This window comes from Ceratotherium simum, chromosome 21 (genome assembly GCF_057802395.1).
Source record: "Ceratotherium simum simum isolate JZ-2026a chromosome 21, ASM5780239v1, whole genome shotgun sequence".
Classification (NCBI taxonomy): domain Eukaryota; kingdom Metazoa; phylum Chordata; class Mammalia; order Perissodactyla; family Rhinocerotidae; genus Ceratotherium; species Ceratotherium simum.
In genome coordinates, this window is record NC_141920.1 from 1,470,213 (window position 1) to 1,539,983 (window position 69,771).

Consider the following 69,771-nt stretch of genomic DNA (forward strand, 5'->3'; position numbering starts at 1 on the left):
CTTTGTCTGAAAGGTCTCTACTCCCTTAGAGGCGTGGACGTCACGTGCATGACCTTTCACAGACCCCCTGGGAGTGGCAGGGGAGGGAAGGATGGCGATGGTGCTGCCCAAGGTGGAGAGCAGGCAACGAATGTTGGTCCTGCTCCCAGCAGGCCAGGGCAGCACACGGGTGGCGGGAGTGGCTAGCCCCCTGTCGGTTGCTCCTGGTAATTGTGGTGTCAGGAGGTGTTGGGTGCTGCCACCCGGGTTCCACTCGTCACCTAGCGAACACTCCTGAGCGCCGGCTGTGAGCTAGGCACCGCTCTAGGTGAAGAAAGCAGATCCTAGCCCTCTGGGCACTTACATTCCAGGGACAGACACAACAGATAGTGAATGACACCGTAGTTAGAAGGTGCTGAGTGCCTCAACAAACAGAACGATAGAGTGTGGTCAGGGAGCAGAGTGCCAGACGAAGGGGACATTTGATCAATGCCAGAGGGGGAAATGAGAGAGGAGCCATTGGGATGTCTGGGAGGAGGGAGCTGCCTATACAAATGCCCTGGGGCAGTGGTGGGCCTGGTGTGTGTGTGGAACCATGAGGAGCCCATCTGTGGAGGATGAGGAGTCGGGGTGTGGTCGGAAGGGTGAGGGGCTGGCCTTGAGTCCCTCCACTCTAAGAGGAGGTATGTGACCTGACTGGGTTGAAAGGTCCTCTGGCTGTTGGTTTTCAGTCCTGATCGAGGTGGGAACCAGTCCTAATCAGCCTGGTTCCTCCTTGATGTTCTCTCCCTCCTCGGGCCTCAGCCTGCAGGAGGTGGGATCAGAAAGCTTCTCAGCTGGACATCTTTCAATGGTCACCAGACTGGCCTGTCGTGGTGAGTGGCCTCCCTTCAGAGAGGCCGCGGTGCGGTTGAATCCTTGTTCCCAGAGGCACCATCGCTGCGCAAGCCTGGCTCGGGGTCTGCCTGTGTCCCCCTGGCTACATCTCCCCCAGCCTGTGACAGCTGCCCGTCTCCCCAGATGGGCCAGAAGGCCCGAGGTGTGACAGGCTTCACTACGACGCTCCCGGGAGATTCTGGCTAGTTGGACGTGTGTGATGCTCCGTGCTTTTGTATCTAATTCAGACTCTTGGGATTTAGCTGCCTATTATCTTAAATTCTGTTTGTTTGTGTCACTTAAACATTGATACCCGGTATCAACAAGGAGGGGCTGTCTGTGCACTCTATGAAGTATCCTGTCTTCCAAATTTGCTCACATCTCAACTTCATCCACAAATTGGATCCTTTCCCTCTATATTTTGGTGAACAGACAAACCCACAGCGTGTTGAGTAATCTCTGCGAGAAGGGATTTGGTCCATTCTGCACCAGCCCGGACGCTGCAAGGCTGAACAAGGTTCCTTGGTTGGTGGTGGGGGTGCAGTGGGGGTCTTCTGCCTTCTAGCCTCTTGGGCGCTGCTCATGAGGTAGGGAGTGCGCAGGCTTTGCCATGAGGGTCCCATTTCTCCCTCTTGAGGGCTGCCGTGGGGGAACTCAGCGCTTCTCCGAGTGAGACCCCTTGGGGGTGTGTGGTGGAGGGCTCGTGTCCAGATGCAGATTCCCAGCCCCTGAATCCGAGTCTCTGAGGTGGCCCAGGAGTCTGCCCCTTAGTGCGCTTCTCAGGCAACGCCGTTGCGCGAGAATCTGATCGCCACGCAGTCTCGGGAGGAGAGTAAAGGCCTGCAGTCCTGGCTCTGGTCAGCTCCCTTGAGATGGGCTCCGTCTTCAGATTCTGCTTAGGGAGGAACAGGGAATGTCTGGCTCAGGGACGAGAAGGACAAGGGAGCCCGACAGCTGCCCATGGTTCCAAGAAGGGCTGATGAGCAGCAGGACTGGGGCCAATGGGAGGAAGACATGAGGACTTTGCCTCCTCCAGGTAGCCTTGAGCATGTGAAGGCCAGGACAGCTGGCCCGCCCGCCTCCTCTCCCCTCCCTTCCTGTGAGCGTTTTCTGTCATGACTGTGGTGGTGGATATATGAGCCTACACAGGAGTAGAGCATATGTAACTCAATAGACACTCATGCACAGACGAGGAAGACAGAGGAACTCTGAACAAAGTAGACAGATCGTATCAGGGTCAATGTCCTGGTCGTGGTGTTCATGTACAGTTTTGCCAAATGTTCCCATTGGGGAAAACAGGGCAGAGTGTGTGGGGACTTCTCTGTTATTTCTTAGAACTGTGTCTGAGTCTATAATGATCACAACTTAAAAAAAAGAGGAGGGAATATTTCCCAACTTGTTCTATAAGGTCAGCATTACCTTATAACCAGACCCAGATAAAGACAACACAAGAAAATAAAACTGCAGACCAATATCCTTTGTGAACATAGACACAAAAGTCCTCAACAAAACATTAGCAAATTAAATCCAGTAATATATAAAAAGAACATAGTACATGACCAAGTGGGATTTACCCGGGAATGGAAGGTTGGTTTGATATTCGGAAAGCAATCAGTATAATCTACCGTATGCACAGACTGAATAAGAAAAGCCCTGTGACCATATCAACTGACAGAAAAACCATTCAACAAAATGCAACATCCATTCGTGATTAAAAACCGACAAAAACCTCAGCAAACTAAAAATAGAAGGGAACCTCCTCAGCCTGACAAAGGGCTTCATACATCTTTGTGTAAGAAAGAAAGATCTTTAAGATCTTCAAACATCTTAATGGCAGAAGACTGACTATTTCTCCCCAAAATCAGGACCAAGGCAGGGATATCCTTGTTCCCCACTCCTACTCAACATCGTACTGGAGGTTCTGGCCAGTGCAATAAGGCAAGAAAAAGAAATAAAAGGCATCTGGATTGGAAAGGAAGAAATGAAACCTTCCCTCCTCACAGGTGACATGGCTGTCTGTGTAGAAAGTCCCATGGAATCTGCACAAAAGCTCCTAGAACAAACAAGTGAGTTTAGCAGGTTGCAGGACACAAGGTCAACACAAAACAATCAATCGTACCTCCAGACACCAGCAAAGAGCACTAGGAGACTGAAACTAAAATACAATAACTGTATGTATAAAAATACGTCAATTGCTGTTAAATACACTGTGGGTCTGTGACTCTCGTTTGGGTTCACCCCATGAGCCAAAACCCCTTTCTGCCAACCTTGTCAGGAGGAGCCCTCTCTCCCTGGGCTTCCTGCAGTGCCGCTTTGGAACAAGCCCTTAAGATTCTCGGAGACTCTGCGTTTACTGTAGAGGCTCCCTGAGGTGCACCTTAAGATCCTTTGGGGGCCTCTTGTCTGTTTTAAAGGGTCTGTGACCCTCTCCCCCACTTTAAATTCTTCTGCCGTCTTAACAAAGGGTTTACAGCCACGCCCTTGGCTTCACCTTTAGACCGTCTTCTTCTCTTTGGCCTGAGGCCCTTTATCAACCTGAGACTCCTGTGCCACCTGGAGAATCTTGGAATGGGAAACAGTTCATTTTAATTTTATTTTTTAAACATAATGCAGTAAAATTGATTTCTTTTTTTGGTGTACGATTCTAAGAATTTTAACACACATACAGATTTGTGTAGCCACCACCACAATCAGGACTCACAACCATCCCCCCAAAACTCCCTTGTGCTGCCTTTTGAAAGTCACACCTTCCCTCCCACCCCCACCCAGGGCAACCAGTGGTCAATTCTCCATCCCTGCAGTTTTGCCTTTTTTTGAGGATGATGTATAAGTGGAACCACACAGTATGTAACCCTCTGAGTCTGGCTTCTTTCACTCAGTGTAACGCCTTTGGGATCCATCCCTGTTGTTGTGCGTATCCATAATCCCTCCCCTTTTTATTGCCAAATAGTATTCCACTGTATGGATGTACCACAGTGTGTTTATCCATTCACTCATTGAAGGACATTTGGGTTGCTTCCAGGTTTTTCTGATGATTATGAATAGAGCTGTTATAAACATTTGTATACAAGTTTTTGTGTGAATGTAATTCTTCATGTCTCTGAGGTAAATACCTAGGAGTGGGATTGCTGGGTCACATGGTGAGTAGACGTTTAACTTTATAATAGATTGCCAAGCTGTTCTCCAGAGTGGCTCTACCTTTCTCATTTCCACCAGCAGCGGAGGAGCGTTCCAGTTGCTCCGTGTCTTCTTCAACACTTGGTTTTGTCAACGGTTTCTTTTTAATCTCAGTAAGTCCTAGCTTCTTTACATTTCCTCTGAATTTTGCTTGAAAACTAAAGTTTATGTTTTTTTTAAACTCATCTCCCTCTCTTCTCATCACTTGCAGCTAAAAGACATCGGTTGGCACTTCTGTCTGGAAATCACCTTAGCTGGGTCACCCCGGCGTTTGGTACATTTTCTACTTCCCTTGTCACTGGAGGCCACGGTGCCGCCTGAACTTCTGCAGCTCTCTTTCCTGCAGTTTCCTTCGGGCTTCACTGACAGCAGAGGCTCAGACCTAACACAGCAATAACAGTTCATTTTGCTCACGAATCTGCAGATTGGGTGTAGCTCAGGGGGAAGGCTCATCTCTGCTCCACGTGGCATCAGGTGGGGGTAGCTCAAGGCTGGAGCATCCAAGATGGCTCACTCTTGTGGCTGGCGACCCCCCAGGGGCCGTGAACTGGGTGCACAGAGCAGATTTCTTCCTGTGGCCTGGGCTCCTCAGAGCACGGCCGCTGGGCTCCAAGGGCAAGGGTCCACAGCGGGCCAGGCCAGGTGGAAGTGTTATCCCCCCCTACTCATTGAGGTGGTCACACATGCTTGCCCCAGTTCAAAGGAGGGGCACGGACCCCATCTTTCCATGGAGAAGTGGCAAGGTGCTGAAAGAGCATGGGGGGTGGACATATTGAGACATAGTGTTGTGGCCGTTGTGGGAAATACTGTCTGCCGCAGTGGAGTAGGAACATACGATCTCGAAGGTTCCCCCCAGCCTTCTGTTGTTTAGGGAAGTGGGGGGGGGCGTTATAATGCAGCAGGACACAGTGCCCCTCCCGCGGATGTGCAGTCACAGAACAGAGTCATGGCACGTAAATGACAGAAGGCCAGAGCCCCCCACCTTGTCCATTGATACAGCTCCAGGGTCCGGGACAGTGAAGCGCACACGGCAGGCACTCAATTATATTACTCATTTAATAATAGCTTTTTCAGTTGTCAGTCACATACCAAAATATTCATCCTTTAAAGTGAACAATTTAGTGGTTCTTAGTATCTTCATAAGGTTGTGCATCCATCACCATCATCTATTTCAGAATTGGAATTTTCGTCACTGCCCCCCAGAAAATGCCGTCACTATTAGCATCACTCCCCGTTCCCTCCCCCAGTCCCCGGCAACCACTAACCTACTTTCTGTCTCTATGGATTTTCCTGTTCCGGGAGTTTCATATGGATGGAATCACACAATACGCGGCCTTTTGTGTCTGGCTGCTTTCAGGAAGCACTGTGTTCTCAAGGTTTATTAATGCTGTAGCACGAATCAATACTTCATTCCTTTTTATGGCCAGATAATATTCCATTGTGTGGATAGACCATTTTTAACTTCCATTCATCAGTTGATTGGCATTTGGGTCATTTTTGGTTTTTGGCTGTTATGAATAACGCTGCTATGAATGTTCTTGTACAAGTTTGTGTGGACGTGTGCTTTCATGTCTCCTGGAGGACACGAGGAGTGGGACTCTGGGGCACACAGTGACTCAATGCTTAACTCTTTTTTTTTTGGTGAGGAAGATTGGCCCTGAGTGAACACCTGTTGCCAATCTTCCTCTTTTTGCTTAAGGAAGAGTAGCCTTGAGCTAACATCTGTGCCAGTCTTCCTTTATTTTGTATGTGGAACACTGCCACAGCATGGCTTGATGAGTGGTGTGTGTCCACACCTGGGATTCGAACCTGCGAACCCTGGGCTGCCGAAGTGAAGCGCACCAAACTTAACCATTGTACTGCTGGGCCGGTCCCTCAATGCTTAACTTTTTGAAGAACCACCAAACTGTTTCCACAGTGGCTGCACCATCTCACACCCCCCCAGCACTGTGGGAGGGTTCCGATTTCTCTGCATCCTCACCAACACTCGTCATTTTCTATCTTTCTGAATCTCACCGTCCTGGGGGGTGTGAAGTGGTCTTTCACTGTGGATTTGATCTGTGTTTCTCTTGGTGCCTACGACATTGAGCATCTCTTCACCTGCTGATTGGCCATTTGAATATCTCTTTTGGAGAAATCTCTATTCAAGTCCTTTGCGCATTTTTTTTCTTTGTGTGAGGAAGATCAGCCCTGAGCTAACATCCGTGCTAATCCTCCTCTTTTTGCTGAGGAAGACCGGCTCTGAGCTAACATCTATTGCCAATCCTCCTCCTTTTTATTTTTCCCCCCCAAAGCCCCAGTGGATAGTTGTACGTCATAGTTGCACATCCTTCTAGTTGCTGTATGTGGGACGCGGCCTCAGCATGGCCGGAGAAGCGGTGCGTCGGTGCGCGCCCGGGATCCGAACCCGGGCTGCCAGTAGCGGAGTGCGAGCACTTAACCGCTAAGCCGCGGGGCCGGACCATCTTTGCACATTTTTAAATTGAGTTGTCTTTTAATTGTTGAGTTGTAAGGGTTCTTCATATATTCTGGACTCAAAGACTATTTTAAAACAAACACAAGGATAAAAGGAGCACAGTGCACCCCCGGAAGATACTGAAACCATTTCAGATCTTTACCTGTGTCTAACTCTTGAAAAACAGCATTTAATTCCTAACCCACAGGAAGGCTTTTGTTGTTCTCCATATTTCTCACCCTGGCAGCTGCCTCAAAGCTTCTCCAGCAGAGAATCAAGTGGGTCCCAGGGACCGTTGCAGATCCTGTCTGTCCCCCCGACTCCCAGCTTTCTTATCCCCATGGGAAGCATGGCCCTGTCTGCTGTGCCCTCCTACCCAGTCCGGGTGGCTCCCGCTCTGTCCCCAGGGATGTAGGAGGGCCGCCCCCGGAGCTCCCAGAGGGCAGGGGCTGGCCACAGGAGGAACCAGGACCATGGCCCGAGCAGACCTGAGGACGTGTGCGGTGTCCACGTACCTGCCGGAGGGCATGCCTGTGACCCTAGAGAGGCCTGCGGGGGCTGTCATTGCATCCAGTTCTGGCCTCTGAGGTAGCACTTCCTGCACTGTGAGTCACACAGCCCTGTGTCACCAGGGCCCAGGTGGCCCGGGGCCAGAGCCAGGCATGCTATAACCAGATTACTCTCTCCCCATTTTGGCTGCCTCTGCAAACCATCTGCTCTGTCCCTTCGCTGGGTCTGAATCTCAAGCCCGGCAAGCCATCAGTGAGGAAGGCAGGGGGTGGCACAGAGGTGGCCCAGGGTCCTCCACCCTGGCCCAGAGTCAAGGTAGGGTGGTGACTCTTGGGAGCTGCAGAGATCCAGGGTTGGGGGGACGCAGCACAGAGTCAGCTATGAGGAGGCCCTCCTGCGACCCATGGGAAGGGAGCTGAGCTCGGCCACCTCATTAATAATGACAAAGTCTCACCACTGCAGGAAGGTGGCCTGAATGTCAGAGCAGATCAGCTTGTGCCCCAGTCACCTGGCAGGCAAAGTGGCTTGTGAGTGCTCCTCTGCGAGGACCTCCCAGGCCGTGTACACCATCTTGAAACATTCAGGGCCCCATCCCACTGCTGTCTCAGCTCAGCGCTCGGGGGTTCACTGTGCAGATGTGGGGTTCTCTTCCTCCCTCTGTCCTCCCTGCATCGGGAGGGTGGGGCACCAGACCAGGACTGGCCGCGGAACCAGCAGACGGGAGTTGAGATCCTGCTGCCTTAGTCGGCTTGAGGTGCCATAGCCGTAAACTACAGATATTTGTCTCCCATAGTCTGGAGGCTGGAGGCCAAGGTCGGGGTGCTGGCGTGGTCAGATCCTGGTGAAAATTCTTTCTGGTTCGCACACGGCCCATCTCACTGTGTCCTCACGTGGTGGAGAGAGAGGGCTCTGCTCTCCTCTTCTTATGAGGGCTCTAATCCCACCCTGGTGGCCCCACTCTCATGACCTTATCTGACCCTGCTCACCTCCCAAAGGCCCCTCCCCCCAAAACCATCACACTGGGGGTCAGGGCGTCAGCACAGGAATCTGGGGGGGCACAAACACTCAGCCATAACACCTGCCTCTGCCGATTTATTGCTGTGGGACCTCAGAGAACATCACGGGGACCTCAGTCTCCCCTTCCACAGAACGGGGACAATTTCGATCACCTTTGGCTGGGGGACAAACGGCTCTTGGAGAGGCCGGGTGCTGCCCTCTCCACCCTCCCCATTGTGCACTGGCTCTTCCCCCACCCCTCACTCCTCCCAGGCTCGAGTGAGCAGCCTCCTCCTCCTGCCCCCAATCCTGGGGTCCCCCATGGGACACCTCCACCGGAGCTTTGATGCCACACGGCTCCAGCAGGGATGAGGCTGGTTCTCCTGCCTCCTTCCCTCGGTGGGACCACGTGACTCAGTTCACACCAGTGTGATCGAGCAGTGTTGTCTGCACAGATCTCCTGGAACTCCAGGAGGAGCTGGCGTGCCCCCTGCCCAGATTTTTTCCTTCTGTCTCCATCACGCTGCCAGGAGCCGAGGCTGCCACCCTGGAACACAGGCTGAGAAGGGCTGAGCTGCATGGTCTTTTTCCAATGACGCAGGGGAGGGCCAACGTCCCCCTGGCCCCTTAGGGCCCCTCGGGGGTTTTCACGTTGGAAACACGCTCCTCTCCACTTGAAGCTGCTGCTGTTTGTCGGCAGCGGACCTCATCCTCTGTGCTGACCCCTCCAGCCTCGTCTTTCTCTATCCTGCCCACTGTCTGGACGACTCACCCAGGCCGTCTGCGGGGTCTCCAGCATGACACACTAGCCTCACCTCCATCCCAAAGCCCTGTCTCCTTGGGGCCCCGGTGACTGCTCACCCTCCCGGACCACTCCGCTCCCCCCTCCCCTGCATCAAGATGTGTGTAGACGTCACCCCCCCAGGAAGCTTCTCCTGCCCCTCCCAACATCTGCCCCTGCTATGTGCCCCTGGCGCCCCTCCCTGGCTGGCCTGGCCCAGCGGTCACAGCGGTGAGCGTGGCAGACTCCCTCCCTGTGGGCCTCACCACCTGGTGGTGCAGTGGAAGCTGGTGGGTGTGGACGCAGCTGTCAGGACCATCAGAGGGAGGGAGCGTGTGTGGGCTCCGTGTGTATGTTTGCACACGCATGTGCGTGTGTGCGTCTGTGTGTCTGTGTGCTGTGTGTAGGGGGTGTGTGCGCTTGTGTGAGGTGCCGGGCATCCTCCCGAAGGACCCACAGGCTCACCGACCAGAAAACACAGATGAAGCCTGAGCATGACGCGAGTCTGAGCCGGGCAGGGGGCCCGCCTGTCGGGGCCTGGAGAAGGGCAAGCGGGGGATTCCGGGGCTGAAAGGGCATCCTCACGGAGAGTGGGGGATGCTCACGTCCCCTGAGGACGCTACAGTGCAGTGCAGGGTCCGAGTCCTGTTGGAGGGTGTTACAATAATTCCAACGTCCCAGCAACAAATGTTTATATTCCAGCCTGGAAATGGCTGGGAGAAGCCAAGAACTTTTCCTTCTTTAAACAGTGTGATCAACAAATGGGGACTCTGCACGGTGGAATATTATTTGGCCTTGAAAAGGACTAAAGCACTGACACACGCGACAATGTGGACGAGCCTCACAACGTGGTGCTCAGTGGACACGGCCAGAGCTCGACTCCACTTACAGGGAATAAGTGCCCAGACCAGGCGAACAGAGACGGAGCATGGCTCAGTGGCTGCCAGAGGATGATGGCGCAGGGGGCCCTTTTTGCTGTAAAGAGAATGCTCCAGTTGGCCGTGGTGATAGTTGCACAATTCTGTGAACAGACCACAGCCCGCTGGGTTGTTCACTTTACATGGGAGAGTTACATGGCATGTGATCTATTTCAATAAAGCTGTTTAAAAGAATGTGAGCTTAAATAAGTGCCGCCCAGGTGGGACCCCTCTCAAGGGCAGAGACAGGAGGGAAGGGATGCAGAAGCACCGGCAGCTGCCAGCTCCAGGTCCTGTGCTGCAAGGGGGCCGGGGGCTCCTCCGTCGTGGCGAGGGTGTCAGGGTCCCTGGTGCTGCCTGTGGGTCAGTCCCAGCGCCCCTGCCGAGCTGTGTGCCCCAGTGCCCCCTGCCCCCTGCCCTCCCACCGGCCTGGGTGTGCTGTCAGGTCTCCCAGGGCTTCTGCTGTCGCTCAGCTCAGGGCCGGTGTAGCAGGCGCTCGAATCATCCTTGAATGTCGTCTGTAAGGCCAGGGAGCCTGTTTGCTTCCTGCTCATGGCATAACCCCAGGCCCTGCCCAGCTCCCAGCACGTGGAGGTGGCCGGGCCCAGATTTGCAGAAGGACTGGCGTCCAGCCCACGTTTGCAGAAACATCTCCTGGGGGAGAGGAAGGAAGAGACTTCTGTTTTGGCTCGCATTTGTGGGGACAGGACCCCAGCTGGGGACGTGGACGGGGACTCCGGTCCACGAGGGCAGGCAGCTGGCAGGTCTGGTTTCCAGGGAGCCAGACTCCCAGGACGAGTCTGTGCTGCCCCCAAGTGCCCACAGGCTGCAACTGCGGATGTTCTGGGCTCCTTGGCGCCCACCTGGCGCCCACCCGGAGGGGCCGGAGCCGGGTGTTGGGCTCAGAGCTCACACCCCGCGTATGAGCCCGAGAAGCCCCGCCCCAGTCGGGGGCTGGAATTCAACCAGCCGATTCCGCCCCGCGCTGGGGAAGGAAGGGCACACCCCAGGATTCCTGAGGCCACAGTCCTCTGGACTTCACAGACCATCCCCAGAGGACAAGGGGACAGAGGTGTCCCACGTGCCCATTCGATGAGACAGGGGCGTTTGCTCAGGGCACTCAAATGGCACAGGGTGGGTGGGTCCCCGCCTTTGGCATTGCAGTGACTCAGGGTCGGGTGTTGGTCAGACTGGACCAATGCCCTGAGGCACCTCAGCCTGCAGGGCCACCAACTGGACCGTTTCCGTGTTGCTTCAACCATTGCTTCTTCCCAGAAATGTCTGGGAGCACTCGGATTGCCACGTCCTGACCCTCCAGGAGACGAAGCCGACAGGGTCATAGCCCAACCTGGTCACCGCTCCTTCAGATGTGGATGTTTAGGGACAGAGCCACCCACCGCCTGGTCTCCCTTTCATCCCTTTTCTCACACACGTGCATACACACGTGGGCACGCACACGCTCGTGCACGCTCTTCCAGCGCTAACGGCATGTCCGGCCACCGTGACCGGAATCCCAGTGATTCAGGTCATTCATGAAAGGGCTGAAAGTGGGACCCCGCTTGAGGATGCAAGCCTACCCGGCACTGGACCCTGGAGAGGGGAGATGCATGCGTGACAATGGGGCAGGGGTCCTGGAGGGGTGAGGGGGGGACACCTACCCGGGATGACCCCATGCCAAGCGAGTGCTCATCCTGGGGCAGCCTGCCGCAGACTTTGGGGCACAAACTCACAAAAACCCACACGAAGGATGTGCAAATTCACAGAAATAAAACACACTGGACAGGGACTATGCTTTAAATATTAAAATATATTTACGTACACACAATTTTAGCTGAGGTGCCCACACACATGCATCCCATGGACGTCTCGACACCTTCCGGGCAGAATTCACAGGTGCCTATGAGTTTCCTGCCATGCCCACCACACCATCAGATAAAAACAAACTCTACAAATAAGTGTTTATGCAAAATACAGGTCCATAAATACATGCTTATGCACTTTGCTCCCGTCCCCCTGCGGGGCGGTGCAGCTCTGAGGACAGGAGGCGACAGCAGGTTTTGAACAAAACACCCAGGAGAAGCTCCACGAGGACCGCGCCCCTGGGGACGGCCTCACACCCAGCTCCCCCTTCACCAGGAGGTCAGGGCCAGGCCGGGTACAAGACGCGCTGGATGGTTCAGAAGCACCAGCTGGCCCGCCGGCGCCCCCACAGTGGGGTCGGTGCTCTCTACCTTCCATCGAGCGACCCCACAGCGCTGTGCGCCGTCAATGAAAGCCGAGCGCCAGTTCTGTGGGCGCGTCCAAGGTCGTGGTGGATGCTTCTGCATCTCCCGGAGGGAACAGTAACTTACAAATTGCCGGGCAGCCACCAGCTTCACACATCCGTTTAAAAAAGAAACAAGAGAGATGGGCAGCGTCTTGCCTAAACCCGAGGGTGCTTCTGCACTTTCATAAGCACGGACGGAGTTACGGACAGATGGCATAGGCTGTCTTCAGAGCCCCCCGTTAACGTGTCCGGGGTCCCCGAGGCCCCTGTCTACGCCATCCGGCTGCGTCCATTGGGAAACATCAGGAGAATGTGGAATGAGCAGGGAGAGGGAAGAGAAGGCAGCGCTGCCTCGGGCGCCGCGGGGCCACACGCCTTCCCAGCGGGAGAGCAGTCACCCCGTTCCCCTCCGGCCAGGGCCGGCTGGGGCCAGGAGGGCGGCACGTCCATTTCAGGTGTGCCTCACATTCTTTCTCCTTGGTGCCCTTGAGGCTCAGACTCACCTCCTGGCTCAGTCCCCCGAGGGTCCAATGGGAGATTCTGGAAGGGTCCTCAGAGCTGGGGGATCAATCAGCAGGGGGTCAGCCCTTCTGGGGAGAAATGAGGCAGTGTCTCTGGCCAGCCGAGTGGCTGGCCCCTGCCCCTGGACGGGCGTGTGGGCCATCAGACGTTATTCTGGAGCTGGAGGGCTGAGGGGTCATCCTGGAGGTCTGTAGGGTTGTCGGAGGCCGAGGACCGGCTGGGCAGAGAAGCTTCCAGGCCGTTGGAAGATCCCTTCGGGGGCTTGTACAGGACACAGGCAGCGGCAAAGAAGAGGAAGCCCAGGACCTGGGGAGAAAGGAGCCCGCTGGACCAGAGCCACCCGCCCAGAAGCCCCGGACGCTCACAGTCCTGAGCCCCCTGCCCGGCCCCGGATTCTCACGAGGTCCTGAGGACCCCTGTTCAGGTGAGAAGACTCATCTTTCCTGCATGGCCAGCCTGGTGTGGACACCAAGCTGTTAGTGAAGGAATGAAAAGTACCATTTGACTAACAACAGAGGCACTGGTGAGGTGGGAGGGCTTGTCGTGGGCTAACAGTGTCCCCCCAAAAGATATGTCCCAGTTCTGACCCCCAGAACCTGCAAACGGGACCTTTATTTGGAAATAGGGTCTTTGTACATGTAATTAAGTTAAGGATCTGGAGATGAGATGACTCTGGATTAGGGTGGGCCCCAAATGCAGTGACTGGTGTCCTCAGAAGAGAAAAGAGAAAGAGATTCGACACAGAAACACACAGAGGAGATGGCCGTGTGAACACGGAGGCAGAGATGGGGGTGAGGTGTCCACAAGCCAAGGACACCGAGGGCTGCCGGCAGCAGCAGGAGCTGGGGGAGGCTGGGATGGACTCTCCCTCAGAGCCCAGAAGGAATAGACGCTGCTGACACCTCGATTGTGCACCTCTGGCCTCCAGAACTGAGAAAACATCAATTTCTGTTGTTTTAAGCTGCCAGTTTGTGGTCCGATGTTGGGGCAACCCCAGGAATCTAACTGGGAGCTGTTCAGTACCGGCCGGGATGTCAACTTCAACCACCATGCCGACCTCACGGGTCATGACGGTATCACCCTCGGCCTTGAATATGGCAATGTGGGCATGCCTGCTGGCCTCTGCATACCCACGTATACATTTAACATGCAGATGCGGTTTTAGCAGGAACACCTACTGTTTCCTGGAACATCACAGGGCTGAGGGGCCTGAACCGCATTAACTGTTATTAACATTAACATAAACAGCGAGGCTGTTTCTGCTTTGTGGCCTGGTGATGGATCAGTGGGACGGTATTTGGAGGCGGCACCTCTCTGCTCTCCCTGTTAAGATTATCATGAACTTTAGAAGCCAGCCCTGACCGCTGTGGTCCACGCTGGCTGTGCTGAGGTCCCGGGGTTTTATCTGGGCAGACAGAAGCCCCGGGTACCATCTGCTGCCCTGGGCAGAGGGTCCACACAACACAGAAGGAAGGGGACGCGCCCTGGGAAGGGCGGAGCTCTTCACAAGTGACCCCTTGCTCACCCAGAGCCACAAATCCTTCTCCTACTTGGCTATTTTTATGCTAATCCTTGGGAGATAAACCAAAGGGGCTGAGAATCCTCTGTGTTTTCGAGGACTTTCAGGGAAAGGCTTGAGGCAAGAGGATCCAGCCAGTGGAACAGTCCTGAGTCCTCCCTCCAGAAGCGGATTGGCCTAGGAGTTCATTTTATTTGGAAGGTTTTGTGCCCTTTCCTCCATGGGGGGAAGTTGAAAATACAGATGCTGTGCTTCTCCCCACCCAGCATGAGCCAAGAGATACAGCACGAAGTTTCTCTTAACAGCCTGAAGACAGGGTCAGGCTAAGAAAGAGGACGGGCTTAAGGCTCATGAAGGTTGGAAACAGAGTAATGTCCATGTGGTCCACGCAGCCGACCGGCCCCGGAGTGAGCTGCCTGCCAGAAGCGGCTCCTGCAGGGAGCAGCCGGCCTTTGTCTCCGAAACCTTAGCTGGCCAGAGCCACTGGCAAACCACCAGCCGCGCTGGGGAAGGCCCCGGGAGGCCAGGGACTCCTAACGCCTGGGCTGTGACCTGGGGGTGGCCCTGTGGCCCCGGGGCCTGCTCTCCCACTGTCCCCTCTACTGTCATCACTTCATCGCGGCCCAACAATGACGGCTCTAAACGTGGAAAGGATGCGCTTCTGGAAACCGGCTGCAGGAGCGATGCTCACAGCCACCCTGCCCAGCGGGGTTTAAGCTGCCGGGAGATCCCAGGGGAGTGAGTGCCCGGACCCCCTAGCCAGCTGGAGAAGGCCCTTGGCCTTTTGGAGTAGACCCTTGGACCTGCTCCCTCCAGTGCCCCTGGGAGCAGACGCCAGCCCTCCTCACCTTGTACACCAGCCCGGCAATGAGCATGTAGCGGCTCATGGCTGCATTGTGGTACACGTAGCAGGAGCCCTGCTGCCCGCACTGGTCCTGCCAGAGCAGGCACGCCTTGTCGATCAGCCAGCCGAAGGCGATGGGCCCCGGGATGCCGCCTGAGGAGAGAGGCTCCCTCAGGACCCTGCCCAACACGCCTGGTGCAGACAGGGCGGTGTGGGCAGTGCCAGAGACCCGTAATGTGCAGCCCCTCAGAAAGTGGCGTTGGCCATTGGTGTTCTCAGGCAGTGCCAAGGGGGCTTAAACATTCCCTCCTCTGGGGACTCGGCATCAGCCGGGAGATTCCCCATGATCTCCGACTCCCATGGAGCCTTCGTGTTAATGAGGGAAAGGCACTCTCTGGGCAAATAAAGGACCATGGGTCCCTCTAGCGGACTGTTAGGGAATGGCGTCCTTCCCTGAGGTGTGCACAGCCTTGTGCCGGGATGCCTACCAGCATGGTGAGGAGACACCTGCTGGGTGCCCTTGTGCAGTGAACACACTACACAACTGTGCCTGGCTTCCACACGCTGCACAGTACCTAAAATTCTAACCACAATCCACTGGATTCCCAGCGCAAAGGATCTCTGCTGGTCACAGACGCACCTGAAATGGAAGACCACAGCGTCAGCGCCCTGGGAAGTGTGGTCACTCACCACGTCATACCCCAACCCCAGCGGCTGAGTCCCAGCTCAGCCCCGGGCCGCATCGCTGCCTCCCCAGGTGGCGTTAGCTCTTTCCTGCTACAGTTTTCCGGGGGACCCGGCACGTACCCCGCAGGACCTGCAAGGCTCCACCTTAGCGTGCTGCAAGGGAAGGTTCCGGACAGAGCAAACCCAGCCCATGGCTTACCGTAAGGTGGCGGTTAGCGCAGGAATGCTGCTGAGGAAGGTAAACATAATTACAACGAATATGAAAACCAGAAGGAGGGGCTTTCTCTGACAAGTTGAAGTGCATTTCCCTGCAGTGGCATGGCCAAAACCAGAGGAACAATTCTGAGAGACACAGCTACAGTCTCGGTACACCTGAGGGGCGCAACAAGAGCGCTGATTACAGGAGGAAGGCACAGGGGCCCGCCCAGGTCCGGGCGCCAACGGGGACTGGGCAGCGGCTGCACTCACCTTCTGGCCGCCGGGGCCGGGCACAGCCACCTCTGGGCATCCCGCGTGGCAGGGCGAGTAGTACATGAGGCCGTCGGAGCCACACACGGGGCTGTAGTGTTCCGGTCGGCAGCCACAGTCGGCGTTGCAGGCGGCCATCAGCTCCAGGGGGCCTCGGGGCGGGAGGCTGCGGGTGGGAGATGACGGGGCGGTGGGCGGAGGCCAGCGCCAGGCAAGGCGCCCCACGGACACAGGCACAGCCTCCGGTCTCATCCCCACCAGCCCACGAATGCGGGTTCATGAACTCGCTGGGTTTGCTGCCCCCGAGGAACCGTGCTCCCTGCGTCGCCTTTGCTCAGGGAATCGTTGGAAATTCTCACGGCAAAGCGAACCCAGCCCCGCGCTGCTCCCCAGCGTGTGTGCAACGTCCCCTAACTGATCTGCGTGGTGGACAGGCCACGCGTTCACGTGGCTCAACACGCGAAAATGACAAAAGGGTACCAAGTACAAACCCCCCATGCCGGCACCCTGTTCTCCAGCGCCCTGCCCCTACACATTTGCACAGATCACGTATCCGTGCACACGACAGCGACCACAGACTGCACCCTTTCCCTCTTTCGCTCAGATTGAGCACACTGTGCCCACTGTCCTGCTCCTTCTGTTTGTCCGCTCTACACCGTAAAGTCTTGGCGCTTCCCCCTCCCCTCAGGGTGGCCGAGCCTCCAGGTGGGGACTGTGGCAGTTCAGCCGTCAACCTGCCACCAACTCCTAGGTGCTTTCTGATCCCAGCTGTCTCCAACCACACGACAACCGCACCCTTCTACTCTGCAGCCCCGCCCTGTCACCTCCGCGGGCATTCCCAGAGAGGAATCTCAGGGCCCAGGGGCAGGTAGCCTGCATCTATTTTAGAGATTCCCACAATGCCACCTGACGGGCTGGTCCCCACATTCCCATGACACAGCAATGCCTGGAGCCGGTCCTGGGCCCCTTTCTCATCAACACACAGCGCGGAGCTGGGGCGATCACCGTCCCCTTCTCCAGACGACAAGACTGAGGCTCAGGTGCCGTTTATAAACGCCCCTTAATTGGTGTAATTGGCACCCTGCTGAGGGGTCGTCCTTGCTGGTGTCCAAACAGTGACCTCACCCCAAGTCCTGACCCTGCCTCCCCCGCCCTCCTGGGACCGTCGGGGCCCTGACAGGTGTGCTGGGGTCTCCCCTCTACCCAGGTGCCACCCGGCCCTCACCTGCCGCCGTAGCTGGCCGTCACGCCGGCCATGGGCACGTTGGGGCAGTGCAGGGAGAACACGGAGAAGGCCAGCAGGCTGGTCAGGGTGCAGAGCAGGCAGAACCTGACGACACCTGAGCCGCGGAGCTTGAACTTGTTCACCAGGAAGCCGCCCAAGAACGTGCCGCCGCCGCCTGCCGGCACCACCAGGTACCCTGCGGGAGAGGAGGGGCTCAGGCACGGGCTCAGTGAGTCCTCGGGAGCCTGCGGGTGGGGCCATTAGCCCACTGGGTCTTATTATCTCTACTGTACAGATGGGGAAACTGAGGCCCAGAGTGATCACTCCCTGTCCGTGTGGCAACACCGGGCTTGGCAGTCACTGCGCCCGGCCCTGACCTGCACTCTCAGCCACTGCTTGGGTGGGGGGCGGGGGCCCCCTGGGAGAGCCTTGGTCAGGGGCCTGCTGGTGCAGGGGCGGGGCAGGACTGGGACGAGGAGAGGTCCTGCCCCAGCTGACAGGAGGCCCACCAAGGCCTCCGCCAAGTCCAGCATGAGGGGACATTGGAGACCCTGCAGCCTCTGCCATTTAGTGAAAAATTGGGATTCGTTGGCATGTGGCTCCCAGGCCATCCCAGGGGCAGGTGCACATGGCACTGGGGGCTCGCTAAGGGGCAGTGGAGGCCACCTCAAAGCCCCCAGGACTCGACGGGCTCATCTCCCCAGCAGTGATGGAGGGCAGCTCTGGGGGTGCAGGAGAGGGGATCCCAGAGGATGCAGCTGTTCCAGGAGAGGGGTGTTGGCACAGAGAAAGGGGGTCACTGTGGGGAAGGGGCAGCAGTTGTGGGCGGGGGTCTGGGTATGTGGGGTCAGCCAAGCGGCCAGGAAGGAGGGGTGTCTGGGAGCATTAATCAGAGAAGGGGGGGTGGGGCCCCTAACCTGATGCCCTCCTCCCTGAGGGGTGGGGCACGGCTGGCATTGACCCGTGTGTGCTCAGATGCACCCCACCTTCCACACGTGGTGCTGACCCCACGGCCAGGATCAGCCCCACATCCAACGCTAACCCCACGTACGTGACGACCCCACACCTTCTGCCGGGCGTGTTCTTGGGGAGGCCGAGGCTGTGCCCCCAGCACAGGGCTACCCCATGAACAGCGGCAGAAAGGGGGGCTCTGAGGAGGGTTCCCCTCTCCTGGGAGGGCCAACCTGCCTCTGGCCACAGAATGCTTCTGGCCGGGCAGGTCCAGAATCTCCACCCTCACGGTCCTGTGAGACCCTGGGACATCGGCTGCCCAGCTCACGGGGACGGCCAGGCCCGAGGGTGCCCAGTGGGTATCACGACCCAAACCGCTTCTGCAACAAGCCAAGGATGACGGAGGCTGCGGCCCCAGGTGGCAGGCGGGCGGTGCAGTGATCAGGAGCCCCCCAACCTGGCCCCCCAGCTAGAGCGGGCTCCTGCTAGGAGGGTGGCGCAGCCCCTTGGAGCCTGCGGAGAGAGCTGGTCAGTGTGCCACACACACTGTGGTCAGCACTTCCCACACCACCCTGGGGCAGGACGGTTCTGCTTCTGTAAACAGTCAGAGCAGCAGCGTCACCTTGTCTGAAAGCCCCAGAGGCTGGCTCTCGGGGTCTCCCTGCCTGGCTGGACCACACACCCACGTGCTCACGGGTGGAGGAGCTATCTGGGCTTTCCAGCAGATGCTCAAAGAACCCTCCCCCGTCTGAGAACTAACAAGAAAGCAGGGGACCCCCAAGACTTGGAGAGTTTTCTCACCAAACAAGGTGGCAGCTTCCGAGGCGCTCAGGCTGAACTGGGACTCGAGGAACTTGGGGCCAAAGGTGGACATGCCGGCGATGAGAGTGGTCTCAGTGGCCCCGGCCAGGCAGAGCAGGATGAACGTGGGGTTCTTCAGGAGGAGCCAGATGGAGCTGGACAGGGGAGCAGGCAACAGAGACCAGAGAGAAGAGACAGAGGTCAGAGTGAGCCAGAGCCAGCGTGTGAGGAAGTTGCATTTCCCGAGGTCATGGCCCTTCCCACCTGAGCACAGAGAGCCCGGTTCTGAGAGGGGAGTGGAGTGGGATGCAGGTGAGCTGTGGGCACCCCACATCTATTCCAGAGAAACCAAGAGGGGGTGCGAGGCTGGGCTTTGGCAGGTGGAGAACTGGCGCCTCCAATCTGAGCCTGTGGCTTGTTGTGAAAGCTGCTAGATCTGGCCATGGAAGAACGGTATCACCGCCTTGGCCAGAGTTCCGGCTTCGGTGTGGGGAGAGACGCCAAGTGACTGCGACACTGTTTAATCACCTCCAGGGGCAGCTGTGAGGACCAGAGGGGCCTGAACTGGGAGCCAGGAGGCTGTGGGGCTCCAAGTCTGGGACTGGACAGGCCCCCTCGACAGGGGAATGGGACACCGAGGGGGGCCCTTCTCCACCCCCAGCCCTCGAGAAGGGGCCAGAAGCCCTGTGGATTTGGAGAGAGAGGCCCCTCCAAGGAGCCCCTGGGGGGCTTGGCTGGCTCCCAAACCTCTCTTGGGGAGCACTTGGTGGGGGTGAAGCCAGGGCCTGAGGAAGGGTCTTGGTGTTCACCCCTTGGACCTGGCCTGTCCAGGGGGGAGGGAAGGCGGGCACCAGGCCTCTGTCTCCCTGTAGCGGGGAGCGAGATGGTGGCTCTGCAGGATGGGTTTCAGGAGTGTTGGCTGTGGGCCGTGAACCTGGAGGTGCCACATCGCACCCCGCAGCTTCCACTTGCTCCCCTGGGGTCACAGCAGAGTGGCGGGCTCGGCGCCAGGTCCTGCCCCACATCCATCCGCTCGGGAGATGAGCACAAAGGCTCTTGAGGGCCCCTCCTGGCTGCACTGGGCTCTGGCTTCGTTAAGGTTTGGGGGCCCAGCAGTGTGGCACCCGAGTGCGCTGTTTAAACGCGTAAGATGCTGAGGGACCATCAAGACATCACGAGTGAAATGAAACAGGACAAAACAAACCCCTCCTTTCTGGGCAGTGACGGAGGCAGAGCTCAGAATGGGAAACACACAGATGACCACCACTCGGGGTCTGGAAGTGAGGCGGCTCATCCTTTGTGGGGCAGCCATCACCCCGGCCACACACGGCTTTTCTCCACACTTGCGCCTGGCCCAGCACAGAGGAGCTTGTTGAGGCGGTTATGTCCCTGTCCCTAGAATGTGTGAGTGACATGGCGGGGGCAGATTTCTTTCTGGAGCCCGGGTCAGGACAGGACAGGTCACTCTCTCAGTGACCACTGTCCGGCTACTACAACTACTACCAGCTGGCTGGGAGAGTGGCCCTCCTTTGTGTACATTCTCCGAGTCTACAGCTGAGGGCTGTTCTACAAAGGGAGGCAAGCACCTGTGTCTGTCCCCGTGTGCCTCCTGCTCCCGAGAACTGGCTTCCACAGACCCCAGAGTCATCCTCGCCCAGGAGGGAGCCTGGGTCCAGGGGTCAGCCCCGACACCTCCCGGCACTTGTCAGAGAGACTTTGGACATCTTGACCCTCAGATTGTTCTTCATTTTGAGGACACAGGCCAACAGTGACTTGGACTCTGGAAAGTAGGAACGTGCCAGGAGGGAGCTGACTAAGGAGGGACGCCCACCCGGGTTTTCAGACACAGCAACTACGGGACGCTCGTTGACTCTCTCAGATTAACTGCTGACCAGCCCTCACAGCCTCATCCTGGTCCTGACTGAAGTGGGGGGACCCGAGTCCTTCCATTGACTTTCAAACTTGAGCCCTGAAAAGGCTTCTTTCTGCTCAACCACTTGGTCCCACGTCCCTGAGGGAAAGAACGGCTGCAGAGGAAATGCCACCCAGAGTGGGTGCCGGCCGAGTGGGGGCTCCGGTGGGCTCAGGGCATCAGCCCTCCCCAGCACCTTCTCGGGGGTGGGGCTCTCAGGTCCTGCTCCGTGTGTGTGTGAGGGGGTGGGGGCCCTGGTTGTGGCCGGTCACTTCCCCGGGCCTTGCCCAGACCTGCCCTGGCTTCGGGCACTCAGCTAGGCTCGGACAGGAGGTGACTCTCCCCAGTGGTATGCAAACTTACTCCTTTCTTAATCCCGGCCCGTATGTTGCTCGGCTGAAAGTCTTGTGTTGCATTTGCTCAGAGAACTAGTCATGACCTTAGTAGAGGGCAGGTGTTCTGGGATTTACTTTATTACCAGCAACTGGTTTGGGGAACTGAGCTGGGGCATAAACTTCCTTAACTTGGCCCACGGTCCTGGGTCCACTGGGGACCAGGCTGTTGATGTGCTCCGGCCCAGCACTTCCAGAGAGGAAGCAAGGCCTGGACAGCACGGGGACTTCCCTGGAGGCCACCCTTGGCCCTGACACTCCTTCAGCCTCCCTGTGTTGAAGACAGACAATGGGGGCTCATTCCCGCCGCTAATAGCCCCGGCCCCCAGTGTGGCCAGTTGGAGGCAGCCATTCTCAGGCTCAGACTTGAGGGTGCTGCAGGGGCAAGTGGGCGCTCGGTGAGACCAAGGACTCGGGTGGGTGGCCATCCAAAGCCCTCCTCCCCCAGCCCCAGGAGAGCCCCCCATGGAACGCCTGGTCACATGAAGAGGGGCGCTGGGCGGCTGGGCCCCCCAGGCCCCACGTCCCCGAGACCCTGGCAGCCCAGGCCTCCGTCTGTCCCGACTGTGCATGAAGACCACGAAGCAAGACCAGGTCATGCACAATGAGGACCAGGAGAACCCAGAGTGAAGACAGAAAACAGATATCCGCATGCTTGAGAGGAGGGGCAGGTGGGGGGCGGCGAGGGCAGGAGGGCCGCACACGGCTCCGCTCCTTCCGGGGTCCTTGGATACCCTGAGGCAGGGAGGGCGGCACCAGCCTGCAGCCTCCGGGGGCCACGCGCATGTGGTGCTTAATGAAATGGTCAGAGGATGAGCCAGAGCGAGGGCTGAGGCCCTTTCATCTAGACCAGCCCTTGGCGGCTGCAGCCCAGGAGGTCTGTCTGCTGCTCCCCAATCTTTTAGCCCAATTTCGGGGCTGAGAGCTAAGTTTGCCAGGTCATGACAGAGGGTCAGGAGCTGCCCTCACCACTGGCCCTGGAGGGGTCACATGGACTCTTCTAGTTTGGGGCCAAGACCCAGCATGCGTGGGAGCCCCGAAGGGCCTTTGGGGCACACACGTGCAGGCGAGAGGCGCATTCACCCCCCAAGGTCCTTACAGAGGCAGGTCTCGGATGGTTTTCCCGAAGTCGGGGTTGCTGGCTGCCTTGTGGCCACTGTCCTTTAACTGGTATGTTTCAGACGCTCTCATGACCACGTAGCGCTGGGAACCTGGGAGCACACAGATGTCAGCGAGAGGCAGGGACCAGAGGCCCACCTCGAGTTCCCCGCCCCAACACCCCCATCCTCTCCAGGGTCTGGGAATGTCCGGTGGACGGAGGGCGAGGGGAGAGCTGTCATGTGGGACTGCACAGGGGGACGGGCTGGAGTGTGGGGCTGCACAGAGGGACGGGCTGGAGTGTGGGGATGCACACAGGGACAGGCTGGCAGGAAAGGGAGGTGGGAGAGAGCCAGCAGGGAACAACCTGGGGCCACAGGGAAAGAGAGGAATTGAAGGGACACTGTGCCCCCCCCCAAGCCGGCTGAAACAAGCTCCTTCCGGGGCCCCAATGGGGAGAGGCCACGGGGTGGAGGGAGCCCACGAGCTGGCCAGGCCTGCCCTCTAGGGTGGCAGCACCTGCCCAAAAAACTAAGGTCCCAGACTCTCCCAAATGACCAGGAGAAGGAGCAGGACCTCCGCTCACTCGGTGGGGGGAGGGGCACCCACCTGGCAGCTGCCGCGGGTAGCCAAGGATAGGCACTGCGATGAGGAAGGCGGCGGCCCCAGCACCCAGAAAGCCGACCCACCAAGCGCCGACCCACAGCGGGCTCTCGGTGGTCAGCTCTGTCCTGTGGGAAGAGGCACTTGGGGTCAGTGTCCGGCCCACACGCATCCAGGGCACATGCTGGGCATCCCTCTGCTCACCAGTCCACGAGGGCCCACTGTACTCTGGCCTCAGGTCCCCGCCCATTCTGGGGTCCCCAGGGGCTGCCTCCCAATGAGGCCACATGGGGGCTGGGGCCCAGGAGAGGCAGGGTCTCCCAGTAAGAGCAGGACGAGGTGCCCACCCCAAAGCAGTAGGGACGGGGGCAGCTGGTGCCCTGGCTTCAGGAGGCTCAGGGGACGGAAGGCACAGCTGGGGCTCGCCTGGGACCACAATCTGCACATAGGTGCACTTTCAAATTCAGAGGTAAGTGGGAAAGAATCATCAACGGGGGAAATCTAGGGGGGAGGGCAGAGGCCAGCCGAAGGCCCAGAAGGACCAAAAGGGACGCAGAGAGCGCCGGCGCCCCGTGTGGCCACTAGAAACAGTGCAGCCCTCAACAGGTGGGCAGGGGCTCTGCCTTGCTCTCCCACAGAGAGGTCACGCTGGCCTCGCTCTGCCCGTCTCCCCTTCGTGCCAAGCGGCCCAGATCCCAGAGCGGGGGAGGGTGTGGAGAGTGAGGGACACGAGCCCACCGACCTCAGGGCACTCTGCACAGAATGACCGTATTAGTCAACCTGAGGCCAGAGGTGGCATTTGTACCACCAGGTCAGAGCACTAGAAACCTTGATGAGGAGCGGGCCATCTGCAGAGACAGCCCTTGGTGCAGCGGTGACCACTGCATGTCTCAGCAGACAGCCAGGAAAACTATCCCAGATGGGAGACTTCAGGACGGGCCCTCCCATGGGAGACGGGCCAGCCCCCAGAGCCCGCTCAGTCGGAGGACACAATTCCTCCCTCTCTCCTTCCCTGACGCTCTGTTTTTTTCTGTCTCTCTCCTGCTCAAATTCACAAAAACTAGCATCACAAACAAAAGACACAAGGAAATGAAAGAAACACAAGGTGACATGGTAAGAATACATATTTGGTCTCTGTCTGGGTTCCTGACACAGAGCTCCTGAGCCCCTTAGAATTTCCTTGGTGACAGGAGTGTCTTTTGTTCCGATGTGGCCTCTTGGTGGGACCCTAGAGGGCTTCCAGTGGGGCTGGTCACGGAAAGACCATGTGATTAGCGAGCGGCAACTGTCAGCCCCACACCCGGGCCTCTGGGAGGTTGCCGATCACCCACAATGATTCAATCAATTGTGCCCCGTAACGAAGCCTCCACAAAAACCCTGACCAAAGGGATTTGGGGAGCTCTGGGTGGTGAGTGTGAGGAGGTACTGGGAGGGGGTGCACCCCGAGAGGGCGTGGACCCCACCCCTCGCCCTGGGCATCTCTTCTACCTGGCCGTCCCTGAGTTGTCCCCTGTGTGATAACCTGGTCCCCTAGTGGAGTGTAAAATGCCTTCCTGAGCCTGTCAGCCATTCCAGCAAATTATCGAGCCCAAGGAGGGGGTCACGGGGACCTCCGATTTGTAGCCAAGGTGGACAGAGGTTGTGGGTGACCCAGGGACCCAGTACTGGCTGGTGTCTGAAGTGGGGTGGTCTCGTGGGACTGAGCCCTTAACCTGTGGGGTCTACACTGACTCCGGGGAGGTGAATTTAGGACACCCAGCTGGCGTGGGGAGAGAATTGCTTGGTGTGGAAAACCCCACACGAAAGAATCTCAGGTTGGCAGCAGGAAAACCAGCTCTCAGTTATGCAAATGGCGTTAGAGAAGTTGTGGCCCGGTCCCACCCAGCTCCGGGAAGCCGTCTGTCCACACTGCCCCCCTCAGGCCGGCTGTCAACGCCACCCACAGACTCCCAGTTGCCCCAGAGCAAGGCTGGCCTGCACTTCTTCCTGCTTGGGGCTGCAGTCCAAGGGCACAGACACTCCCGCCGCGCACCCGGCTCTGCGAGAACCACCGCCCAGGGGCCCTCGGGTCCTGCACAGAGAGTGTGGCGCTTTCTCTGTAGCGTGAGCGACACAAAGGCAGGATGGAGCCCAGTCACTCACCGTCGGCCTATTTCCGTGTAAATGTTCAGCAGGGCGCCTCCGATTAGGTAGCCAGCTGCAGGGCCCAGTATGGCCGCGGTGTAAAAGATGGCTAGAAGGAAAGCAGAGCGTTGGGGGCCCACCACGCCCTGCTCCGCCACCCAGGGGCCCACAAGTGTCTGACACTCAGAAGACACACAGGCCCACCTAAGAGAGGCCCCCTCACACACCTGCATTTCTGCACCTGGCTGCACCCCCCCCCCGACCACATCCACCACCTGAGGCGCTCCAGGTGAAGGAAGGCCTGTGCTCACCTGCTACCTTACCTAGGAGCACCTGTGGACCTGCTACCTTACCTAGGAGCACCTGTGGACCTGCTACCTTACCTAGGAGCACCTGTGGCCACGGGTGACCACGTGTGATCACGTGGGGCCAACGGGGAAATGCACATAAGGGCTTGGATGAGGCCAGGCTCCAAGGAGGCACCTGGTCAGTGTCAGCCACAGTTACACCCACCCCATCCCCTGGCTGGCCCCACTCACCAATGTAGACGGGCGAGTAGCTGGACTTGACGTTCTCGTCCAGGTAGGTGACGCCCAGCGTGTAGAGCGGCGTGGCGCCGACGCCGTGCAGGAACTGGCCCAGCATGAAGACCAGCCGGTAGCTGGACAGGCCCGAGGTGCTGTCCCCGCACGCCATGCTGCCGTTGGCCCGGCACGTCCCAACGCCCTCGTCCACCTCCACCTGGTAGGGGCCCACGGCGAAGTGGGGCAGCGCGAACACCAGTGAGCCGGCGCCCATGACCAGCACACCCCAGCCCAGCCAGCGGGGCTTGTGTCCACTGCCCCCAAAGTAGCTGACGAAGGTGAGGCAGAGGCAGGCGGCCACGTCGTAGGAGCTGGCGATGAGGCCGCTCTGGTAGCTGAGCAGGTCATAGCGGCGCTCGATGGAGGTGATGACGGTGTTGATGAAGCCGTTCACCGTCATGCCCTGCAGGAAGGAGGCCACGCACAGGAAGAACAGGAAGCCCCTGGGTGTGTTGAAGGCCTGCAGGCACTCAGGGGTGAAGGCCCACCAGCCACACGCCAGGTTCTGTGGTCCGGCAGACACGTAGCGCACCTCACGGGCCGCCGGGGGCCCAAGCTTCTCGGCTGGCGGCTTGCACAGCGGCCGGCTGCAGGAGTCCAGGGGGCTATGGGCAGCGGAAGGCAGGGTGCTGTGGCTCAGGGGCGAGCTGAGAGACGCCCGCCTGCTGGGGGGGGTGCGGCCACACCCGCTGTCCCCGGCCGAGGGTGGGCTGGGGAAGACCAGCTGCGGCATCGAGATGAAGGGCTTGTCCCCCATCGAGTGTTGGGGCATCTCTGCCGAGGGGGTGACAGTGCCAGCAACGGAAGTTGTGAAACGGTATTCCAGGGGCCGGTTTGTTCTGTGAGAAGAATTTCTGGTGAGCAAACTTGCATCTAGCCTTGAACGCATTTACATCTTGGTGAGAATGCTTGTGCACGCCCTGTCCTTCAGGGTAGCCAGTGGCTCTGCCTACCTGGTACCCAGTCTGGTGGAGTTGACCCGCCCTGAGCAGTCCCCTCCCCAAATCCAGGGCCCCACCTGGACCCACACTTGGGGCAGCATGTCTGTCGCCACAGCTCGGCAGGGGGAGGGCATGTGCCCCGATGAGTCATAGGGCACAGCCCGCCTGAGCGATGCCGCAAGCGGTGAGCAGAGCTGAGACACGGCAGGACCGAGTCAGACACCCGTGTGAGCCCCTGAATCACCCTGACCTGCACTCTGCCCCATGGTTTTGCTCGGCCAGTGAGCTGTGGGTTCTGCCATTTGCAGCTGGCAGAGCCTGAGAGCCTCCCCACGTGGACACACTCTCTCCGCTGAGCCTGGATTCTCCCCTAAACTCACACCCACCAGCTTTAGCTGCCCTTTAGCATGAAGGAGAAATGCCTCCTAGTCCAGAGTTGTAGGGTGTGGGAAATGAGGAGGGGGATAAGCGCCGAGGCCCGGACCCCAGCCCTGGAGGCGCACCAGCTCTGGGGTTGCGCTGGAGAGAGGGCTGGCGGCACTGGGCCTCACTCGTTCCACGGCAGCTGCGTTCCCTGCCTGTGGCAGGTTTTTCAAAACGCTAAACCAAGGCACAGTCTGCACCAGTCTCTGGGGACAAGTTAACAGCACCAACATCCCACCTTCCTGCTGAACTCCCGCCGGCCCTGTCCTGTCGCCCGATTGGGCCCTCACTTCCCACTGCTTGCCCCACCGACCAGAAGGAGCTTGGCCTTAGTTGAGCCATCGCTGCATCACGAGGCTCCTGGGGGCTCCCTGTGTATCCCCAGCGCCCCCCAACACCTGCTTTTAGAACGGGCGGCAGCTTCTGCCGGCTAAACAGCTCCTCCCGGATGCCCCAAGGCTGCCTAGGACTCCAGGTGCATCTTAAGAGGAAAAAGGCTAGTTTTCCACCAGAAATAAACCAGTCAACACGCACATGCAGTCACCATGATAGAAAACCTTTGGTCTTCACTGTACTCACACAGCTCCTGGGTGCCCTCCATGAGGGTCTTCTGGCAAATGCAACATACTTCCCATGGGCGGAGCTGTGTCCTCCCCAAAGAAGAGACTGTCGGACCCGAACCCTAGCACTCAGAAAGTGAGCGTGCTTGGAGACCGGGCCTTTAAAGACGGGACTTGGGGAAAATGAGGTCGTCAGGGCGGGCCCTGGTCCACTAGGACTGGTGTCCTTAGAAAGGGGAAATTTGGCCACAGACATGCACACGGGAAGAGCACAGTGTGAACGTGACGGCCGTCCACACCAAGGAGAGAGGCCAGGAGCTAAGTCTCCTTCCCGGCCTCAGAAGTAACACCCCACCCACACCCGTGGCTTGGACTCCCGGCCTCCAGAATGGAGATAACTGTCTGTGGCCCTCTGTCCGGCAGCCCCAGGACACTGACACACTGTCACCGTTTGGGTTGGGCCACTTCACGTTCAGAGGCTCCAACGTGTCTGAAGCACGGTCACTCTGGAGAAGATCATGCCACGGAGGCACGAGAAACACCACCGGCTTGCACTCAGAGGCGTGGGGGAGCTGCCTGCTGGCCTCACCGAGGGCTGGGGCCCCAGTAGCAGCGACTCGGGGCCTCGAGGGGTCCTCAGACCCAGACGCAACTGGCCTCAGGGCCTCACTTCCATCCACACCCCCACCGCACAGGGGGACGCTGGGGCGTGGGGCCGACCCTGGGAGATGCTGCTGCCATGAGGGCTGATGTCGCCTCCACAGTTGTCTTTCAGCTCAAATTTTAGGCTGAGATTCCTTCAAGGCAACTAGTCATGGAACATTGCTGTGCTGGGCCCTCACTGGGGACCTGGAAGGGGGCAAATGATGGCCCCCCCAACAAAGGCACTTCTACCCAGACACTCTGAGTGTGACCTTATTTGGAAACAGTATCTTTGCAGATGTGATTCAAGATTTGAGATGAGGTCATCCTCGACTGGTGTGGGCCTAAGTCCAGTGACAAGTGTCCTTAGAAGAGAAGAGGACACAGAGAAGCCACATGACGATGGAGGTGGAGATGGAAGGGATGAGGCCACAAGCCAGGGGACACCTGGGGCCCCCGGAAGCTGGGAGAGGCAGGAAGGAGCCTCCCCTGGAGCCTAGACTTCAGACTTCCAATCTCCAGAGCTGGGGGACGACACATCTCTGTGCTGTTATGCCCCCTGGTTTGTGTGCTTTGTTACAGCGGCCCTGGGACACTCCCACTGCCCTGGAGGAGGCAACGAGGGGTCACATATGGCCGGATCCAGGAGCCACAGACCTGGGGGGAGGTGGAGTCTGAGCGGAACAGAGAGATGCTCAGAACAGGAGGTGAGCAGGGTGGGCAGGCGTCACTCACCACTGCCCTGGGCTGTGGGCAGGGAGGGGACACCAGGAGCGCTGCCCTTGGCAGGGGCGTTTGTGGACAGAGAGCAAAGAGGCCTTCGCAGCCACCAACAGATCCTTCAGCACTTGGAGGGCAGGTGGCTGGTTTTTGTTTGTTGTTTGTTTTTAAATCAAAGAATGGCTTTATCTTGTGTTGTCCTCGCAGACACATTGGAACGGACCTGGGGTGATGGGATGAGGAGCCTGGGTGGGTCCATACCCAGGGCTGGGGAGGGGCAGTTTCACGTTTGAAGAGATCTGACAGCGCCAGCCCCTCCCCACGCCCCTCCAGAGGGTGGCACAGTGATCCCCACCCCTGCGGATTGAGCCCCAGGGGCTGGGGGCTCCCGGTCCTTCCGCCACAGCCTCTGCCTGCTCCTTGGCCCTGTCCGCAAAGCCATCTCCCCGAGGCAGCGGGCAAGTGGCTACCAACATGTTCCTCTGTGCAAGTGGAAGGTCGTGCCCTCTTAGCTAACTTAAGCCACCCCCCAACCCTGGCTCCTCTCTGGCCTTCCCCGGGATGGGCCGTGGGTGCGAATGTCACTGGTCGAGGAACACCGTGAGCTTTGAAGACCCCACTCCATGGTGACGCCTCAGCACCGTCCTCACCGCAACATCACACATTCCCAGGTTCTGTGTGCAGGTCGCTGGTGCACACCTGGCCACGGCCCATCTTACAGGGAAGCGAAGCTGGCCCAGAGGGGTCAGCAATTTTCCCAAAGCCACGCAGCCAGCCAGCAGCAGTTAGCATCCGATCCACACTGTCTGGCTTCAGAGCCCGTGTGCGTGCGTCACAGCCGTCCCCACTGACACTTTATTGAAAGACCTGTGACCAATGGCATTTACACACGGGGCCGGCTGTTTACTCTGGAACTGGTGCTGCCAGGCTGTCGGCCGCCGTATCTGGAGGCGGTGCGCAGACAGCAGAAATTCCACCGAGGCCATTCTTCGGGCACCAGGGACCACGCCCGGCCTTTATTTATAGTGCCACCACCTCTGTGCAGGCTGGCATGGCAGGCACGGTGTGAGAGGAGCTGGAGAGAGAAGGCCTAAGGAAGGGTGATTTTTACGTTGTGAGAAGAACAGTCAAAGCTTGCAAGAGGAGCGGAAGGCGATACTCCTCCACACGGAACCGATTGGCTTCTGAAGCCAAGATGGACCCAGCGCACATTTACGGCAAGCACTCGGATCGCCGCGTACAGCATAGATGAGAGCGACAAGCCCTGGGACAGGACGGCTCTGCCACCCACCAGCCCCGCAACTCAGAAGAGCTGCCAACCAGAGACACGGAAACTACGGGAAAGGCTCGACCTCACGGGAAATTCCAGGGCCCAGAGGCCATCGTGTGTTAACCGTGTGCTGTGCTTTCCTCTAGTCTTCTTCCTCGATGCATCTACACATGCACACGCACACACAGGTGCACACGGGTGTGCCGACATATATCTGTGTGCACACCATGTGCACACATAACCGTCCTCACCCTCGCACACACAAACACACACGTGTGCACACACACAAACAACAGAGCACTGGACCTCATCCTTGGGCGGGGACAGATCCCAAAGGGAAGGAGCCCCAGCCAGGCCAAGGGGCTGGCCAGGGCGGCAGGGTGCTCAGAGAGGCGGCCCAGTGGCCTGTGGGGATGGAGGGTCAGTGCTGAGGAGCACTTCGGAGTCCCAGGTGGGTGTTCCCAGCAAGTGATCTAAAGACCCAAGACCAAGACACCGGCACCGTCTGACACCTGCCCCCTCTGTACCCCCAGCACTGGTGTTTCACCCTCAGCCTGGCCGCTGCAGGACAAACAGGTGACCGGTGACAGAAGGGGCCAGACCTCCAGCAGGGTTGAGGAGAGTTAGGAATGGCCACGAACAAACAGAGCACCTCCTATTTGAAATAAAAGCCACAACGAAGCCCCAACAAACAGCTCCAAGTTAGTGGTAGAACGTTACCTGAATGAAAAGCTCTGGATGTGACATAAATATTTAAAGCTCAACCCCAAATCACACACATCACATACATTTAAAGTGGCAAATTGAAAATCCAATCTCAGATGTTAGCCAGGCGACCGCCGGCGGTTACACCCGCACAGGCTGAGTTCAGTGGCGCCACTCTGATCCATCATCCCCGAGGCCTCCTTGGCGGGTCCATCAGGAGACCGCTTCTGACGAGTCTCCAGGACCCACAGCAGCCTGACTGTGGGGTGCATTCCCACCTTCTCTGTGCCAGGCCGTTTCTCAGTCAAGTCAGCTTGCAGATGACAGTGCCTATCCAACCTCTTATTATCATTGTTTATGACGCCCAGAGCTCTGCTCCAAGTACCGAGTTCCTGGTTGGAAGGCCAGGTTCTCTCTCTGGAAGGCTTTTGCCCTTAATAGCAGAGTCAGAAAGAGGAAGGCTGGGCCCTCCAGCCGAAGATGGAGCAGGTGGCATCCGGGACATTTGCTCGGCAGCAGGCGGGGGCCGGATCCTGATCGAGTCCAGGCTGTGCGACACCTGGAATCTCACAGCCATGAGGACGGTCCTGCTTCCACGGTCTTCCAGAGGAAAGTCCCGCGTTTGTACCAAGATTTCACGTGGCCACTTCTAGGCACCAACGTGTGCTCGGCGTGTCCTTCTGTTAGGAAGCGGGGGACAGGGAGGTTCTGCTCCAGGAGTGGACGCACAGACGGTTATGTTGACGCTTGGCTGGGACCCAACGGAGGCCTTGCCGTGTGTGTGCACGAAGATGTAATCTCTCGGCACGGGTCGGCTGCAGAAATGGGTCCTGCACGACAGTGGACCCACGTGAGGCACAAGGGCATTTTCGCCACAGCGGCTGAGTCCAGCTTTCAGACTGGGACCTTCCCCTCTCCTGAGTCCCCAGCTGGCCCACTGCAGATCTTGGACTTGCTAGCCTCCAGAATCACGTGGGCCAAGTTCTTATAATAAATCTTTTTGTATATATGTATATCTCTGTCCCATTGGCTGTGTCCTCTGCAGAGCCCTGCCCAATGCAGCAGCAGCTCTATTCCAACACCTGCTGTGTGCAGGGCCTGCACTGGCATTGGGGTTTGGGGACCCCCAGGACACCGTCCTGTCCATGAGGAGCCACAGCCCCTACCCCTGGGGCAGTTATTTAAGAGCCAGTTGCCAGCTGCCCACGGCTGCCCATCCGAACAGCACAGGCTGTGGAGAGCAGGGGGAGGCAGGAGACAAGCCGCTTGGAGCTGACCCCGCGCTGCCACACAGGCCCGGGGACAGGGCTGCGGGAAAGGGGCATCTGACAGAACCCTGCCACCATCGCCGTTTATGAATACTCCGTGCCGGGCCCTCTCCCGTGCACACACAGACCCACCGAAATCCCCCCATTAAGGGAGGCAGGTCCTTTGCTCCCATGTTAGGGATGGTGACTTTCCCCCCAAGCTGGGGGTTCCCCACAGCCTGTGCTCGACTGCTGCCCCAGGACAAGGGATAAGGTCTCCCGGGTGCCATGTGATCCCCAAACTGAGATGACAGCAGGAAGGAGGCCCCCTGGGGAGTGGAGCCGGCTGCTGCCTCTGCCAAGCCCCCTCCCCCTCAGCCACTGTGGCCGCTGGGGCCTGGGGCACCTGCTCACCGCTTGGCCTAACCCCTCCCTGCTGCTCTGCTCCCTTCATTCCTGTGGGAGAACATCCGAGTCTGGAGAAGCTCTAATGAAGCCTTAGATAACTTTCCTGGCCTGAGAGACGCACAAGCTGAAAACATGTCCGTGTGTTCAAGGAGAGAGAGCAACCCTCCTCCTCCAGCCACACAGCACGAAGCTCTCACAGGGAGCCCACTCTCTGAGGGGAATTTTACCCCATCCCCTGGCCAGTCCCCAGGCAGGCGGGAGGCAGGAGGAGGCGTCTGTGGGGGTCTCTGTCTTACTGCCAGAGGCCCTCGGCCTCGTCCCCCTGGGGAGAGTCACAGCCCTGCAGGATTAGGTGAGAGGGATTAGCGGGAGGATAATGTGTGCCCTTGAGCTCCAGATAGGGGCTCCACACCTGGGCTTCGGTGGGGAGGGGGAGGGTGTGCGTGTGTGCATGCGTGTGTATGCACTTGTGTGTGTGTGCACACGCACACTTTTAGGAAGAGACCACAATTCTCTTCCAACTCCCACACGCTGGCCTGGCCCACCAGCTGCACTTTGAGGCGTCCCCTCTCCTCAAACCTTTCCCCCTCCTCCCCTACCCTCCTCCTCACGAGCCCCAGACAGCTGCACTGTGAGAAGCCAATGGCCCCGTGTGGGTGGCTCCCCATAGCCCAGTCTGTGAGAACTGGGATCCAGTGTCAATAAAGGCCTGAAGCAGCCGTGACACGCACACCCTGTCTCTGCTCACTGACGTCCGCAGTGCTCGCGCACGCAGGGCCTCATGCGTGTGCTCACTTTCCAGTTGGAGGCCATCTGCAAAGCAGGGCAGGTAGGAAGGATGCAGGATTGCCGAGAGTAATACTTTAAGCCTTGAGTGTTGGCCCCTGGTTCTCGGCTGCCTGGCTCCCTGTGGGATAGTCTGGCTGCAGCAGCTCTGGCCGAGCAAAGGCCACATTAGGGGCGCTCATAGTCTCCATCCTGAACGCCACAGGGAGCTTGGAAGCAGGGGAAGAATCACAGGGTTCATTTCTTTTTCCCGTTATGCTCCAACCAGTAGATTCTCACCGCACCTGATGGCTCGGAGGCTGCCAGGCACAGCCCACACCACTGTGACATGTCCCACACCAACACAGCAGCCCCTGCCGGAGCCACTGCACCACTGCTGAGTCGTGGGCCGTCCCCTCCCCTGCCCCACCCTCATGACCCTCGGTCTTTCCCCCCATGGCCCGGGGACTCTCCAGGCAGCTCCTTTCTCTGGCCTCCTACATCCATCCTGCTGTCTCTTCCTCTGAGTGGGTGAGTGGAAGGGGCTTTCACTTCTCGAAGGTGAGACTCAAAGCTATTTATGGGACAGACACCCGGTGGCGGGATCTGGGTGGCCACAGCAGCGCCTGGTACACCCCAATTTGCATACCTGGTGACCACACACAGGTGAGCGGGCAGGAAGCCAGCTGCTTCGCATGGAGGCCAACAATGAAGGATTGTCTCAGAGAGAGCCCGGAAGAGCCCGTCCCTCAGGGAGTGTCCTGCTGTCTCAGTGTGGACGTCCCTGCTCCCACCCTTGCAGTGTGGACGTCCCTGCTCCCACCCTTGCAGTGTGGACGTCCCTGCTCCCACCCTTGCAGTGTGGACGTCCCTGCTCCCGCCCTTGCCTCCTAGGCTCAAGCCCCGGAGTGAGGGGAGGGCAGGAGGAGCTGGAGGGAGGTGTGTACAAGTTTATTCATCTTTCCGACTCCTAACATTTGATCCACAGAGCTGAAAACAAAACAGGCCCCCATGCCTTCCCAGGGCAGGTGCGAGAGCAGGGGAAGGATGCAGAGGAGCTGCCTCGGAGCCAGGCAGGTGCTCCCACCTCAGGCCCTCCTGGGCCTCTCTGGGCCGCAGTTTCCCTACTGTAACTGACGTCACGGAGAAGAGAGAGTGGGTCCAGGCACCACTTGGGGCTCATGAGAAACACAGACTTGCAGAAGGGCCCTCATAGGGTTGGGGGTGCTGGGGGGAGCAAGCTCTGTCCACACGACAGGCCTGCTGGGCACAGGCTGGGCTCAGCCACTTCCACATTGCCTCTTAGGCCTGTGGGTCCAAATATCAGGCCCACGGTGCATGCTGGGAGGTAGACCCCCACAACAAAATGCAAGGACCCCAAGCAAGCCCGGGGTGGGACTGGGTGCCACCCTCTCCGGCTGGGTCGAGGGGTGATGCCCCAGGTACCTCCAAGGCTTCCCAGATAAAACAGCCACCGAGAAAAGGCGGCGCCCTGGGCGAGGGTGCTCCTGTGGAGCTGGCCCACATGGGAGGAGAGGACCTGTTGGAAGCCCCACAGCCCAGGAGCCTGTGACTCTCTGGACACTGGTCAATGGAGCTGGCCAGGCCTTGGTTAGCAAGCCCTGCCCCACCCTTGGTCCTCGTGGGCCTCATCTGGCCACTCTGTGAGTGGTTTTTGCAAAAGACACGTGGTTTGTGAAAGCGTCCACCCACCCCTGGAAATGTGGTCCGAGAGACTAATTCTGTGTAACACTGGTGGGGAGGGGGCTGAGCCGTGGCCACCAAGGGGGAAACAGGGGGCATCTGAGGACAGCAGGCTGTGGGGTGAGCCGGGCCCAGAGCAGGAAGAGTCCCCCTCAGCCTGTGAGGGGACACAAGCTGGGGTCCAGTGAGCTGGCAGCCAGGCCGGTTTCCTCCCCTTCCCTCTCGGCAGGGCCCGGGCTCCACCACGCCACACGAGAGCCGCAGTCACCTGAGGCTTGAGCTGGTGCCTCCCTCCTGCTCCCCAGGGTGGAATCCCGGAAGCCTGTCCTATTACCTGCTGAGTTGGAGACCGGGTCCTACCCTGTGGTCAGCTCTCACACCCACCACGACCATGCCGAAGCCAGACATGCAGCTGAATGTCCAGGGACAAGTGCAGCCTTGACGTTCTGAGGATTATTGTGCTTCCCCTTCCAAAAGCAGCCAAGGAGCTCCTGAGAACAGGAGGCCACGCGGCTTGGGAGGGAATATTTTCGTGGTCTCTGTCCACACCCCGGCTGGATGAAACAACAGAAGCAGCAGGAGTCTGGCCGGGCGAGTCCTCTGGGTTCCCCCCTGGCCAGCTGCCCCAGCCCAGCTCCCTCTCATCCTCAAGCACCAGGCTCTGCTCCGGCTACCTGCCTGTGAGCTACGCGGAGGCCTCAGGGATTCAGACTCGCCACAGTAAGCAGGGATTCGCTCCAGCGCCTGAGTCCACAAAGCTATGAATTGATACTGGCTCAGCAATGCTGACCTGGGAAATGGATTAACGCTCACGGAGACTTCCAGATGGAGGGCACTGTAGAGACGATGCTAAGCTGGTAAGTCAACTTGGATTTCACAATGAGCTGAGGAAACCTTTGGTGTTTGGAAGCCAGACATTGACCTAGAACCCAAACTGCAGTCATGGGTTTGTCAACGCCAGGGTCCATCAAGGCCCCGGGAGACCTACTCTGAGCTGAGTCACCTGCAATTGGGATCCCTAATGAGGATAGAGGGCAGCCCCAAGACCTCATTCACACAACCATCCTGCCGGGCCTCCAGGCACTGGCCACCTTACCGCAGCTCGGGGGAGGCGCTTGATCGGGACCTGCCCAGCATCTGCTTCAGGGGCCACACCTAAGGAACCGCGAATTAGGTCACAGCCACCCAGAACGAAGTAGTTGGGTGAAGAATTTCCAGGTAGCATCTGCCTGCCCTGCCCAACAGGAGAGCAGGACAGGTCCCGATGCTGGGAGCTCAGGAGTGCGGGGGTCCAACGGAGGCCCCTTCCTCCCTCCCTCCAGCAGCACCTGGGAAAGCCGGGCGGTGCAGGCTCGCTCCCCAACAGGCATCCTCCCTGCATCCCACGGACACTGACCACCCCCCCAAAGGCTCTTGTCCCCTTAGCCACAGGCCCACCTTTTGGGACACTGCTCTGTGTCAGGCCTGGTTCTCCTGGGTCGAATTCTCCCCCCTGAGCTGTGAAATGTCCGGAGTCACACAAACCTGGATTCAGACCTCCCCACCTCGAACTAGCCTTGTGACCTCACAAGAACTCATGCTGCTCTTGTGAGGATTAAATGAAATAATAGCGCTCAAAGCACTTGGGCAGGGCCTGGCACATGCCAAGTAGTCAGTAAACAGCTCCTGTTGTCATTATTATGATTGCTATTGTTAGATTCATATACGGAGCCGGTAAAACCAGGTGCCCGCCCAGCACAGCATGAAAACTTCATAGCACCACCACGCTTGCGGCTCACGGTTCCCAGCTGGGCTCCCCACAGCCAGTTCCTGATTAGACAGGAAACGAAAGTTCCGGAGAGCAGAGTGAGGAGCAGGGACGGGGAAGCTGGTTCCCTCCTGTGGAAAACTGCCGCGGGTCTTAGCGTGTCCGGCAGACACAGGTCCCACTGCCGAGTCTGCCGGCAGCATGCGGGGGCACTGACCCGCACTGCCCCAGCCGGCTTCTCCCCACCCGGTTCCACCCGGCAGACGCTCGCTCCGCGGAGGTGGAAGTCCCAGCGTCTGCCTCGGGTTCCCGGGTTTCCCGGCCCGGGGCCAAGTGTGCCCACCGGGCGCCGAGGGGGGGCCCGCACCCTCGTTACCATCCTCCCCCGCCCTCTGCCTGCACCCCGGGGCCCCCGAGGCCCCAGCCAAGGCTCTGTGCCGGGCGTGGGAACCTCGCGTGGCGGGACGGGGACAGGGGCAAGGCCGGCATCTCCGCGGCTGGGGACCAGCCCCGCGCGCTCGCCCGGTAGCCCGGCCCGCGCGGGTAGCTCCGCCCGCGCTCCCCTCCCGGAGGTGCCCGGAGCGCGGCTGAGGCGAACGAAGCGCCACCGCCCACGAGAAACTTCAGTGCTGACGATTTTCTCCTTGACTCAGCACAGCTGCGTACGCCGGAGGTGGGGGGTCCTCCGCAACTCTGCAGCTCCGGGAGGCTCCTCTGTCCCTGGCCCGACCCACGTGACCTGCGCCTGCGTGCGCGGCCGGCCACCTGCTCGCTACCTGCTCTGGCCGCTCCCTCCATCCCCGCCTGAGTCCCAACCACCACTCATCCCCTTCCCCCTGCGCCCGCCTGCTCGGAGGCTTCCTGCCTGGAGAGCTGGCAGCTAGATGGGACGCACTTGGCATCCGATTCCCCGGAGGCAGCCGGGCAGTGGGGCGCCTGTCCGCGCTCGGTCCCGCCCTCCCGCCGGAGGACCGCTCTGGGCGCACTGCCGGGGCCCGGCTCGGCATCCCGCCCGGCATCCTCCCCCACCCCCGCGCCAGCGCCGGCGCCACCTTGATCCTGCTGGCCCCTCGCCCAACGTCCGCGGGTACCTGCTGCGCTCCTGACGTCAGCAGGTCGGGCCCGGCGAACCTGGGCGGCGCCCCCAGGAAGGCGCCCCGACCCTCCGCGGCCCGCGCTCGGGGGAGCACTCACCGTCCGAGCGCCGTGCTGCCGCGCTGCGCACCACGCTCTGGCGGCCGCTCGCAGCCCACTCCGGCTTCATTCATCCGCTCCCGGCCCGCCCCTGGCGCAGACGGGAGGCCGTCTGGCCTCACCTGCGCCAGCCAATGGCTGCGCCGAGCGGGCGGAGCCCGGCCCCTCCGAGCTCCCGGGCCCGCCCACTAAAGTGACAGCTGCGGGAGCGCGCTGCGAGGGGGGACGGGGGGGGGACGGGGGCGGGCGGGGCTGCAGGGCGAGGGGCGGGGCCCGGGGAGGAGCTGAGAGGAAGGGGCCTGAGACTGGAGAGAGTGAGGGGTGCCAGCAGAGAGACTGGGGCCTGGGGCCACGACGCCTTTCCACCCCGCAGCTCGCCATCGCCTAGGAGCCGAGCGCGCCCTCGGAGCCCGGCGCGGGGCCGCGCGCCTTCCACTGACTAATCGCTCCCCAACCCCGAGAGACCAGCATCCCCAAGCTACAGGCCGGGAAACCGAGAGCCGAGCGGTGAAGTCGGCTCCCCAGGCCACGCGGCGACTCAGTTTCGAACTGACTCAGACTTCCAACCCAAGGGTGTGGGACCGAGGCCGTGGGAGAGGACATGGGAGGAAGTGAAGTTTCCCGCCCTAACCTCCGGAAAGGCCACCAGTGACCGGGTGGGGGCCGGGGTGGAGGCGCGGCGGTGCCGCGGGAGGGGCAGGAGAGTGGCGGCCCCGCCAAGCTCACTGCAGGCCTTGGTCTGGCCCCTAGATCCAGCCTGGGATGCCCCACCTGTGTGCGCCTCTTCGGGTGCGCCCCCGACGCCCTTGGGAGTTGCGGGGGGCGGCCGTGTGGGGATGTGCCCTGGGAGCATGGTGAGGGGGACGCACCTCTCCTGGGGGAATCCAGTGTTTCCCGCCTGTTGCCTTTTCGGTAAAATGATCCTCTTTTTGACGTCAGCACTGATGTCAGGCAGGAGGGGGTACCAGACCCATCACCATCAACAGGAGGTCCTATTTGAATTCGTGCCAGTATTTCCTGCTCTGTGACCTTGAACATATTGCTTATTCTCTCTGAGCCTCAGCATCCTCATCCGTAGAACCCAGGGGACGATAGCACTTCCTCAAAGGGCCATTGAAAACATTAAATAGAATGAAACAGGGATGAGGTTGCCCCAGATAAGGGTTCATAGGGTCACGAAGTTAACGTATTAACAGCTGATCACAATAACACTCCACAATTTTTTTCCTTTTTCGTTTCCGTAAAATGGATTTATTTTAAAAGAAGTGTACAGAAGTCACCCGTGAGTGTGTTTGAAGCCTAAGACAAGTTAGGCAAGGGAGAAATGACTGAAACTGACTTCAGGCTGATAACCCATGGTACCACAGAGGAGGTGTGGGGGGGCTGGCCTCTTCCTGTGGGGGTGGGGGAGGGGGGAGAGGCACAGCCAGAGGAGGTGCAGGGGCTCATGGGAGAATGCCCACAGGGCGCAGTTATTTATGAAATGCTCTTCCTTCAGAGGGAGAGGCTTGTGCCCACTTGTCTGGTCCTGGGAGTCCCTGGTGATGTCCTGGGCCTCTAGGCTGTCTCCATGCGAGCCTCCACTCTCGGAAGCTGGGGTGAGGTCCAGCTGCTCCTGGAATATTGGCCTCTGTTCCTGGACTCTCCCAACAAACACTAACTGTTGTTCCTGGAGGGAGAAGTTCCCTCCAAGAGGATGAGGAACTGCAGGGGGAACCTGGAAGAGGAGGCTGCCAAGAGCAGATGGGATCCGGCTCTGCGAAGACTCCCCATGAGGACAGGGCATCAAGCTGCTCTGCGGACCTGGCCTCAGTGAGGAACCTGCTGGGAGCAGCATTTTCCCGTGGAGCTGACTCGAGATGCCTTTGGTAGGTGGTGAGCTCCCCATCATGGGGGGGCATGTGAGCAGAGCTAGCCAACCTTCTGATGCGGATGTTGCGAAAGCATTTCAAATGTCGGAAGCAGGATTGGACTTGTTTCCAGATTTCATTTTGGATTATATTCCTTGAAACCATTATTTACACAATGTTTTTCCTTTGAACAATGCATGTATTTTACTAAAAGGGTACGTTTATTTAAAAAAACGGAAATCCCTGTCATTACCGTAGAGAGGTAAAATAAATGAAAATAGATTAAAAAAACAGAAAGCAGTATTAAATTCTAGCCAAATAAGGCTGTCTGCTGAGGGTTGTTAGCCTCAGACCTGCTCCCTCCTGGTTTGCAAAAGGACGTTGGCTGGTGTCAGACACTCACGGAGACTTTCTCCTGGGTGTGATCAGCTCCGTGGGGTGAGAAGGAAGGAGAGAACCCAGCTCTCACTGTGGCTCACTGCTGTTGGCAGTCCTGTCTAGGCACTGGCCCTTCCGCCACATGCCACAGGGCCCTGGTCCACCTTGGGCAAACACTGGCCCCCAAGGCTGGGCTCATGGTCCTTCCCTGTCGGCACCAGCAAACTGACCGTCGTGTTGGACGGTTTCCCCACCAGGGGTCCACAGACATGATTTGAAAGGTAAATTGGAAGCAAACATTTGAGGCATATTAATGCAGAATGCAGGCCTGCCATCCTTAAAGTCCCCCCACCGGCCCACCATGCCCAGGTGCCTTGAGAGGCCCCTGGGAGCACCTGTGTGCCCTGAGACCACACCCTGTGCAGCCTGCCCGCACGGCCGTGCCCTGGGGTGGGAAGGGGGACCAGAGAGCTGGCCCAGACTCCAGGCTGCCGTCAGCTCTATCCTTGTCCTCCTCCCCTCGGAGGAATTAGGAGGGGCAAGGAGGAGGCCTGAGAGGTCACCCACAGAGCACAGCAGCCTCTGAGAACAAGGGCAGCCTGATAAAGTGCCCTGGAACATTCCGAACTCAATAAGTTCTATCCCGGCGGGGTTCTGTCTAGAGAGAAAATAATTAAAAGGAAAAGAAGGAAAGAACCCAAGTCCCTCCCCCTCATCCCCCGACCCCCCACCGTGGTCCTGCGGGGGACGCACTGCTGAGAGTTGGGGCATCTCCAGCAGGCGCGGAACAGCCGCTGTACATGTCTGTGGTCAGTCACTGCCCTCTGACATCATCTTTGGAGGCTTCCCAGAGAACTGAAATGTGCAAGCTGGTACCAACACAGCCCTCTCTCCCGGAACTTCAGCTGGCTTTACCGACATCTCGCCTTGGGGGAAGTGTGTCTCCTCCCAAGATCAGAAGAGAAGTGGAGAGAGAGAAACTTTCTCCAGGTCCTGGGACAGGTTAATGGCCAAACCAGAAGCACCCCCTGATCCTCGAAGCCCCTGTCTGGGGTTCTGGCCTGGAAAACGGGACACGGGGCATGGTATCCAAAAGGGACCGGCTCAGCTAGGAATGATTTATTTGAAGAATGCTTAAAATCCTATGTTACTGTGGTGTTTTGTGGTCATTTCTATTTTGATGAGTTTTGCATATATGATTGCAAAATGATTCGTTGAATCATTTGAAACTGCCAATGTTCTTCCCTTCTTGATCTCCCAAGGAGGCCATTTCACCCTAATGACAATCGACACCAAGTCTTGGAAATGATGAAGACACATTGGGAGCAAAGTCGAGGCTGTGACCATGCAGTGGAGGTTCAGGAGAAAGTTTTAAAAAAATACCTAAGGTTATGATTTGACTGTTTTGCATGAAGAAAGAGGATTTTGCTGAAGGTTAAGGGGATCTATCAGGCTCAAGGCAAAACAGTTTCTCATCCTCAGTTACAGAGTACAGGTGTGTGAGCTCTCTCGCTCTATTAGACGCTATGTTCAGGAAAGGTGCAGTCCAGGTGTGGGCTGACAGCTGGTACATGGCTTACAAAGAAGAGAGGCATGAGGTCAGAGTGGTCCCAGGAAGAGACTCAGCCTGAAGTCATCCAAACTTCCCAGAAGGCAAAGCTTCATGGCGGGATTAAGAGTGTCAGGGGAGGGGAGGGCGTGGACCACCGGGAGGGTCTTTGTTAGCATGAGTCCACGAATGGTAAAAAGCATCTTCTGTCCTCAAATTCATAATTCCACCCTAGGGAGGGAAAGCCCCTTTGGAGCAGAGTATGGCCAGGGGCCCTTGGGGCCCTCCGCGGCCACTTGCTGACCTTTGCCTGGGGCACTTGATTAGCTTCCCTGGGCCTTGGTTTCCCACCCTTCTCACAGTGCTTGGTGTCGTGCTGGGCATGCACACGCAGAAGCCCTCCGTGCGAGCTGTCGTGGTCGTTAGCAGCCACTCCGTGTTCCAGCTGCTGCTTTGCTCACCTGACGTGAATTGAGATGGTGGCCTTGCTGGGTTGGGACCCTGGCCAGCTCTGCACAAGTGCCTGCTGACTGGTCTGTGTGACAGCAACCTGGCAAGTTGTGAGGAGCCGTCTCTGGGCCACAAACATCCCCACTGTTCCTCCCTCTGTATCTCCCGCAGCAAAGTGACTCTCAGGAGATGGAGTTTCAATTCCATCTTTGTCTTTTTCAGAGTATCTGCCACCTTTAAAAGCAGTGCTGGGGAATCTGATTCCATTGCCCAGGTCCCAGGCATTCTTCCAAAGCGCTGGCGGACCAGGGAGATTCTTCCTGGGGTTACAGATGCACCGATTCCCACAGGAATGATGACGTGCTGGCTGCCCTTCTCGGGGCGGCGATGGGAGCTCTGGGCCCAGGAGAACAGAGACCCTCATTCACCAGCATTTGGGTCTGGCTTGTTCTACCGGTGACAGCTCAGGCTTCTGCGTCTGGGCAGCAGAAGCAGTATCATGTTCTCGTTAGAAGCCACCAGCTCACTGGTCCTTGCTCAGAGATCCTAGAGTTAGAGATTAGGTTTCGGGTAGAAAAAGATGGAGTCTGGAGTTCTCTGTCTAGCCAGACAGCTCCGAGTTCTGAGAACACAATTTGAGGGCACCTGGGGCACCCTAGGTTCCGGAAAGGCAGACTCTGTGGGGGTGGCTCTGTGGCACAGGCATTGCGGGAGCTGCAGGGAGAGCTGAGCCAGACTCCCAGCGCCCGCTGAGCCCAGCCCTGGTCCAGACCCGTGGCGGCAGCCGCCCGGCATTTCCCTATGAGGATCATTTGAATTTAACTGTGGATCCACTTGTGCGGTCCTTCTGCACTCGCTTCTATAAAGAGGCAAATGTCTTTGCCAGCTAGAGGGCATCCGGAACTGCCCCGGCCTGCCTGGCGCCTGCCCCGCCTGTCTGGGAGTGGAGTAGGGTCAGAAGGCCCGTTTGGCGGAGACCTCACATTCCAGCGGGACTTCACAGCAGGTGAGTGGTTACGTCAGTTTCAAACACAACTGTGTGTGCAGCCATGGGACCTACGGGCAAGGGGCCGGCAAGCCTTCCGCCTGGCTCTGCCATCCAGCCCACCCGCCTGTGATGCACAGTGCTGTCTGTAAGCCCTGTAACTGCCTTCTGACTAGCAACATTACGTTGCATGGGGGTGTTTTTGTATTAAAAACGTTACACGCAAGCATTCAAATTATCGACACTTATTTGCAGCCCTGCTTGGGCACTTCTTTGTGTTCTATTTTCTTGGGAACCTCAGCAAAGTGAGGGGGTCACCTTTCCCTGCTGCCAAGGCCCTGCCTTCAGCATCTTCACCCCCAAGCAGCCACCTCCCCAGGAGCCAAGTGTCCTGGCTGCTGCTCGTGACAATTAACAAAAAGGAGCAAAAGTTCCCAGGAAGGGACAGACCTGGATGCAGAGAGACAGGCGGCCTCTGCTTCTCCCACGGAGCCAGTGTGGTCTGTCCTGCACTCGGCCTCTGATTCCCTGGGCCCCTCTGGCCCTGTGCCTCCCTTGGTCAGTGTCCTTGTCCTGTGTCTCCCTCTGGCCTGGGGCTGGAGCTCACCCTCCCATCCCCCCCAACCCGGGGCCTGGCTCTTGGCTCCCTTCCAGGCCTGCCCTGCTGGCCTCACCTTCCAGTGGCTCCACCCACCCTCTCTGCTACAGCCAGGACCCTCCTTGCACCACAAACACCTGTGGGTCATCCCCCCCTACCCCCACCATGCCTATGCACTTGCAGTGTTCTTGAAAATGTCCTCCTTTGCTGACTATGCAAATCTCCATCCTGCCTCCTCCAGGAAGTCCTCCAGAACCATGTCTCCTCTCTTTCCTCTCCTCCACCCCTGGAAGCTGAATAGCTGGGCTCTGGGGCTCTTCACCATTTCATGGGTGTAGGCTTTACCGTGGCTCCTGCCAGGGTCATGCTCCCTGGGAGAACCTTCAAGAAGCTGATCATCCAGCGTCTGACACCCAGGCCCCGCTGAGACAATGGGGGTGAGGAGGAGGGGATGCACCCTCATGAGACATGATCACAAGGGGCTGCCTCAGTTTCCCCAGCCCTGGGAGACGTCCTGGGCATCCACAGCCTGGAGCCGGCCCCCAGTGTCCCCTCCGCTCAGAATGGCCTTATCATGGTCCCAGAACTGCTACCTGGGACGGCCCTTTCCTGCCGACCATGCTCACTGAGTCACCAGGACACGGACCTGGCTGAGCCAGGTCCATCAGTGGCCTGAGCCCTTGGTCCATTTCCTCCCCCACCCATGACATTTTCAACCATCAGAGGGGCAACTGTGGCCAGGCATCCTGGACAGCCTCGCTCCACCCCGGCTGACCAGCTGCAGGGAGTTGAGAGCCCCTCTGGGGTAATTTGCCAGCCACCTGCCCTCCTGGAAAATGAGGGACAAATTCCCAACTGGGAAACCAACCTCTAGGGGCTTCTGACTCAGGGAAGGAGCTGAGACAAGGCGGCGGCCGGCTCCATCTGGCAGTGCTCAATAAGCGCTGGGAGATGGGTGGGAGGGCAGGCCACATCTGAGAGGGCTCTGCAGCCGCCCACTAGAATCAGTGGGTGCTGTGGATGAAGGGCAGAGGGCCTGCAAACACACTGCTGGGCCTGTCCTCAGAGGGACCACTGAGTCTGGAGGACAAGAGGAGCTTATAGGGCATGCATGGGGAACGCAAGCACAGCAGGCAGAGCGGAGACCCCGATGGAGGTCCCTGGGCCCAGGGTGAACCTCGAGGGACCAGCTGAGACTTTGGGACTTTGCCCGAGGTTGTGTGTGTCCCTGAAGAGCCTTGCTTTGGGGCAGAGTGACCAGCCTGGCCCTCTCCAAGCTCCCTGGCTTCTTACAGAGAGCTCCTGGCTGAGGCCACTGCAAGTCCCCTGGGAGAGGTCAGGAGAGAGCCCAGGGGCACACAAGAGGGGTGCCCTCTGGTCCTGAGAGTCCTTCCTGAGAAGTGCCTGCTATCCGCAGGGCCCGGGAACTGTGGCAGCCACCAGGACCCTGTCCAGCTCCAGCCGACCTGCTCTGACCCAAATGTGCCGGTCCAGTGGGCCGGGCATGCTCCGGCGAGTTCTTAGAGAGGGTGAATGACAGCATCTAAACTCACTTGGTGGTGAGAAAATCTTCAAAACTCTCTGTGATGACGTGGCCAGGAGGAACTGGGCACTTTCCCATGTAGGAGAATTTTCGTGTTCCCACCCCAGGGTAGAAATGCAATTTTCTGGCTTGCTGAGAGGCCTGAATGTTCTATTCAATCCCAGGAATATGGAGACCCCGAGGGGACTGGAAGAGTCAGCTCAATTTCCGGGTCCCAGATGGTGTTCCATCGCAGGAAGTGGGGTGACTTCCTGGGGCCCAAGGGTGCCAGCCGGCCTCCTCAGCAAGGACTCCAGAGATGCCCCTGCCTAGCTCTCCCACCCCCTCCCCTGGCAGTACCCCCTCCTGCCTGGACTGGGCCAGGCCTGCACCCCTCTCTGCTGTCCACTGCTCCGTTCCCTCAGAAATGCTTCCCACAAACCCTTCCAGATGCTCCTGGAGGGCCAGTGGACCCGCTGAGGTCACCTCCGAACCTGGGCACCCTGGTGTCTGGGGCCAGGCCCCCACATCCTCCTCCTGTGCAGACCCTGCCTCTGTCTCTTAGGATGAAGCCGCACCCCCACCCCTTCCCTTCCCTGAGCTGATCCTGCTCCCGGCAGCTCCATCCATCCCTGGGACCCCCAAACACTATTCACCCAGCTTCATCTGGCGGAGACCCACCCTCCACCCTCTTCCGCTGATCCGCGGGGCCCCAGCTTTCCTCTTTCCCAGGAGAGCAGCCACGTCCTGGGAACTTGCACCCCTTGCCCTTCAAGGCCTCAGACACCCTGTGTCCTTCTCTGCTGTCTCTCTGTCCCCTCAGCCTTTGAGGCAGGCATTGCTGGGACCCAGGCTAGCTTTTCTCTGTCCACACGTCCCAAACCCATGTCTGCGCTGGGTGTCCTCCAAGTTCCACCCTTAGAGCCCCCTGACTTCCTGCACGTGTCCCTGTGAGGTGTCCATGTAGTCCCTCAAGCTGTCCCCCAGACCTCCATCACGGCCCAGGGCCTCCTCCTCGGACCGACCTGCACCCTCCCGCTGTCCCCGTCTTCCTCAGTGACAGCTCAGGAGAGAACACTGAAGTTGCCGATCTCCCCCTCTGCCCACATCCCATCCTTCCCAAACATTTCTGGAGTCATTCACTTCTCCCGTTCTCCTCTCTCCACTGTCCCTCCGAGGCTCACATTCCTGTCGCCTCTGCCTGCCGCTGTCCCCAGTGGTCCCCGGGCCGGATCTGTGTGTATTTGTGTGGTGCCTGCCACACCCCCCAGATGTCAGCTCCAGGGGGCTGTGCCGGGCGCCAGTGCAGGCACCCCCCTTGTGCACCTTCAGCGTTTCAGAAAGAATTATCGACCAGCCGGGCGACCACCCAGAGGTTGCTCTTTTGCACGTGGTCCTCACCTCGTTCATTGTCACGTCCATGCCCCTCCCCAGTGTCCCCCGCCAGGGTTCCCTGGAGACCCCAGAGCCCTCGGCCAGGACACCCCACGCCCCTCCTCAGGTCCAACCCTGTATTCTCTCTCCCTGTATTCTCTTCTCCCCTGTCTGTGACATCATCTCTCTGTCTCTGTCTCACTCTCTCTCTCTTTCTCATTTGTCTCTCTCTCTGTCTCCTCCTTTTGTCCCAGGAGTTTTATTTATGGCAAAAGCAACGTTATAACAGTGTTGAAGGAAATTTTTAAGGAGGAAAATTCGCTCCTGGCTCCATGGCACAAACACAGCGCCTGCTTTCCTGTTTTTCACGTTTCTCCCCCGTCTTGGCACGACGTCCGCGTTCACCACGCACAGCTTGAGAGATGAACTCTCCCCAGCACTCTGCGCCCACGTTGTCCATGTTGCCACACCCTCATCACCAGGGTCGTCACCATCCTCACGCTGACAGCCACGCCCCATCGTGGACACGGGCTGGGTGCCGTGTTCCGGGGCTGGTCAGCGCGGACAGAGTACGTGCTCACACCCCGCTTTGCTCCTTGTGATCTGGGGAGAGGTTTCAGAGGTCCTGGAAGGAGCTGGCACGGGTGACAACAGCAGGGACTGGTTGTGGGTTACCTGCCACAGCCTTCAGGGGACTAATCTGCACGGCTTATTAAAACTCGGACTGCATGTCACCCCTGATGCAGCACACTGCACCCTGCCTGGTCCTCGCTCGGGGAGCAGAGGGTACATCACGGGAGACCTGCACGGTAGCACCCTGCAGCCATTAACTCGGAGCTCGGGCTTTGTTCCAGAAGGAGGCGCATGTGTGCTGTGCTGATGCCTCAAAGATCGAGGGGCCCAGCAGCTGCGCCCTGCAGCGTGGCACCTGTTTTAGCATAAGGTGGGCCCCATTGTCGGCCCTGGGAGAGGGCAGTGCTGGCTTTTCCTAGACACCCCTAACTTGGCCCACTGCGCGGGTATTCTTTTGTCCTAAGAAATCCACTGGGGTGCAGGGCTGGGTATGTAGAGGGAGCCCAGGCACCCCAGAAGCCAAGGGCCCCCAGCTTAGCACTCCAGAAGCACCAGGAGGAGGGGACTTTTCCATGAACAGCTGAGTCAGGAGGGCATCCAGCCTGGGCCCAGGACTCCACGTTTCTGAGGACGGGCTCCCATCCTAAGGCAGGGGATATTTCTCCACTGTGGCACCAGCTCCCAGGGTGGCCTCTTGCACCAAGCAATTACCACCACCATCACCTCCCATGCACGTCTCTGTCCTGAGCCAGGCCCAGCCTCAGGCGCTGGGCATCTCCCAGAGTCGTCCAGTCAACACGCCACACACTGAGGGAAGGGGGGCTCAGCTGCATCCTTCAGGCCCTTTCTCCTCAAACCCACAGCTGCTCTCTCCAACTCCTCCCTCCTCCTCCTTCCCTCCTTCCCTCCCTCTGTCTCTCCCTCCTTCTTCCCTCGGTCCTCCCTTCCCTCCCTCCTCCTTCTCCCTCTTCTCTTTCTCCCTCCCTCTCCACTTGCCCAGTGGTGTCACTATCCAATGTGTTACTTGGGCTGTGCCCCAGGTATGATCTTGCCCCCTCCCCCCCGCCCTCACCCTGTCCTAGTTCAGGAGTCCCCATCTCCTACGACCACGGCCTCCAACGTGTTCCTGCCGTGTCCCCAGCTCCAAGCCAGGCTCCACTTACGCCCCCTTTACATCCGCAGGAGGATGCTCCCTCCCCTCCCCAAATCCCAGGCCTGGAACCCCAGAGCAGGTGTCCCCACCCTACCCCATCCCCTGTAGGAGGCCCTGGCAGATTCTGGATGGGTGGAGGTGCCACTCCCGGGAGAAGGGGCTGCCCCAGGCGGGCATGGCCGGCCAAGCCAAATGACACAGAGAATGTCTCAGGGGGAGAATCTAGCGGATATGCTGGGAGCTGCAGCTCTCAGGCTGGGAGACTACGGGGGCTGACACCTGCCCACCAGGGGTCCTAGCCCCCACCTGGACACCCTCCTCGGCAGCTATTCACAGAGAAGTCCCCTTCCTCCGGCTGCTTCAGGTGAGCTGGGAGCCAGCCCTTCACCTGGAAGCCCCGCCCCTGCCAAGGTGCAATCCGGGTTTGCCCTCTGCCTCCTGCCCTTTCTGGAAGTTCTTTCCGTGCCAGCAGGTGACGTGGGAGCCTGGCTCCTGTGAGGGCCGGAGCCGCTCTGGGAGGCTCGATCTTAGCTAGGACTTCATTTTCCAGGGCATTATGTCAGCACACCACGCCCTCCTCTACCCTCTGGTGGCTTCTTGAAAGTACACCTGCTGGTGGGAATGTAAAATGGTGCAGCCACCATGGAAAACAATCTGTCGATTCCTCAGAAAACTAACAACAGAATTCCCATATGATTTGACAATCCCACTTCTGGGTGTACCCCCAAGAGAATGGAATGCAGGGACTTGAAAAGATATTTGCACATCCGTGTTCATAGCAGCAAATTCACAACAGCCAAGAGATAGAAGCCACTCAAGTGTCAGTGGATGGTGGATAAACAAAACACACACATCCACACAGTGGGATATCATTCAGGCTTAAGGAGCTGGCGTAGGGCAGTTGTGCTGGGCGGGGCTCCTGACGGCAGGCTTCACACTTGGCTGAGCAGGGTGGGGGCTGCCCGGCCTGGATAACTCAACTTCTAGTGACAAGTGACTCACAGCCAGTTGCCTCAGATTAGGGAAATGGAAAAACCTCAGCAGTGCTGATAAATATTTTCCTCGTAACCTTCATTAATTATGTCTCTACATGGCCTGGGGGTGGTAATTTCCTCCTGCCCAGGACTCGCTCACAGTGACAGAAGCACTGTCTGGGCGTGTCTCTGCCTCCTGGATCCTACTTCTAGGGAGATGCTCCCTTGCTTTGCTGGGAAACTATGATGATGGTGACAATGAAGGTGATGGTGGTGATGGTGATGACGGTGATAGCAATGCTAGTGACGATGGTGACGGTGATGGTGAAGATGGTGATGGTGATGGTGATGATGGTGATGGTGATGGTGATGATGGTGATGGTGATGATGGTGATGGTGATGGTGATAATGGTGACGATGATGATGGTGATGGTGACGGTGATGATGAAGATGAAGACGATGATGTATGGAGGTCTCCCTTATGCCAGCCCTCCTCCCACCACATGGTAAAGAGCTTGAACTTTATCCTGTTCAACTTTAGCTTGAACAATGGAGAGCCACTGAAACGTTGTGACTGCGTTGTGACACGATTTGAAGTGTGTTCTTAGGAGATGTCACAGCATGGAGTCAAACTGGTAGGGGCAGGGGACCAGAATGGATGCAGGGAGATCAGGCAAGAGGCAGTGGGGGCAGGAGGGATGAAGAGAAGGCCGAGGATTCGATAGCTGTTTTGGAGGTAGGGCCCAGGACTCCCTCTTGGAGCAAACGTCGGGGGTGAAGGAGAGAGGGTCATCCATGAGATGAAGAGGACGGGGGCAGAGCAGAGCTGGGAGGAAGTCAAAGTTTCCAAGTTAGGTAGATCTTAGATATCTGCTGGATACCCAGAGGGGACAGTGGGTCAGCAGCTGGACATCCAGCTCTGGGTTTCAGGGACAGTCAAGCCTGGAGGTGAGAAATGGGATGTCATCTGTGGCAATTAGGTCGCATATATCTGGGACCAAGGGCCCTCTGGGTGGGAGGAGACTGGGAAGGAGCCGCCAATGGAGGAGAGGGTGGCCTGGACGTGAGGGAGGGGAGGGAGCATCAGCGTATTCCCAGTGATCCTGGCAGCTGCCAGCAGCTCCCAAGAAGCCAGGCCAAGGCTGTTGACCCCTCCCCAGGTGTCCTTCTACCCGGGAAGGTTAAGCTAGAGGTCAACTCGTGCCCAGAGTCAGGAGGAAGTCCCTGGGTCCCACCATCTGGAGAGGATCCTGGAAGGACAGCCTGGCCCGGGCACCAGGGTGACCCAGCAGGAGCAGCCCGAGTGGACAGAGGGCATCCTCCCGCCATGCGCCAGGACTGAGGGCTGGGGGCTGGCTGGAGTCTGGGAGCAGGCTGCATGGCACTGGCAGGCAGATCCCTTAGGAAGGTGCCTAAAGGCCAAACCACAAAGGTCCTGGTCCTTGCTTTTCAGGAGGCCATGGGCAAGTCACAAGCCTCCTCAGAGACTCAGTTTCCCCACTTATAAAGTGACAGAACTGAACTCTTATGCAGAACCCCGGTCAATAAGACAGATCCAAGCAGAGCTGGTGTGGAGGATGCAGGGATGGGGGCTTTGCCTCCCCTGCCCCCGCACCCCCTGTTCTGAGGCCTCGGCGGGCCCTGAGGAGGGAAGGTGCCGGGAAGGGAAGGGCGCCCAGAATGGGCCAGGCTGCAGGGGAGGTCGGGGCCACCCTGCTGGTCACTGTGTCACCCTTTGTCACCGCTGCTCTCCCTGGGCTCCTCACTGTGACTGAGCCCCGGGAAGCCATTTCTGAGCAGCCCCACACATCCCACACTCGGCTCAGGCGCTTCTTACGCAAAGCCCCCCCAAGCTCCTGGCAGGCTGGGGGAGGGACACCTGGGCGTGGGTGGGTGGTGTGGGCCTGCCAGGCCACTGCTGCGTACATGCTTCTAGCAGCTGTAGTTGCACTGAGGGTGCTCCCACTTCACGGAGGCTCGTTTTCCTCGTCAATTCCGACTTCCAGCTTCACATCGGTGTCTCACCTCCTCATGGCAGAGCAGCAATCCCCCCACCCCCAACGCCTCCTGGCACTGCTTTCCGGAGCTGACCACACCCCGGCAGGACCAGGCCCAACCAGGAAATTGCATTTCAGCAGCTGTTGTCCTGGGCACAGCAGTGGCGGGTGGGCAGAGGGTGGCCGGCCCAGGACCAGCTTTTCGTTGTCTCCCGCCCAGGACCAGCTTTTCGTTGTCTCCCGCCCAGGACCAGCTTTTCGTTGTCTCCCGCCCAGGACCAGCTTTTCGTTGTCTCTTTGTCTTGGTTGGGGCAACATTAACTTCTAAGCTGAAGGAGGAAAAGCAGCGAGACTTGCATGGTGCGTGGTGGACGGAGTTCCTAGGACGCGCCCACCAAGGAACATGCGGGCCAGTCCCAGTCGCTGCCCCTCGGGGTCGGGGCTCAGCCTGCTCTCACTCCCCATCCCCACAATGGCCTGGCTCTGCTTACCATGCAGAGCCGTGGGTTCCCAAAGCGCTCTTTCTAAGTGTCTGCTCTACACCACAGGCTGTTACCTGGGAGTGGGGAGATGGTTTGTAATGAAAGTAGGTCATAATATACGGATTTGCATTTAAATCTTTACCCGTATCTCTGGGGAGGAGAGCAAAGGCTGGGCCTCTGCACGGGTGATTCTGGAAGCATGTACCTGGGCACTGCTGACGTGTGTGGACTCCATGGGACTCTATTCAGACCACTTATAACGTTAAGTGGCTGGCAGGGATGCAGGGACGGGGTGACATGGGGACAAGGGGATGTGGGGACACGGTCTGCACTGTTCCTACTGTTGGTGGAGACTCGGGCCTGGAGACAGTCAGGGCACCTCCCTGCAGGAGGCAGGAGGATGCGCTGTTCTTCTCTCTGGACCAGAGGTCTGGCTGGGTCCTTGCCCCAAGTTCCGGAATCATCTGCTCTCTCTGGTGAAACTGGCAGGAGTGTGGTTTGGATGGCATTTCCTTTTTTTGATAGTGACATATTTAGATAACAATAAAGAAATTTCCTTAAAAATATCCAAATACTGAATTGCCTGGAAAGTTCTTAGAAGAAGGGGCTCAGTTAGCTGCGCTTCTGGAGCTGCGCCAGTTCTGAGGTGGGTCCGCAACACAGACCCAGTCGTGCCGTCGTAACGAGCAGGCCTAGGCCCAGGCCCAAGGTCCCAGGGGCTCTGTCCCGGGCAGGCCCCCGTGGGTGCCGTGCAGAGGCTGAGGTGCAGCTGCCAGGTCAGGGGAAGAGGAGCAGGCGCGCTGGGTCCTGAGGGCTCCCACCCGAACGTGGGACTTGCTTCCCGTCACTTTCCACGTGGGGCCTCCTACCCCCGGGGCGGGGGACCCCCTGCCATTGTTCTGAGGGTGGAGAAGGACTACAGGATGGAGGTTCAGCGTCACACTCGACTGGTTTTTGTTTTGGTGTAGTGCAGAGTCATTGTGGGGCAAGCTGGACAGACTGCAGCTGCACAGTCACCGTCAACCTGCACGGAGCCGGAGTCCTGAGACTCTGGCTGAGAGAGCCTGCATCACCCGACACCTCCGCTTCCCCCGTTTTCCTGCCACAGGCCAACTGGGAACGAATTACCTCTTGGGGGCCTCTCTCCCACCTTCGGCCAGGGTCCTGAGGCTTTGCCCACTCAAGTCACCTTCCCTGGAATGTTCCATGCCCTGTCAATGCCAGAGAGGCGTGTGGTCTGAAAGGTGGGGGGAGGCCAGACCACCCAGCATCCCCCCGCCCTGGCTCTGGATGCACCCCGAGAGGGCAGTGCCCCAGCAGCTGGTGTCCCCGCCCCGCCCCGGAGCTGCCTCCGCCCCCACCCTGCCTGCTTCCCTTGTGCTGCTGAGTCACGTCCTGGATCCCGCTCTGGGCAGCTGTGACTTCTGGTCGGGTAGAAACGTTTCTGGTTGACCTGTCAGTGGCTGAATGTCCTTCCTACCCTGAGAGGAAAGTTTCAGCTCTGGAAAATTACCAGGACAGGAAGAAGGGAGGTTTCTGCCCTGGGGCAGCTTGAGAGAGCTTTCCCGGCTGGTCTCAGCCTGCGAGGAGACACAGGGGCTCCTGGCGGTCTCTATGAGAACCAGGTGCCTGATTTTCTGGCAGCCAGGAAAGCCGTGTCCCAGACTGTCGTGGGCACAAGCCAGTTTGTGTCAGAGGAGAAACTCAGCTCTCTGTGACAGGTGCAGACTCCAAGCTGTGTGTTCAGAGACACTCAGACTCCTTCCAGAAAGCCCGCGAACCCCAGCAGCTGCCTGAAATGACTAATATGTGCACGGGAGCCAGAGCCCCTCCCCAGCCCTCCTTAGGTAAACGTTTCAAAGCACCTGGAAGTCAGGTAAATTCTAAGAGTGGGTCAATCATTAGAAAACACAATTGCCAACCAGCCTGGAAGTCCCAGGAGGGGCAGGTCCAGAAGTCACAGAACTCCCCAGCCCACGCAGGTGATGCCACCACCTGTCACTGGTTGGGGCGTCTGCCTCTCCTGCCTGGGTGTCCCACCAGCACCCACAGTTAAGCTCCGTCAGCCCCAGGAAAGGCTCCTAAACGCTTCAGAGGAGAAGCCACTTGGGAAGCTGGGCACAGCTCAGCCTGGAGAGACCACTGGAACTTGACTCACGGAACCGAGGACAACCTGACCAGCCTGACGGGCTTCCCAAGCGAGGGGACTCAAGGCCACGTTTGAGACTAAAGGAGAGAGCCTGTTGACAAAGCCACGTAAGGCACGTACGTACACCCACAGACGGTAGCGACCCATCTGGGCTTCTCTGAGATCCAGTGCCCACCACGAGGGCTGGTGCACAGGGAGCACCCCGGGCCTCAGTTTGTCCGTCTGTAGATGGGGACCCAGCAGGGCTGTAGGAGGGTTAATGAGACAACGCCACGAGGTACCCAGGGCACTGTGAGCCGTCAATAACGCTGGCCCTGGGGTCCTTCTCCCACCATATGCTCGTATTTAGGAAACACCACTTAGGCTGATCACTGTCCTGCTTAAACCCCCCCGGCTCCCGGAGACCTTACAGCCCTTAGAGAACCTTTCCCTGAAGGCGGGGTGCGTCTCCTGCTGCTGCTATGACAAATCACCCCTCTGACAGTTCTGGAGGCCCAAGTCCCACCCGGTCCCACTGGGCTCAGGTGTCCACAGGATGGAGTTCCTTCTGGAGGCTCCAGAGGAGAAGCCTTGCCTGTTCCAGCTCCTAGAGGCCACCACATCCCTTGGCTTGTGGCCTCTTCCTTGCATCACCTGACCTCTGTTTCCCTCGTCGCATCTTCTCTGACTCTGATCTTCCTGCCTCCCTCTTCTCAGGACTCTCGTGATAACATGGGCCCACTCAGATCATCAGGATCATCTCCCATCTCAAGGTGCAGACTCTGGGCCAGGTAAGGTGACAGATTCCTGGCATTAGGATGTGAGTATCATTGGGGGCCGCCATTCCGCCCACCATGAAGGACCTGCACGATCTGTGGTCACTTGGCCGCTCGCTAAAGCACCCTCCCTCCCCCAGCCGCCTTCCTGTCCCTCCCTCTCTGCGTCTGCTCCGTGGGCCCTCCAGCCCCTCCGCCTGGTGCCCTCTCACCCTGGGGTCTCAGCGGGCATCCCTTCCACGGGGTGGGGCTGGCCCCCGGGCTCACCTGCTCCTGGTCACTGCAGCTTTTCTGCTGTTTGGGGCACTTGTGGAGAGTGCCATGCTGACCGGGGACGCGTCTTCTGTCCCACCAGTCCTGACAGCCATCAGGTTTCAGACACAGTTTTGGACAAATGGATGAAGGGCCTGGGAGCTCCTCAGGACAGCCAGAGAGAAGAGCATTTCAGCCCGTTTCACAGACCCGACACCCAAGAACGGGGACCCCCTGCCAGCAAGCAGAGAGTGAGGTTCTCACCCAGGTTCCTGGGCCCTGAGCTCCTGCCTGGACGCCTGACCTCCACACACTGCCCGTGAGGCTCCCAGGGTGGCGCGCCCGCCTCCATCTGCGGGCAGTGGGGCAGTGGGCGGGAGCCTGTGCCAGGCCTGGGTCAGGTCCTCCTGCCCAGCTCGGTGGGCACAGCAGCACCATGCTCTCCAGGGTTAGGGTGTGGTCCTGGGGGGCTCTTGTCAAAATCTCTGTCCACTGGTTCTTCCTAGTGCTTCTCCAGCTTCTACCTCATCCTACTTCTGGGACGCAGTGAAGAGCAAAGCCAGCTGTCCCTCCTGGAGCAGCAGGTGCCACTGGGTGAGATGGCCGCAATCTGAGATTCAACTACCGTCACAAGTCGTGATGGTGTGATAGGAGTGACAAGGAGCCAAGTGCTCACCTGTCCCAGGCCCTCACCTGGCTCAGGGTCTGAGAATGAGGGTGGGCGAGCAGCCCGTGCAAAGGCCCTGTGCCAGGAAGGAGCTGGGAGTGAGAGAAGGCAGCCAGGGGAGGGGACGGTGCCAGGGTTGGGCACACAACACCCACAGGCCTTTATCCTATAGCAGGGGAAAGCGTGGGAGGTGGGGGGGGTCTGACCTGTGGTTTTCAGAGTGCCCCTGTCCCACCCCCGCTCCCCAGGCCATGGATCAGGGGCAGTCATCGGCTTTTACACAAGTCATCCAGCGACAACGTGCAAGCCTGGGCCTGAGGGTGGGGGACACAGAGTCGGGGCCCAGCCGTCACAGTGGGTCTCCGCGGTAGACGCAGAATAGGTGGTGAGGAAAGAAGGGTGGAACTCCGGCTCCCTGAGCTGTCACCAGGGCTCCCAGGGGGAGAAAGATCGGGGGCCAGGCAGTTTTCGGGGAGCTCGGCCCCTCATTGCAGGACTTCCCAAGTTCCCGTCAATACAGACCTCCGAGGGCAGCCGGGCCCACCTGGTGCCCCAGCCCGTCTGGCCTCGGAGTCCTTGCTGATAACATCATCTCATGGCTATTAACCCAGGTGGGCTGCCTCGTTAATTAATTTAAGTTAAATTTAAAATTTTAAACTGATACTCATTGCAGTTACTGAAAACTTTTGAGTATGTTTGGGACAACTTAGGTAAATGAGGGTCATTTTTTACTAAAAATGTTATGAAATTTAAGCACAATCAACGATTTCTGATAAAAATTATCTGAATTTAGATGTGCTGTAAGCGTGAAACACACACTGGGTTTTGAAGACTTAATAGAAAAGGGGAAAGTAAAACTTCTCATTGATAATTCCCTACATTGATTACATGTTGAAACGATGATTTTTGGGTATGTTGGATTAAATTAAATGATATTGTTAAAATTAATTTCACTTGTTTCATGTAAACTTACATCCCTGCCCCATTTTATTTTTATTGGACTGTGCTGGTCTAGATGCACAAAGTTTGAAAAACAAAACCCAAGGGTTTTAATGCTCCACCTAGTGGGAAATCTGAAAGGGCAGCTCTCGGCCGTGGAACTCAGCTACTGCGAGAGAACGAATGTGGGTGAGCATGCGGGTGTGTGAAGGTGTGCCAGTGCACGTGTGTGTGTCTGTGTGTGAGGGGTTGCAGCACTGGGCACAGTGCCTGCCACACAGCGAGAAGCATGTAGTCTGTGCCTCAGAGAGGGCCAGTCTGGGCAGCAGTCCCCAGGACGGTGGCCGGGGGCCTTTCCTCGCACCCTGAGAATTCCAGTGAACAGCGAGGCTGGTGCTGCTGGGACACAGTGGGCACAGAGCGGGCACCTCACTGACTCCTTTGCGGAGGGGGGCTCACCAGCTAGTGCCCGAGGGGAGAGGCTGGTCTCCATCCAGAAAGGGGGGCCCGGCCTTGGGCTCTTGGGGAGTGTGGACCAGCCTGGAAGCTTCCGAGGCTCTGGGGGCCTCCGAGAGGTCCTGGTGGCCCCCAGCCCCTGAGGGTCAGAGGAGGCTCCTGCAGGGGCGTGGGTGGGAGCGCCTGTCTGTGCGAGGGACCATCCCCCTGCAGGGCCGGCAGACCCCCTCGTGGGGCATCTCCCTGGGATGGACCCTCGTGGAAGGGGCCGGGCTTCGCTGGTTCCTAACTGCTCATGGCCTTGTCACCCTCACATCAAGGCCACTTCCTCAGATATTGTGACCTCAGAACTGCTCAGAGCCAACGCCTCTGTGCTCAGGAAATGGCAGGTCACACGGGGACACCAGGGTTTCACAACGACCTGTCATGGGGAGCTAGAGTGGAAATGTTTGACAAGCCATCATTCTTTCTTTGGGCAACTCCCAAAGAGTTGGGTCTTGTGTGTGGGCCGTGCGGTTCTCAAGACAGGCCGGGGGTGTATAGGGTGTGGGCTGGGGCCGGCAGGGAGTCAGGCCTTGGGCAAGCACCGCGGGCCTCTGCCCTTTGTTTGCCTGTCTATAAAGTGGGCCACCAACCCCTCCAGCTCCCGAGGTGGCTGTGGGGGCTGAGAGGTGGCTGAGGCTCTGGGCACGTGACGCCCGCCCCTGCGGGTCATGGGGCCTGGACGGTGCAGTGGTTTGGAGCCCTGGGCTTTGAATGGAGGAGAGGATGAGGCCGCTTGCCCACAGGGCCTAGAACAGAAGGTCTCGTGGGCAGCAGCCCCATTTCCTTGCCCCTCCCATGAGGGCCCACGGCCACCGTGGAAAAGTCCAGCCTGAGGCGAGAAGAGGAGACACCATGAGCAGGGCTGGGGCACTGGGGACCTCCCAGAGCCTGGACCCGGTGAGGGCGGAGGCACGTCCGAGGGACAAGCCAACGGAAAGTTTTGTGCCGGACGTCTGTTCTGTGTCCTGGCTCTGCTGGGTGGGCCCCGGCTTCCTTCCCTTTTGTCCCTGGGGGTCACCTGCCTGTTGAGGGCCCTAGGCAGTGGCCACGGAGGGTGAGCGACGTGGGACACGTGGTAACTAGAAAGAAGGAATCTTACCCTCGCCGCCTTGCCTGGCGCCTCCGTCTGGGCAACCGGCCAAGCGCTGTGAACCCCGCGCGCCTGGACGTGGCCTGTGGTCATTTATAAGGCGCAAAACAGCTGGGCCCACCAGGGCCGCCCACCCCAGGTCTGCGTGGTTTTCAGTCAGCTGTGTTTTCCTTCTGTGTTTCTTATCCTGTCAAAGGTATGAGGGGAAGAATGTGAGCCACACACGGGGGTCATGAGCACAGCTGGGCTGAGTCCCTCGGAACCACTGACCTCGCACAGACACGAGCCAGCCGGGGCACAGATGGGGCCGCCAGACCGGGGGCTTCCTGTCTGCTCAGTGTTGTGTCCGCGCTTCCCACTTTACAACCTTTTCTTTTGGAAAAATTTAAACACATACAAAATAGAAAGAAGAGGGCAATGTGCCGATGTACCTATGACCCACGCAGCAGCTGGGCTCCCCCACCCCCGCCCCCGCCCCTGCCCCAGCTCCACCCCCACTCCCACCTCCTCCCCCGGCCCCTCCCCGTTTATTGGGAGTGAGTCTCAGAGTCCTGGAATCTGCTGCACTTCTCTTTCCTTCTGGCCCTGTAGACGTGCAGCCCTGAGTGCTGTCAGTGTCCTGGGGTCCCCAACACTGGGAAGGAGTCGCGGCCTCGGTGCGAGGCTGTTGTTCCCTTGGTTCCTCTGAATCGGGACCGCATCTCTCTCGGCTCCTCCGTCCCTCAGCCTCTAGGCTCTCCCGTCATCACGGTCTCTCCTTCCTCTTTTCCTGGCACTATTTTTGGTTGAAGAAAGGGAGTCACGGTCCCGACTCGACTTTCCTGCCAGGACTGCGCCCCCACAGCCTCGGACCCGCTCTCCTCTGCGTTGGAAGTCGGATCTCACAGGATCAGAGACTGGCACGTTTTCATTTATCCATCAGTTTACTGTTTTTATCACAGTAAATACCCATAACACAAAACCTACCATTTTAGCGAGTACAATTTAGTGGCATTTACCACCTTCACAGTGTCATATAATCATCACCTCTGTCTAGTTCCAGAACATTCCATCACCCCCGAAAAGAATCCCCGTCCCCAATAGCAGTTACTCCCATCCCCCATCCCCAGCCCCTGGCACCACTAACCCACCTTCTGTCTCTGGATTGGCCTGTTCTGGACATTTCCCAGAAAAGGACCCTTGCTCTGTGGCCTTTGTGTCTGGCTTCTTTCACGCAGCACCGAGTTTCCGAGGTCCATCCACGTTGCAGCGTTATCGGGGCTCCAGGTCTCTCTGCGAAAGATAATGTGTGCTTTGTGGACGCGGGTCTACTCAGGGCAGGTCAGCGTCTGGGCCTCACTTCCCGGGATGTGTGCAGCCAGGGACCCTCAGTCCTGGCCCATTAACTCACGGGGGCTGAGAGGGTGGGGGACATACTCATCCCTTGGTCCTCCCCCTCTATCAGCTGAGTCCCTCCACAAAGAGAAGCTCCCCCACCAGCCCCGGGCCTACAGTTCACACAGGAAAGGCTGCACAAATGCTCCGTTTCTGCCTTTTTGAGTTGGCTCCCCGGCGTCTGCTGTGTCACTTCAGTCTGGGGTTGTCACTTCAGTGTGGGGTTGTCACTGTGAGCACATGGGTCTCACGTAGCGAGTGGTGCTGGCCGTGTGGCCGTCACCTTGCTGCTGCTCCCACCGGCTCTTCTCCGGCCTCTGCCTGCCCACCCGTCCATGGGCTCCTGCCAGCTGCCTGTTGCTCACACTTCCAGGGAGACGTGGAATCGATGTCTTGGCTCCGGGAAGGCTGCCTCCAGGAAGGCTGCCTCCAGGTTGCCCTGGGGGGTCCCAACAGACGGTCCTTCTTACCTCCGCTGTCCCTCCCTGCCCGGCCCAGCTCCCACTGGGCACCTCATAGTGTGGGCTTGGAACCTGCCTATCAGCTACGAGTATTCTTCTGTGTATATGGGTGTTATACATCTGACAATCTGAGAAAGAATCAAAGGACATCAGAGAGTCAGCTTGGCCCTATTTGCACCTGCTTTGTAAACAAACCCGGGCATTCTCCAGGCCCATTAGGTCACATAATGCAGACCCTGCTGCCCAGAAGGGAGGGGCCAGGAGAACCAAAGAGGGGGGTCTGCGGGCCCACCCAGGCCGCCCTCAGGCTGGGGAGCAGAAAGGCCACGGCCCGCAGTCTAGGCAGGGTAGAAAGGCGCCTTGAGCAACGCCCAGCTGAACAACAGGCCCGCTGGAGAACCCACACGGGACCCCAGCCGTCTCTGTGCCACCGTGGAGGGAAGGCCGTGGGCAGGCCCAGCCCTGGGACAGGTGTCCAGTAACTTGGTTCAGTTGGGATCCGCTGAAAGAGAACATCTTCTTAAGCAGTGTTCCGTCATTCTTGAGGAAAAGAGCCTGTTCTCCTGTTGGAAGGTACAGCTGCAGCTGCAGAAGCTGATATTTCGAGAGTCTATCAAAAAACACTTTTCTCCTCTTCTAATGGGTCTATATGCAGCGAATCCAACTAAACCCAACACAGCCCCCCAATCGAATGTCGTCCACTTGGAGACTGAGCTGCCCTATGTGATCCAGAACTGTGTGACTTCTTGGTCATGCTGGAGTCTGGCCCAAGCATCATTTATTAATACATGAAGCTCTGACGGTGCAGCAGAAATAAGGCCACGGTGCTTCTCCAAGGAGACCTGACGCCCGGCTCACAGGCCTTGCTCCTGAGAGGGGCATGGGAGGGCGAGGTTGGTGTGCAGGCCACTTGGCAGTTCGGGAGTTAGTGGGGATTCTGGGAGCAGTAGTGACGGGTCCTGGGCCGAGGGGAACCTGCGCTGACACCAGGACCATCTGTAACAGAGGACTGGGTGAGCCTCGGGGTGCAGACGGGCTGTGGGTGCCTGTGCCCGGAATCCTAACGCCATTGGTGGAGGACCTGGAACGGCGAAGCCTCCTCCCTGCGCGGGCCATGGTGGGGCTGCCCTCCTGCGCCAGACGTCCCCAAGGGCAGACCTGGGGCCTGCTCTGCCCCAACAGTGAGAAACGGCCTTGGAGAGGTCAGGAGTGGGGTGCTGGGAAGGCTGGGCTGTCTGTGACACAACACCCATCCTGGCAATAACAGGAGTCCTGGGGTCAGGACACCCACGGGGGAGCCGCTGCCCATTTCCCGGTGGGCGGGGCCTCGCACCGCAGACCAAGGACAAGGCCCCGGGAAGACTCCATTGCAAACAGCCCCCCTGGGGGTCACTCCCTCCAGTCTAGGGTCACATATCCACAGACGCAGCCTCGGGCGTGCCAAGCAGGGGCCGCTGAGTCCTGAACCTGCAGCTCCTGAATGCAGGGAGACAGAGGAGCCGGTAAAATGCGGGTTCCTGGTCCAGGGAACATGCACATTTCAGGCACCCTGGGGCTTTGAGGGCGGTGAGGTCCCCGCTCCACACGACCCTGAGGAGGTACGGCCAGGTCGTGTCCAGGACTCAGCACAGGGACAGCCGGTGGAATGACGTGGATGTAGTCCTGACCCTCAGCCGGCTGGCCCGCGGGCCGGGCTCCTCCAGCCGGACGCCCTGGGTGAGGGCAAACTGCAGCTTGGGGCCCTGCGCCGACACCGCCCTTCATGTTTTTGCTCCTCCCACAGCCTTTCCCCAGCATCAGAACCTTGTGCCTGCCCTTGCCGAGTTTCCTAGATTCTCTCAGCCTCAGTTTCCGCATGTTGAAAACAAGGGATCTGGACCCTAAAGCCCCATCATCCTTTTAAAAAGTTTCCCTTTCTGTCATAAGAACATGGGGTCCCAGTGACACGGAGAACCCAACAGTGACCCTGTCCTTGAGCGCCTCTGGGCAGTGCCTCACTGGGCCAGGAGAGGGCAGCCGCGCCCTGACTGAGACCAGCCGCCCGGAAAGGGTGCGTGTCTGCCGCTGTGCGCACATTGCCTTCCCGGGACTCCCCTGAAGCAGCATCTCTCGGAGGAGCGGGAGGTCTGGGATTCGCATGGCCCCCACGGCCCTGACCGCACCCTGAGCAGGGGGAGCAGCAGGTGGACGGATGGGCCCAGAGACCCCGGGATGCTGGGGCACAGGGAGGAGCGACCTCTGTATCCACCTGTCGTTTGCAGCGAAGCCTTGCTGTCCCTTCAGTTCTCTGCATCCTGCTGCTGGCCCTCAGCTCTTGGCTCTTTTTCCTTCTCTTTTGGCTCGTCAGCAGAATCCCTGGAAACTTTGTGTGCATCTCTGTACAGCGGGCCTCTCTCTCATAGCTGACGAGGAGCAAGTGCTCAGAGATGATGCAGCTGAGAAGGCGGATGATGCCAGGAAGGCGAGGAAATCGCCTGGCTGCCCAGGACACTCCTCCCCTCCTTCTCTGTCCCTGAAAAAGGCCAGGGAGGTGTGGCCAAGAAGGAAGCCTGCCCTTTGAGGAAGGGGCTCTGGGGAAGAAGGAGCAGGTGTACATGGGGTAGGAGCCGGCTTCTCTGTGCCCTTGGCTCAGGGGCGCGCCGGCCACTCTGGGCCTTGGAGCCTGTTGAGAAAGGCTGCCCAGGCCTGGGTCCTGCCTGCCATCCTGGCTGCAGCAGTGAGAGGACAGTGGAGCATCTTTGCTGGTGTCTGCAGGCGTGGATAGGTGGGCAGGTCAGCAGGGGACGGGCAGGAACCTGGTCAGGGACCCGGGACCCAGAGGGAAGGCCCAGAGCAGAAGCCCAGAGGCGTCTGGCTCCCTGCTGGTCCCGCACTCTGCTGAGCTCCAGAACCTTGGACAACGAGGCAAGCGCCGGGTGCTCTGAGTGGAAAGTGACCTTGCTTTGTAACCTTGGAGCACTGGAATTGACAATATGTGAGCTTTTGTGTTTGGCTAATTTCACTGAGCATGATGTCTTCAAGGTTCGTCCATATTGTAGCATATAACAGAATTTCCTTCCTTTTTTAAGGCTAAATTATTGTCCATAGTAGGGATATACCACACCTTATCTTTTCAGCTGTTGATGGACACTGGGCTGCTTCTACCTCTGGTGAAGAATGCTGCAATGAACATGGGTGTGCAGATATCTCTTCGAGACCCTGCTGTCACGCTTTTGAGGGTATACTCAGAAGTGGAATAGCTGGACCATAGGGTAGTTCTATGCTTAATTTCTAAGGAACCACCATACTGTTTTCCTGCTTTGCCTGTTTTGTACTTTATCTCAGTGGAATCACTCAATGTTCATGCTGTGTGTCTGGCTTCTTTCATGCAACCTTATGTTTGCAAAATCCATCCAGGTTGTTGCATACAGTTGAAGGCTGTATATTTGCATTGCTGTATTGTATGCCATTGTATAAGTTATCCATTCAGTTGTTCATAGCGTTTGGGCTGTTTCCAGTCTGGGGCTGTCGTGAATCGTGCCGCCACGCACCTTGGGGTGCATGCATTGTTGAGCCTCTGTGTGCACTTCTGATGGGTGCAGGAGGTGCAGCAGAGTTGATGGGTCTAGGGTATGCGTATGACAACTGGATTTTTATAATCTTTATCCAACAAGCAAAATTACCTTGGAAAGAGGTTGTGTTGTGCTTGAATAAATATAGTAACAACCCTGAGGTTAACAGTAGCCACAAGTGTTTATCAAATACTTGCAAAGTGGACTCTAACCCTGTGATATTGGGCAGACATGATTATTTCCCCGATGTTACAGATCAGGATAAAACAATGAGGTTAAGCAGCTTGCCCAGGGGCCCATTGCTGGTGAGCACAGAGCTGGAATTCCAACCCGGGCGGGCCGGGTGCTCAGGCGTGCACCATTTTGACACATCTGAAAGGGCAGGTGGAGGAGGCTGCCCTCATACCTCTCCACCACTCGCACCACCTTTAAAAAGTCCGTTTTAACTGCAGGGGAAACACTGTGGCCATGGTCCTGCCCCTGCTCCCTGCTGTCTCCTCTGTTATTGCAGAGATGGACTTGCTGGACCCGGTGCCAGCTGAGAGGCGGGTACCCGACTTTCTCGTCTGTCAGCCATCAAGTGCGTGCCTCTCTGCATTATGATCCCAAACCACTCAATTGAGAGTGATTCAGAGAACAAGATCAACGGGGACGGAAAGATGACTAGTCAGCATGTCAGCCAGGAGACTGACCACCTCATCTCGTGATTTCTTCAGGTTTGCAGCCAGAAATTTTACGAAGGTCCCTTGGTCACCTGAGCACATTTTCAGGGATGACTGGTGTCCACAAGCCCTTGCCGATCTATGTGTGTAATTACTCGCTCCTCTCTTGTGAAACCGTGCACGTGGTGCCCACTGCTTTTGTAGCTCTCTCGTATTCCACCCAGCAGTGTATTGTGGATACCATTCCATGCCAATAAGTATTCTTCGACAGTATTTTCAGTGGCTACAGACCATTCTACCATAACTTATTTAACTTGTGTGGATTGTTTCCAGTTTTGGGAACTATATATAATGACTATTCTTGCCTACAAATCGTCATGCAGAAACTTACTTTCTTAGGACGTATTTCTATGACCCTTACTGGGATTTGGGTACGTTGTGCAAAAATGCACCCCACTGCCCTGTCTCCCTCTCTCCAAAAAAACCACGCCAATTGATACTTCTACCAGGTGAGGGTGCTGAGGGCGGCTATTCTCTGTTCTTTGGCCAGAATTGGTTTTCCAATTTAAAACATTATTTGCCAGTTTAACAGAAGATAAATGGAATGTCATGGATGGTTTCATTGCATTTCTTTGACTCAAGTGAAGTCAAGCATTTGTCACAAGCTTATTGGCCGTAACATAGTTGCTGAGATGCCTGTTCAAGTCTTCTGCACGTTTCTCTGTGGGTGCACTTGTCTGTCAAAGCTGGTTGCTTCATGAGAGCGCTGACAGCCGTTTCTATATAGTGAAACACTTTCTCTCGTTTGCCATTTGATTTTAATTTTGGTTTATGGTATCGTTAACCATACAGACATTTTACTTTTTTGCATAGTCAAATATATCAATCTTTTCCTTTGTGGCGCTCAGAAAGGCCTCACCACCCTAGAGTAATAAAATGATTCATCCGTGTTCCCTCCACTTTATCTGTCTGGTGGATCTGGGTATGTGGTGACATAAGTCGTCTGAACTTTGCTTCGAATAGCTGATTTATAATGAGCTGAGGGGCTCACATTAGTGACCAAAGATTGCAGATGGAATGTCGTTAGATGGTTTTAAAAGGGGTAGAAGCCGATGTTCCCCGCAGATCTTCATCAGACCCCCGGATACAAACTTGTTTGTCCCGGTCAGTGGAGTGGAGGCAATTGCTTTCTGTTAATCGGTCGTCTTTCCACGTGCTGGACAGTGACCCCCTGAGGTCAGAGTCAGTCTCAGACCACTGCTGACCCCAGCGGGCACACACAAGGTCTCAAAGAAGTGAGCTAATGAAAGTGATGAAAAGCACAGAAACGGTGTCCCTGAAACGTAGCATGTGGCCGTGGCTGGGTTCCCGCAGGGACACCAATGCTCGGGTGCCTTCTGTTGTGTTTGGAGGTCAGCACTGAGGGGCTGGCATGGGCAGGTGCCTGGGAGGGTCTGGATTGGACTGTCTGAAGCCACCCTTGCGCCAGGCGGGCTGCCTGGGAAGACGCCACTGCTCATAATGCCAGGCGATGAAGAAAAGACCTGACTTGTGGAATTTCATAAATCAAGACTATTTTCGTTTCAAGAGTTGGAAATTGATTATAGTCTGAGCCATCACGTGTCATATGGATCCAGGAGGCCCCTCTCCCTCAAGCTGTCTCTTTGCCAGAGTCCTGCGTGTCAGCAGTTTTCCCGGAAAGCAATCTCTTTGTGTCGAGCATCATCGGGTGGTTACTGTAAGGCCGCGGCCGCTGCGGGCCCGGTGAGCAGGCGCGGAGGGAGGGCACTTGGGGACTGACATTGGCACCACTCCTCGGCTCTGCTCTGCTCCTAAAATCTTGGCCGATGGGAAATCTGGGTCCTTTTTCGACCCCTTGGAGTGAAAGCTGAGGCAGCCGTCCTTCCAAGCCTCTTAGCTGGACTCCAACTCAACCAGCCTGTTCTCCCACACAAACAGCCTCAGAGGGCCGGTAGTTCAGCTGCTCTCGCCAGGATTTCTTGGTTCATTTGGCCCGGGTTTGCGCTGGCGTTGGACAAACCCAGGGGAGTGGGGCCTTTTGCGATGATTTATTTTCCTAATGAACAATTGCCCCATGAGTCGATTTGATGCCAATACCTCCACTTTATGAAACTTTTCCTCTTACCTATAATAAAGGTTGCTAGTTCCCTCCTGCAGAGTCCTCTGAATGACTAGGAAGTGGGACATGCTCCCGGTCAGAGACCCTGGGGTGGGCCAACTTCTTCGTCCCCAATGGCAGCGTCATAATCCCACGGCCTCTATGGGGACCTCACGGTGGGAGCTTGGCTGTGTGACTTCCGTCGGCCAGTGGGACTTGGGTGAACCTGACAGAAGCGGAGGCCTCAATTGTGCGTAGGTGGCTGCCAGCACTGCGAGGAGGACTGTTCTGTAGCCTGCTGTCCCAGAAGAATTGGAAACCCTGTGAGGAGAGCAGAGTCCAGCCCACGGCCTGGAGCCAGCTGGACCAGCCCAACAAACCCACAGACATGGGAATGAGAGGAAATGCTGCTGTCACCCGGCACTGAGATGCCTGTTACGTAGTGGTAACTGACGGATACAGTGACCTACTGAGAAGGGGCTGGTGCTCATCCTACTGATTTAGCTCCTAAACATCTCTGGTGTCTGTCCACTATGCTCCATCTCCTTCCCCCTTCCTGGTACAAGCCTTTTTCACCAGCACAGAACACATAACAGCCCCCTGTCTCCCTGCTCCCTCCCTTGCCTGCCCCCCTCCAATCCAGCCTCCACAGCCATGATCTTTGGCAAGCATGAGCTGATTATATCACCTCCCCCCACCCCCCGAGTTTAAAGCCTGCTAACGGCTCTCTGTTGCTCTTAGAAACAGACCAAACACCTCCTCTGGCCTGGCCCTGCTTCTCTCCAGCCTCTGACCACACTGACCTCCTGGACTGAGCCACGCTCCTCCCTCCCAGTTAATCTCGACCCATCCTTCCATTCTCAGCTAAAATGTTGCCTCTTCCAGGAAGACCTCTGGTTAGGCATGACCTCTCTGTCATATTCTCTCAAAGCAGGTATTACAGTTGCATGTCACATTAAGGCTGGTGACCATTTGATTAAAGCTGGTCTCTCCCACTGGACTCTGGGCCCATGAGTGAGGACCCTGCCCATTTTGTTCATCAGGTCCCCACACCCAGCTGGGCCTGGCCCAGAGGTGGCTCTCAGTGGAGATGTGCTGAACGGACGGGCAGCTCAGGACACGACAATCTGCATACTCTGTGCAGTGGAGGGATGATGCTCAGAGCATAGAGAAGGTCCTACCATCACCCTGAGGGCCTTGGACTACAGCCCTGATCTGCCCTGATTGGGGGCCCCAGTGATTCTGGGGGTCTGTGGGATACAACACCCTGAACTCCCCACCTCAGACTCTCAGGGGCCCGCCTGAAGGAAGAGCTCGAGAAAACGCCAGCAGCCCTTCTGGGTTTAGCTCGGTCCTCTCCCAGGGCTTGAGGGCAGTGTTACTGGACGGCTGACTGCGGCCTGAGCCCTTCTTCCAGCAGGAAGGGAGGCAGGCAGCCCTCACAGCACCTCATCCGGTGATGCTGCTGCTCCGTGGTCTTCCCTGGTGTCCTGAGGGATGAGGAGCAGCAGGGCGCTGGCTCTGTCTACACTGCTCTGTGCGGGCAGGAGCTCCCAGGCCAGCCGGCCAGTGCCGGGCCCCTCACCCACGTGGGCCTGTCCCCACGGTGGCTCATGGAAGCGCCTAGCTGGGGGGTGCATGTGGGTCCAGCTCTTGTCTGTCACCTGGAGAGGCTTCCCACAGTCACCAGCCCCAGAGTGGTGAGGGGGTGCCAGCCCTCCCCAGGCCCTGCCCTGCACCCAGGCCCTGGGGAGCCCTCAGGTGCTTTCTGTGCTGGTTCTTCCTGTACTTCCCACGCCACATGCTCCCTCTGGTTCCTCTGGACTGGGCGGGGCCACCCACAAGGACACTGCTCCCAGGGAGTGGGGGTCCACCCTCCTCTCTGGGGAGCCCCTTGGCCCTCGGTGTCTCTCCCCAACCCTCAGTCCTTCAGCAGGTGTCTTCTCCCACCCCCGTCCCTGCCGCCCCAGCCTGGCCAACAGTTGGGATCCCCAGTGTCCCCTACGTCCTCCTCCCATGCCGTTCACTGCACAGCAGCCCCATTAATTTAAACATCTCGTCTTTGTCGTGGCAACGGGGTCTTAAGTCAGGGTTCTCAGCCCTCACTGCACATTTGCAACACCCACATCCACCCGCCACTCACACCAACCAATTAATGGGGGCAGCCCAGGAACCTGCATTTGTCACTTTGGGATTTTACTGTTGTCACTGGCTCCTGCACACGTCATAAAATGGCAGACCCAGCGCAGGGGTCTGGGCTGGGGGTCCTGTTCTCCTTCCGAGTTCGGGCTGAAGTCTACAAACTTCAACTAAAGCAAAGCCCTCCAAGTCTCTGGAAAACCACTATTTTCCTCAGCGAAGGTTTGAATTGTTTTATTTTCCTCTTTCTTGTTTTTAAATACACTTTTTTTATTTTTTTTATTTTTTTTTATTTTTTAAAGATTTTATTTATTTTTTTATTTTTCCCCCCAAAGCCCCAGTGGATAGTTGTGTGTCGTAGCTGCACATCCTTCTAGTTGCTGTATGTGGGACTCGACCTCAGGATGAACGGAGAAGTGGTGCCTCGATGCGCACCCGGGATCCGAACCCGGGCCACCAGCATCACAGCGCGCGCACTTAACCACCAAGCCACAGGGCTGGCCCATAAATACACTTTTTTTAATTGATGTTTTAATAGTTTATAACATTGTGAAATTTTAGGTTGCACATTTTCTTTGTCCATCACCATGTATATGTCTCCCTTCACCCCTTGTGCCCACCTCCCACCCCTATTGCCCCTGGTAACCACAGTACAGTTTTCTCTGTCCATGTGTCGGTTTATATTCCACATATGATTGAGATCACACTGTGTTTGGCTTTCTCCTTCTGGCTTACTTCACTTAACATAATACCCTCCAGGCCCATCCATGTTGTTGCAAATGGGACGATTTTGTCTTTTTTTTATGTCTGAGTAGTATTCCATGGTATATATATACCACATCTTCTTTATCCAATCATCAGTCCAGGGACACTTGGGTTGCTTCCATGTCTTGGCTATAGTGAATAATGCTGCAATGAACATAGGGGTGCATAAGCCTCTTTGGATTGTTGATTTCAGGTTTGTTGGATAGATTCCCAATAGTGGGATGGCTGGATCATAGGGTATTTCTATTTTTAATTCTTTGAGGAATCTCCATACCGTTTTCTATAGAGGCTGCACCAATTTGCATTCCCACCAGCTGTGTATGAAGGTTCCTGTTTCTCCACATCCTCTCCAATACTTGTTGTTTTTTGTCTTGGTGATTATAGCCATCCCAATGGGTATAAGGTGATATCTTAGTGTTGTTCTGATTTGCATTTCCCTGATGATCAGT

At 57.9% G+C, this 69,771-nt stretch overlaps 1 protein-coding gene across 2 annotated transcripts; it reads right to left on the reverse strand.

Annotated features, from left to right (window-relative positions):
• Window positions 1-11,478: 11,478 nt before the first annotated feature.
• Window positions 11,479-38,091, reverse strand: SLCO4A1 (solute carrier organic anion transporter family member 4A1). Of its 2 annotated transcripts, none has more exons than XM_004430209.3 (12): window positions 38,014-38,091; window positions 25,643-26,526; window positions 25,122-25,212; window positions 22,986-23,107; window positions 22,378-22,489; window positions 18,975-19,129; window positions 17,223-17,418; window positions 15,998-16,163; window positions 15,729-15,901; window positions 15,418-15,482; window positions 14,847-14,995; window positions 11,479-12,785 (listed from the first exon to the last, which is right to left on the reverse strand). In XM_004430209.3, exons 1-12 carry the CDS (start codon window positions 38,085-38,087, stop codon window positions 12,621-12,623), a joined length of 2,352 nt encoding a protein of 783 aa, XP_004430266.3. In that variant the 5' UTR covers window positions 38,088-38,091; the 3' UTR covers window positions 11,479-12,620. The 2 variants fall into 2 exon arrangements, with proteins under 2 accessions (XP_004430266.3, XP_087301136.1); XM_087445010.1 differs by lacking the exon at window positions 38,014-38,091 and adding an exon at window positions 37,911-37,995.
• Window positions 38,092-69,771: the final 31,680 nt, after the last annotated feature.

Excerpts from the sequence above, each read along its gene's own strand:
- SLCO4A1 (XM_004430209.3), bottom strand. The coding sequence starts at position 38,087 with ATGAATGAAGCCGGAGTGGGCTGCGAGCGGCCGCCAGAGCGTGGTGCG. Across the intron at positions 15,902-15,997 it reads CCGGCCCCGGCGGCCAGAAG|GTGTACCGAGACTGTAGCTG; the intron begins GTGAGTGCAGCC and ends TGCGCCCCTCAG. Across the intron at positions 14,996-15,417 it reads GATTGTGGTTAGAATTTTAG|GCGGCATCCCGGGGCCCATC; the intron begins GTACTGTGCAGC and ends CTCTCTCCTCAG.